Genomic DNA, 58910 nt, shown 5'->3' with positions numbered 1-58910 from the left:
TACCACTAGTACAACTATGGCTGATGATAGCACATCATTTATCTTTAATAAAATTGACATGTTGACTTATCGAAATCTTAATAAAATGTAATCACGTACCGTTATTTAAGTTCAAAGTGCAGTGGAGAAATAAAGCAACTAGTGTTTTGCAGGTTACGAAGTCTAAGACGTGGTTTCTAAGAGTTTTTAACAGTATCGGTCTCTCGGACTCGACTAATTCTATTGCATAGTTTTCCCCGTTTTAACAATATAAGTCGTTAAAACTCAAATATTTCAGGCTTAAAAGAAAGATGTTGAAAGTAAAATTATCAAGAAATTAACTACAGATATATACATGTATTTTTATTATTGTGTTATTGTCCATACAACGTTTCGGCCAATGTCCTTCTTCAGGTATCACTAACTGAACAGTAAATCCATAAACGAAAATATTATAAATTGAAGGTTGCTTGAATGAGTAACAAATGAATATGTATAACAGTGCTTACAAACACTTGAAACAATAGGGAGTTGTGTAAGTATATATATGTATGTATATACACACACATACACATATTTGTATATATAGATATACCCAGATATAATTGTTATACATGCATGTGCGCGATCACATATATTTGATGTAAAAAGCATTATATATATTATAGTTTTAAGAACGTTAAATTTTTACACACGTAATCCACTGTATAAAACCATTCAAGTGTTCATAAAACTAAAGCGAAAAATATTATTAAAACTAAAAGTTCATTTAGTTCATTGGTGTGAAAAGTTCTCAGGTACAAACTTATTTTGTTTTATTCTAATTTACAGCTATGTTTGTTTGTATGGACCTTCTTAAAAACAAGTATATTGAAATGATCAAGTCTATGGTTGAGCAAATTGAAGTGTCGAGCCACTGTTTTATCTGTGTAACAATTTATTATATCTGTAGGATGTTCTAGGGCACGTTCTGCTAATAATCTGTTGGTTTAAGAATAATTTTGCCAAACATGAGCAAATTTACTATATAGTTAGTGATACCTGGAGACGGCATTGCTCGAAACATTGTATTGGCAATAGTATATGTTAATATATATATATTTGTAGTTAATTTAATGATGGATTCACATTCAACATTTCTCTTTTATGTCTTTAAAACAACCTCTGCGCTTAATTTCCTACACAGTTTTATGAAAACCTAATTCAGGCTTAACCTTCTTTAATCTAAGAATAATCTGTTAATCTATATATACGAAGAAGGTCGAAACGTTGTTCGCTCTTCTATGTAAAATATTTTCTCAACCCAAACGAGCCGTTTTTGCATATATATTTCTCTACAAGTGGGTTTTCTCGACATCACACTGTTAACCTGTTAGTCATCACAACCAAATTATCTATCTTTGTTGATGCACAGGAGTACGTATAGAGCAGTGGTTCTTAACCTGGGTTCAATCGAATCCCAGGGGTTCGGTGAGTCAGTCTCAGGGTTTTGGCGGAGGTCAAGACACACACACGGTTCATTCTTATTTTGGCGTACATGGCCGATATCTTCAATGCTCTCAATCATCTCAATCAATAGATGCAGGGAGGTAGAGTCAACATCATCGAAGCGGAAGAAAACCTGAAGGCTTTTCAAAAAAGCTACCGTTATGGAAACGACGAACAGAGAATAATAACTTCGCAAACTTTCCCCTGCTGAGCGACTGTGTAAGTTAGATCGAAGATGTGTCTGAAATCGGAGACATTCCTGTACCCGGGGAACTGAAGCAAGCAATTGCCTTGCACTTAGATGAGCTCGCAAAGACTCTCGACGGATACTTCCCCATCAGAGAGTCATATCCAGCATCATATGCCAATGATGAATACCTCGACGAAATCATTGAACTTCAGCAGAGCCAGGTTCAACAGCAACTTATCAGAACAACAACGCTCTCAATGTTTTGGTGTTACCAAATCGTAGCGTACCCTCTTATTGCTAAGAAAGCCCTTAAGATATTCATACCGTTTGTTACAACGTATCTTTGCGAGCAATTCGTTTCGAGGATGATAGACGTAAAAACGAAGAAAAGGAACATACTTTGTTGCGAAAATGATATGAGAGTGGCACTTGCCAAGATAAAGTCGCGCATTTCTGAACTTGTCTCTGAAAGGCAACAACAAAAGTCACATTGATTTGCAGTAAATATTCATTGAGCTACGTTTTTGTTTTTGTGTGAAATTCATGTTTTGTTGGTTTTTTTCTTTGAACACATTGATATTATGTGCAACTGATGCATGGTAGTTCAATTTGTGCACTAATAAAATATCTCCTTATGTTTCGAATTTGAAAAAATCATATTTTATTTTTCCAATTACGATGGGTTTAGTGAATGTAAGTACGAAACTTCTGGGGTTCAGTACCTCCAACAAGGTTTAGAACCACTGATATAAATGTATATAAAATTGTCAAAACTCAACCATTGTGTCCATAAAGTTTCAAGATGTTGTAGTTGGCTCTTGAACGATGCTGTAGAATTAAACATCGCACAACACTTTAAAAGCTACATTAAATGCCGAAAGTTGGAGTTACAATACAAACTATTCGGCAGTAGGCCTAACATTAGTTATAAAGATCAAGTCTACTTGTTTACGATACTTTGCCAGCTTTCAGCAGTTTACCCGCAACGTTTTAAGTATTAAGCAACATATATAAATCGAGTTTCAGAACAAACTTATTTTTCATCGTACCGTCCTACTGATGAATTCTGGTATTGAATGAAAGTACTCTTGGGTATTGTCAAATGGTATTTTTACGCATCTCTGATTTGAAATCTGAAATGAACAAATATCCGTAGTTTACATGATATTTATATTTACCACAACACTTTATTGCAAAGATAAATCGGTTTTATTGTCCACTGTTATACAGTCTAACCTCTGGATTATGGCTACTTATAAACCAACAGAAATTGTGTGATAAATAATGGACTTTCTTTCGATCTCTTCTGACTGTTAACTAATAGAATGCTACGGAGTGAAATGTACATAGAAAGACCTTAAATGGAATAAAAGTATTTTTTTCCTCTGTTTATGGACAAAAACCTTTTTTGTAGCTCAAAGGAGTGTAATTACAGAGATAAATATACAGGTCATGGCTCCTATTTTTCAAGCGACTTGAAGTTAATCTTAAATCCCGTCTATCATTCTATTAAAACACGAAAATGAAACATAAATTAGTATATACCATTTCATTTAGCTCCATCAAGTTTTCTTCATAAACTTCAAATAATTTTTATACTGTTGGTTTAATAAAGTTAACCTGACGATTAAGGCAAACTTGACCCGTAAATTGCGGAATCAAAGTTCTTGCCAAACGTATTCGTTCTCAGGGCAATGAGGCGTTATAAAATGACAGTCAGTATCACTATTTGTTGGTAAATCAGAGTGACGGTTATTGTGTTGTCTTCCCTATCAGATACTTTTGTTCAAAATTCAACAACCAATCTACCAAAACCATAAGAATATTATTCATTACAACGTAAAACTTGTTTCTGTCAGTAAGAATTCATTAATAATCCAATACTGTCGTCTTAAAATAATTTCACGGACAACTTGTCGAATTAATTAGCAAATATTTTCTTTGAAAATTATGACATATTTTACTGTAGAACCATAACCACACTTAAATTTGTTTCAGAAAGACGTTAGGACACCATTTTCACCATTCTTTGTACTGTTGAGGTTTGTTGTGTTTTAAAGGCGAGATACAAAACCGCATTTTTTCATTCTACGTTACTCTTGTTACATTTATTAAATTTCTTTTTAATTCATGTTATTGATCTTAATGTATTGAACTTGCTTAAAATGGTATCCTTAGTGTATGAGTTTTCTAATATCGCTTTGACACTGTACTTGAGTTATATGACAAGATAGGAATTATTTAGGCTCACGACATCTGGTGTTAATATTTAGGTAGAATCAGGTGATTCAGTCTTTGTTTTCTTTTTTTAGTTTCACAAGAAATAAATTAAATACTAGGTACATATATGTCTTGATTTTCAGGTGATGTTTAAAACTTACACCCGTGTTTTATGTGCCGATATGGAATATAAAACCCTGTGTATCACCCAAGACACTACGAGCAAAGAAGTAGTGCGAGTGTTGCTAAATAAATTTCGAATGAAACATCGAGATTCACAGATTTTTATATAACGAATTTTAGATGAGGAAGCAGCTAAAAAGTGCTTTTTGTTTTTATGTATTTTAAACAATAGAAATAAAATAGTCTCCTTGAAAATCGAAAAGGATTTGTTTGTTTTTGAATTACGCGCCTAGTTACACAAAAGCTATCACCGCTAGATCTCCTAATGTAGCAGTGTAAAACTACATGGAATACAGCTAGTCATCACCACCAACCGCCAACTCTTGGGCTACTTTTTACCAACGAATAGTTGAATTGACTGTAACATTATAACGCCCCCATGGCTGAAAGGGTGAACACGTTGATATGAAGGGAATTCGAACCCGCGGCCCTCAGATTATGTGTCGAGCGCCCTTACCACATGGCCATGCCAGATCGACAAAAAGGGCAGACGTGGGTAAGACATCGAATTTTCCCCATTAAATATAATTTTTAGTTTAATTTTTTATAAGTGTTATTTACTTCTTTTTTCAGGCCTCAATTGAATTTGATAAGTCAAAAATCAGGAAAGTTATGAGTTATAAACCTTCAAAACATTGATCTCGTAGTGACATATTGTAACAAAGTACTGTTACAAAATTAATTAAAGCTAACACTAAATCATTCATGGTACTTACAATAAATCATTTATAGATATATTATACATCTAACAACAAATCATTCACAGTATATTATTCAACTGATACAAATGATTCATATTTACATTATAAAGCTGATTCAAAATCTTTTGTAGTACGTTAGAGAACTAACTTCATGTCATTTATATATACATTATACAACTGACATTAAATCATTAATAATTACATTATAAAACTGATTCTAAATCTTTCACTTTTTGTTGTTTTAACTGGAGACAAGAGAAGTTGCCACGACTTACTATGGATATAACTCACATTACTAAACGTAACATAGATGAGATGATACTGTCAACAAGTTTAGTGTCCGAAATTTTCAACTTTGTTATAACTGCTGTATATATTTTAAATTAGTTGGTTTTAGAGTTATTTTGTTCCAATTCTTCCTCATCACTACAAGTCATCCTCTACGTCAGTATACGATAAGGTGCTAAATGTTGGTCAAGTACCATCTTTACTACGATTATTTTAAAATTATGTTCATGTTTAACTAACAGATGTTTGTATAATAACTAGCAGGTGCTCGTTGAAACAATTCAACTGTTGCGCAGTTGGTAAAAATGTTTTGGTTTTCAAGCAATGGGTGCATGCAGCACAACATAGAGCGCCCAATTTCGCTAAGTTGTTGTGTCGATTTTCCAGCTGGATTCCACTCATTCTTGTCATTTTACTGAGCGCAAGAAGAGACCTCTACCGAGGTGAGCATTTTTTGACAGTTGTCGTTTCTATACGAAGTTTCAAAGGGATTTTATTTGATGCAATTTATCTGACATGATACAATAAAATAATGCATGAATAGAATACCAACATGAAAAAATAACATCTTTAAGCTGTTACTTTCATTTGGTCGACAAAATAAGTCCTCTTTTTCTGTTGTTATTTCTTTCATTTTTTCATAAAATTTCCTCATAAAACAAAACATTTTTAATAAGATATATTTTTCTCGGATTGACTGCCTCCCAGTGAAACAGGATAAGTCTTCACATTGACAATGCTAAAAATCAGTGGACACAGCATATAGCGTGATGTGGGTATGCTATAAGATCTTTGATTGCTTAGATTTGTTTTGCGTTTGAAACTGGTTCTATGGCAGATCGTAAACGCGGCAGGATAATTCTGTTACAAAATAAGAAGTTTTCTTAATCAAGTACGTAGTTCTTTCATAATCTGAAATATTTAAAACATTTAATTATAAAAGGCCGCGCAACCGTAACAACGCAACATGGGCCAAAGATTGATTGATATCAACGATGCACATCTCTAACAGCTCTAGCGGCACGAGTTAACAAACATAACGATCTTACGCGGCTTTTGCAACACTTCGTGACCTTCCAGTTGTCCTCACATAATTAACCTCATTTCGTCACAATAACAATATTATTTTCCAGCACTGCATTAGCAGGTCTAGTTACTTATAGAAAGCAGTTGAACTCAATGAACCCAAAGATTCTTGCTTTAATTATATTATCTATTTCTGTCAAGCAACTATTGTTAGTTTCTTCACACACCCTCAAGTCCTTCCTGCATATCCTAAAAAATAATTGTTGAACATTTACTTGTCTGATTTAATGGCTCCTCTGCAGCCAAGGTAATGACATGTGTTTGGATTCTATCACTAAAGCTGTTGTCACTTTAAGATCTATTTATGAAGTGTCTTTTTACTTTGGTTGTACGTAAGAATTCTTATATTACAAATAATATTTATATATATATTATTTTTCATCTCATGTGCTTCACTCCAATGCCCTCGGTGGGCTGAGCAGATAGCCCTTTGTGGCTTTGCTATACGAAAAACACACACACACACACTCGAATGCTTCCAATCTCAGTACCATTCTTGTATTTTAGTTCAACACATGGCTCGGCATGTTAGGGCGTTTGACTCGCAATTTGAAGGTTGCGTGTTCGAATCCCCGTTTACCGAACATGCTCACCCTTTCAGTCGTTGAGGTGATATAATGTGATGGTCAATCCCACTATTCACTGTTAAAAGAATAGCCCAAGAGTTGACGGTGGAGGGTGATAACTAGCTTCCTTCTCTCTAGTCTTCCACTGCTACATTAGGGACAGCTAGCAAAGATAGCCCAATTGTTACTTTGCGCGAATTTCACAACAAACCAAACAGTTCTACATTACAGTTTTAACAATATTATGTTTTTCCATTTTCAGTAAAAATCTTCTGTGTAGCAGTTCTACACTACAATTCCAACATTATTATCCCTTTACGGCCTCAGTAGCAATATTTTCTCTCAGTTCTATATCACAGTTCTAGCAATATTATATTTTTTGCCAGCCTCGGTAGGAATTTTAATTTTCAGTTTTACATTAAAACCAATTTACAGAACAAACATTATTATCTTCTTCCAATCTAAATGTCCCCCAGTGGCTCAGCGGTATGTCTGCGGACTTACAACGCTAAAAACCAGGTTTCGATACCCGTGGTGGGCAGAGCACACATAGCCCATGGTGTAGATTTGTGCTTAATTCAAAACAACAACCAGTCTAAATATACTATTACTAAGTTTTCAATTTATAAACATATTCCTACGCCTATAACTTGGATTCATAGAGAAAGCGGACTGTCCAACTATTTGATTGATGGTTAATTGTGGACTTGACCATTGTTAGGCTAGAGTTCTTTGATCCAATGCTAACTTAGCGTGTTTATTACTACAAAATATCTAAAATCAGCATCAAACGAGCCATCATCACAAGTGGTATTCGAATCATTTTGTCCCCCCTTTACCCCAGTGGCTCAACAAAAAATTAGCAGACTAACAATGCTAAAAATCGAATTTCAATGTCGATTGTGCAGTTGCACGCTTAACAACCGACCGATCAGCCAATTGAATCATTTTGTAAATACGAAGTTGCCGTTATGACTTCTATTTTGTCTTTCTGTAACTAGGTTGTCGTGTGTTCTTTGCTGCATTTTTACAATTCGATTCCGAACAAACAGTAGGCCAGTGTAAGCCCCATATCGTAAAGAATTTTGCATTTTTACATAACATATAAGATTTTCTAATACACACAACGTTAAAATGAAGTTAGTTAGCCATTCTTTGTAAATTTGAAGAAAGAGTACCGGAAAGTAAACATTCCATATTATTATGAACAATACTGGTATATGACGGAGGCTAAGAAGAGTTATGTGAGTTAATTATAAAGTAAATACGCAAAGCGCCATATAGTTTAGTAGTGGTTAAATGCATAATAGCTTACGCATGCGTACTAATAATGGTTTACTCATGCTAAAATTATCAGCCTTAAATAATTACTTTTAAAGTAGTTAAACTAATTCAAATGTTACACAGGTAAATTGATAGCGATATAAAATTATATAATCAGGAGTCTGTCTTACATGTGGTTTGATAATGTTACGAAGTTTTAATGAATAGCCGTGTTTTTCAAGGGTTTTCTAAATGTCATTGCGTTTGAATGGTTTTCAGGGGGTGTGTGATCAGTCGCCAATCTCTTTACTTCGACTAAGGTACACCTTTCAACCCTGATAGCCAACAGCAGTCGATTTAGCAGATTTTCGTATTTTAAAAGCTTCATAGCTCTTGAATTTTGACAGTTACAAGTGGCGACACTGTAGAGAGTTTAGGAAAGATAGTTTGCCACATTGATCAAATTCGACCCTCATAAAATACAAAAATATCTTCGTATGTCCGTGGTTATCACAGACTCAAACTAGTGTGGCAAAACAATGAGGAATAATATTCTACATATGTCCTCCAAGTTTTATCAGAATTCGATCATCTTGGACTGAGTTACAAAGCAAAAATAGTATAAAAAAATCTATCCCCATGTTAACGGATATAGCTGTAACCTTGACCCTCCAAAATCCAGTCACTTCTAAGTTCGATCATAGTCCAAAAGTATATCAATTTTCGTCCATATTCATTGAACCGTTTATGATAAATCGGGCTGAGAAACACACAGGGATGAAAACATAACCTTCATCATCTTCAATGGCAGATGTAATAATTGGTTTAAACCCAAAAAAGTTACTTTCTATTTTTAGAGCAAATGGAATTCTGTAACGTTTTTTGTGTGCAGGAAAACATTTTGTTCACTGCCTTGATTGAGGATTTAAATGAACCGTCAGTGCAGGATAAATGTCAGCTCTGCCCACAGATTTAGCTGCTGCTTCATCAGTCTTTTTGACATAGAAACAGTTATGGATATACCCGACACATAATACCCAGATATTTTCAGTTACCTAATTTTCAGTGTTTAATATTGAAAGCACATAAAGTTTAGATGCCTTGTAACAGGCTGGGTGCACGTAGTCAGACGCATTAGTTTTCATAATCCAGTCGAAGTTAAAGAACTGGTACAAAAACTGTTAAACTGGACACACATGAGTTCTATATAACCATCTTTACTTTCTTTACTTAAAAAGAAACTACTTATTTGTTAAATTGTTTAGTAACGTTTACCAGATATATTAGTGTTATTGTTTGTTTGGGGAAATTTCGTCCAAAGCTACACGAGAGCTATCCACGCTAGCCGTCTCTAATTTAATAGTTTAAGACTAGAGAGAAGACAGCTGGGTTTCACCACCCATCGCCAACTCTTGGGCTTGTCTTTTACCAAAGAATCTTGGGATTAATCGTCACATTATAACGCCACCACGGCTGAAAGGACGAACATGTTTGATGTAACGGGGATTCGAATCCATTCCCCTCGTATTACGAATTTAACGCTCTAACTATGATGTTATGTCGGGGCATTAGGCCTAGAATCTAGATCTCATTGTTTAACGGGGCAACGCTTGAATTGTAACCTTACGATACATTTACATTTATATTTTATAGATCATATACCAGTAAATATATTTTAATGCATGATTCTGTCCAAATAATCACATTTTTCATGAAACAAGCACCACCTACAGGCTGCTATATATACTTACAGTTTCGGAAATATAATGTGTTGATGATAAATATGTAATTAATGTGTTAAAATGAGGCAACACTCATAGTTTACAACAAAAGTTTATTTTCATATCAGTTAACTACTTATCTTGATTTACAGTAAAATGGTAAAACATGAGAACAAACACAATATTAAATTTCAAGTTGTTCACAAATTAACAAAAGTTTATATATTAATGCTATATTTCAGTACTAGCCTAAATATATATAATAATAACTGTGGGCTATTGTTTTAGGTAGGATTATTTGATCTGTATCAAAAATTATTCCTGTTCTCGAATCTCTTGTGGTTCTAGTATTAATATTCATGATGTCCTCCGATGACACAGCAGTATATCTTTAGGTTTAAATTTCTAAAATCAGGGGATAAATTCCCCTCAGTAGAGACAGTAGATAACCAAATATTCATGACAATTTCATTCTCCGAAAGAAAATACTTGTATTACATTCGTGTATGTTTGTAACTACGTCAGTCACAATGACTGTCCGACAGCCCTTTGTATGGGTTTTCGGTCAACTAGAAGGCCAGGACTTGACTGCACATTGCACGTATATAACAAGAATATGATTGTGTTACGTGCAGCAGCCACGTTATTCTAAAAGGTCATTGTGTATGACGGTTTAAAGACGACTGATTAGCAGTAAAACAAATAGCCTCATTTTTGAGGAAAGTCCAACGCAATTTCCAGTGGCGTAATATTCCTCAAAATTTCATTATATATCTCAAAAATAGATCGACTGTACTGCAAAACACAGCTACTTACGCCGTCTGTGTGAAAAAATGACTATTAAAGGAAATCAGCGGGTCCAGCGAGCCTACACCGGCCGCCATGCTGAAAATATTGTAAAATGACCATTTGTTTCAATTAATTTGCACAAGGGTGTAACAGGAATATGTTTGTGTTACGTGCAGCAGCCACGTTATTTTAAAAGGTCATTCTTGTACCTTGTTCAACCAAGTGCAACAAAACCAGTTGGCATTATTACATGATTCAGTTCTAAGCATTTACTACTTTTAGAACCTCACGTGAGAGACTGGTTTCCACGAGACTAGATAATTACTCACTTCATCACCGAGTATGAGCAATTTAAACCTTTAACTAAGTGTCATTAATACGTTGCTGTTGGTGCAAATAATACGAAGACCTTGACTAGCAAAAATAAATATTTCATTTTTGTGTGTTTTTATAACTAGTATAAAATATTCACTCTCGCCTTGGAACTCTGAGATCCTCTCATGATTCACAAAGACCTTAATCCACCAATCAAGTGTCTCCTTTATCTTAATTACTTCTATAGCTACCTTGCTACGTCAATGCGCCGATTCATTAATTGATTTGATTGCTGCGAGTTCCCAAACTTAATACAGTTTAACTCGTTTAATTAATGTAACGAAAGGTGCAAGGAATCAACGGTCTGATTTGAAAAGAACTGTAGTTCTATTGTATCATCAACATTGAAACTATAATAATTTTATACATTTAGCATCGAAAAGTAATCATATACTTTAAACATCAACAAATATGGGGAAAAATGATTAATAGTTTCACTGTGTGCATCTAGAAAAAGTTGCTTGTTTTTCGGCACATTCCCTTGCAGCACAGTGGTATGTCTGCAGAATTTACAACGCTATAAAGCAGGTTTCGATACATGTAATGGTCAGAGCACGTTGTGTAGTTTTGTGCTTAACTACAAAGTTTCTCGACAATAGTCAATTACTAACTCAAAGTATTTATGAATAAGAATATATTTAATGTATCATTATTTTATGCCAATTACAACTACCACGTTCATTTAAGTTTTATTTGACTTTGTTTCGTTTGACTCTTGAAACCTGAATTCCATCGTTATAATTCCGCAGACATAACACTGGGTCATTAGGGGATTTGACTTTGTCCACTTAAATTATTGTTGTAATGCATTGTTCTATTATTAGAAATAGTTTTGAAGATAGCGTTATGGTTTTGTTTACCTTTAATCTTTCTGTCGTTTGGTTCTCATTTTCTATGTAGAAAACGTTATTGTTAATTGAAACAACGGAAAGGGTTGGAAGGGTCAAGTGATTTTTTTTTTGTAAGTATATACAGCAGTGAGTGGTTAGAATGGTCAAGTTATGTTGTACAAGTAAAGAATGGTCCAACAATTGACTTTATTATATTGTTCTCCACAATTCTGTTAAAAGCTTCAATTTCCATTATAAATTCATTAATTGAACAATTGTGTTATTCTTTCATAGTATCGGAAGAAAGAAACTTTAACTCCAAAAGCATAAAAGATATATTAAGTTTCGGTATTTATATTAAGTATATGTTTTTCAATAACCAGTAATTTAAACAAGTAATAGGAGTTTCATTGGACGCTAACTATTCTACTTGTATTGCAAATTTATATAGTTATTTTTATGAGAAAATGTTTTTTGAACATTACCTAAATGCAGGCATTTTTGCTTTAACTTACAGATATGATTGAATTAGTGTAAAAAATCCTGAGATAAATGATGTTATTAACACTATTTGTACAGTAGAATTAGAAATTGAAAATACGTCAGTATCTAACGTAGAGGCACATTATTTAGATTTAGAAATCAAAATAATTGATAATGACATCAATCTAAAATATTTTAATGAAAAAGTATTTTGCTTTTTAAATATATGGTTTACACTTTTCAACAGTCATGTACCCTACTCTTCTGTTATAAGCATTTTAACTTCACAATTAGAATGATTTTGTAAAGGCCTGGCATGGCCTAGCGCGTTAAGGCGTGCGCTTCGTAATCTGAGGGTCGCAGGTTCGAATACCCATCACACCAAACATGCTCGCCCTTTCAGCCGTGGGGGCATTATAATGTGACGGTCAATCCCACTATTCGTTGGTAAAAGAATAGCCCAAGAGTTGGCGGTGGATGGTGATGACTAGCTGCCTTCCCTCTAGTCTTACACTGCTAAATTAGGGACGGCTAACACAGATAGCCCTCGAGTAGCTTTGTGCGAAATTCCAAAAACCAACCAACCTGATTTTGTAAAAATTACATTTTATTATTAGTGTTGAATTATTGATGCAAAAATTAATATTTAATGAATTCAATAAAGAAACTCAATAAATAACAATAAAATTATTAAAAATATTATTTGATTTAGTGTGTGTTTTTCTTGTAGCAAAACTACATTAGGTTATTTGCTGAGCTCACCAAGAAGAAGGGAACCGCTGATTTTAACCTTCTAAATGCACAGACTTACCACTGTACCAGGGGTAGCGTACAAGAATAGGATGAAAATTGGTAGTTACAGTAGATGGAAGCCCGGCATGGCCAATTGTGCTAAGGCGTTCGACTCGTAATCCGAGGGTCGGGGGTTCGAATCCCGGTGGCACCAAACATGCTCGCCCTTCCAGCCGTGGGGGCGTTATAATGTGACGGTCAAATCCCACTATTCGTTGGTAAAAGAATAGCCCAAGAGTTGGCGGTGGATGGTGATGACTAGCTGCCTTCCCTCTGGTCTTACACTACTAAATTAGGGACGGCTAGCACAAATAACCCTCGAGTAGCTTTGTGCAAAATTAAAACAAACAAACAAAACAATACTAAATTAGCAATTATAGTATATGAAGGATGGAAGTCCTCACATTATACATCATACGTATATATGTCTCTCTACTACTAAATGGAATGAGTGAGAGCCAACTTTACGAGGTAATGACTCATAAACAGAGTCATGCAGTACAAATCTATAGAATAAACATTTATTAAAGGTTTGGAGACGGCTTAAATGGTAATGAAGAAAATATTATTATATACTAGCGCAAGTATTAGTCCCCTGGACGGAATTTACGTAAATTCATAATTAATGAAAAGTTATCTGACGACATGAAGAATTGTCTCCTTTATATATGACCAGATCAATGAAAACAATGAGATAAAATACTGATAAAACGCCTTCCTTTCCCCGTAGCGGGCTTAGAACCATAATTTGAAACAGCTTCTATCCAAGTGGAACCGTTTTAAAATGGCCATATTAGAAGCATCTTTCATATATCTTCCCAAATGTTAATACAGTAGAAAATATGTAATTTCTACAATTTTGTTGTTCATACATTTCACTTTATACTTTGAGTTCATAGATTAACAAGAATATCAGGTTATACTTTTGTTCCTAAGCGACATGGCATAAAGTTGTTGTTGTATAACTATACCAAGTTAAGATTCATCCGTAACTGTGTCAATAGCGCAATAACTGTGAAAACACATGACTCATAAACAGAGTCAATGGAGTACAACAATTTCGAAAATGTTTTGAGATGGCTGCAATGATAAAGAAGAAACCTGTATTATATGTGTATATATCTACACACAACGTCTCGAGAAGTTAGTTATCAAGTATCCATTTAAACCGACTACAATTTCCTTCTAAAAATCGATACCGCACCATTAAATTGAAACGTTTCTTTTAAGGTGGAAGATTAGATTGTAAAGTTTATAGCCTTAATACGTTATATTTATAACGGTGTCTAAACTTCACGCAGAACACCAGCATAAAAGTGTGTAAAAAGTAAGTAAATATATGTGACTGAAGGTATGTTACATTCTTGTTATGTTCGTCTATTTGTGCTCTACCCACCACGGCTATCGATAGCCGGTTTCTAGCATTGTAAGTCCCAGACACTCGGTATGAAAGAGTGAAATGTGATGACATTTCCCGTTATCACAATACTTACTTCAGGAAGATGAAAATTCCGAACTTTTTTGGCCCTCTTCTCTTTTACACTTTTACATTTTATCTTCTCGTTTCTATTAACAGACTGATCTTCATCTTTTTGTGCTATAAGTGAATATTTAAATTTTTTTCTGTCATCTTTATTTGCGTGTCTTCTGTGTTCACTGATTTTACTGTTTTACATCCACAACAATTGCACTTCCAAATAATGACACTACAAAAGAAAAGCGCTAATAAATAACACAGATGATTTAATTTGACTCTTATTTGTACATCAGTGTTATGTCAATTAAAAATGGAGTATAATTATAATCTGGAAATAATAATATTTAACAACGACAGTCACAGGGACGTTCTCTCCCAGTGGAACGTCAGTAAGTATATGTACATATAACACTAAAATAGGCGGGTTCAGTTCCCCACGGTGGACATGGCAAGTTGACCCCTGTTGCATCTCTTTAAAATAAAGTTAGCGAATGTAAACAGGAATAAAATGTTATAGCTTGAGAGGGATAATTTGATAATTATTATACTCGCTGATAAATTTCAATTTTAAGACCATATTGAAATAAACTGGAAATCATTAATTAGTTAAAGAACTTTTTTGAATGAAAATGCCTTTTATATTTACCTCAAGTACTCGAATTGTAATAGTTTAGGTTACCCATATTTTACACGTTTCAATTTCAAGTATTTCTACTGACACGCACAGTATCTTATTGTATTCACATATAAAAAACAGGTTGAACAATAACATACAAGGAATGTTTTTCATCAGAAGAACTTGTAATATTGTAAAAAGTGATCCACAATTTAAGCTTTAAGTGAATCTCCACACTTAAAATACACTTTATTGTAAACTAATGATGCTAATTTCCCCTCATATATTTCTTATTAATGGAAGCGTTTGTAACCTTTTGATTATTTATCATTCTAGTTAAAAGAAAGTAACTAAAATTTTTTTTATTTCTCAGCCCCTTTAAATTCATTATTAAGTATATACACACATGGCTCAAAGAAATTTTTAATTAGAGTCTAAATGAACTACAAACGAAAGAGAATATATTGGAAAACTATCGGTAACAATTCAAAGGTAAAGTGCATGGACGGTCTTTTTGTTGTAAACAAACCTAAAACTCTGCTCTAGTCAACCAGTTTTTCTAAAATAGTCAAGGTTTAAATAATACAAAAATACTAGGAGGAGGAAAATACTTATGGCATGCAATTACAGGTCCAAAAACTTACTTCAGACAACAGAAAAGCTCAAACTGTGAACAGTGAATTCGTGGTAATGATAGACGTGGTTTGGTGAATCATGTTTTACCTAAGTTGCTATGAGTGGTGAAATGGTAAGAGATTTATTATTTAGAATAGAAAATAATGTCCACAATGTACTGGAATATTATAAGAGATTGGGTCTTCACACATTACTACATTTTTTACCTTCATGAATAAGGGATTGAAGAAATTTAATGGGAAGAAAGAACAACACGCGTCAACACAAACATCGTCAAAGTAATATTTTTCTATCACGACATTTTGCCACCAACCTGGCCCGGCATGGCCAAGCGCGTAAGGTGTGCGAATCGTAATCCGAGGGTCGCAGGTTCGCGCCCGCGTCGTGCTAAATATGCTCGCCCTCCCAGCCGTGGGGGTGTATAATGTGACGGTCAATCCCACTATTCGTTGGTAAAAGAGTAGCCCAAGAGTTGGCGGTGGGTGGTGATGACTAGTTGCCTTCCCTCTAGTCTTACACTACTAAATTAGGGACGGCTAGCACAGATAGCCCTCGAGTAGCTTTGTGCGAAATTCCAAAACCAACCAAACCACCAACCTTTCCACACATATTGTCTCACGTTAAATGTACGTTTTACGTAATCTTATATGTTGTATAACTTACTTTTCCTTGGAGAAGGAACGCATGTTTCTTCCTCCGTTCCTGGTTGACTTGGATCTAAGAAAAAAGGTTGAAATGTAAACAATGTTAACTTTGGCAATTAAAAATAAAATAATGGATGAAGTATATAATAACTAATTTACTGCTTAGTTTGTTCAAAACAGTTTTTCCTTTTTCGATTTATTTAAAAATTAGAATTCACAAATACTGATCACACATATAAACGCTTTAAAGGAAAGCACAACTTACAACACAGGTTTTTTCTCGGTATGAATCCTTCAGGACATTGGTAGTTTTCACTAGGTTGTACGCATGCTAAAATAAAGTATAAGATGGTTCGTAGTTCAAGTATTGTTGACATGAGAAATAATATTTTGCACTGTTTGTTTGGAATTTAGCATAAAACTACATCATGGGCTATCTATGCTCTGCCCATCACGGATATCGAAACCCGGTTTCTAGCATTGGAAGCACGCAGACATTTTGCTGGGCCACTAGGGGAATTTTTGACCTGATATGACACTTTAGGCTCATAACAAATTATTAACTACTTTTCTTCGTGAAAGCTCATACATTGGAAATCCTGTAAGGTATAAACAATATCTAACAAATATAGTTGATGGCTTATCTTGCTCGTTATCTATTGTATCGTAAGTCACAGGAGGTTTCAACTCAATGCATTTTCATAATTAATAATAAATAAGGATTTACAATGCTAAAGTTAAGGGTTCAATTTCCCCTCGGTAGATACAGTGGTTATCCCTTTGTAGCTTTGCTATATGAAAAACGCAAATTTTGGTAATTAAAGGCCCGGCATGGTCAGATTTGTTAAGGCATTCGACTCGTAATCTGAGGGTCGCAGGTTCGAATCCCCATCACACCAAACATGCTCGCCCTTTCAGCCGTGGGGGCATTATAATGTGACGGTCAATCCCACTATTCGTTGGTAAAAGAGTAGCCCAAGAGTTGGCGGTGGGTGGTGATGACTAGCTGCCTTCCCTCTAGTCTTACACTGCTAAATTAGGGACGGCTAGCGAAGATAGCCCTCGTGTAGTTTTGCGCGGAATTCAAAAACAAACAAACAAACAATCGTAATTAAAAATATATATAACATGACTGGTCGGAAAATAAAGTGAAGCGTGAGAAAGAACATAAACCAAAAAAATTAAAATTATTTACGAAATAATGTGTTTTTCTGGTTTACGGAATGGCGAGTAAACAACACGCAGTGCTGTATTTATTCTGTAAGTTTGTCTTTTTCATTAATATGTGACGTGTTTAATATTAACTTCCAACAAATGAAGATGTCTACCCAGATCAGAACTAAAGATATGCTCAGTAACAGATATAGTTAATCAAATAAGCTCTTCAAACTGTCTTATTTCAAATGACAAGAATGTATTGTTTCATCGCTTAGATGTGAAAAGTGGCTAAACAATGTCTCTGAATACCAGAACTTGGCTGTGTGTTTGTAACAAAAGAAACATTTTTCTGATATAACACTGTAGCATTTTGTAATTTCAATATTTTCACAGACGATTAAAGAAATCATTCAACACTTTTGATTTTTTAAAATTATTTGTTCTATGACTTGTAAAGAAAACAACAAAACCTTTCTAATTTCTAACATAAGGTTATCTCGTTTTCTGACTTTACGGAATATCTAATTTCATTAATTGTGTAATGCTATTGATTAAATTTATTCATATCTATGTATGTATTTAGTTATTGTATATAGTAATAATAAACCAAAAATTATTTCGTAATGATAAATTTATATCTGCAGACAAGTTTGATTTTCAACATTTTAACACCTCAGGCTAAACGCGGAAACAATGGCGGTGAGCTGTCTGTTGGTAGCTGGAAAGGTGATTTCATGGATTTTGGAAAATTAATGTACAATCATTAAATATATATCGAATTTATAACACTTTACATAAATTGTAGTAAAAATGGATGGAATCCGATTCATAGTTTAAAGTTTTTTGTTTTTTTAACTTCTAAACACTACCAAAATCGATTTTTATAAGCATTTACCTTCCAAGAAATGAGTGATGAAAATTGGATTGTGTGATTTTATCTCCCAGTTTCTTGAGTATTCAATAACGCACTTTTAAACACCGGTATCAGAAAAACTAAATTTATAAATCATTAAATCACCCGTGGCTTTGTTTACCCGAATTTTATCATCATCTGTTGCTATTCCACCGTATGGGCCAAACCAATAATACTTGAAAACATCAAAGGTATAACTTTTGATCCTATATCTGTCAGGGGCACACGGAATCACCTGTGGGGCGCCAAGTATAATACTTTCAGGTTTAAGTTTTATGTGTCCAGGCATTGCGATTATTACAGCATATAATGCTATAAAAAATCAATGTTTTCAAAACGAACTTCATCGTCTCTATATCTTAAAGTTTGCTTGCAGTAGTAACTTGAACGTTTTACAAAATGTCTCCTAATTATCTGTGTTGCTAAGATTCATTGTTAATATTATAAATATTGTAAGCGCGTGTTTTTATAATGCTTAGAGGCAACAAAGATACACCACAAACAATATATCATAAAAGTTACGGAGTTACGGATTAAACGCTAAAAGCTGATAAAGTACAGAAACTAAAAGGTGTAAAATTTATGATGAGGCTACAGAAACCACAATTCCATTTTTAAACAGCTTTGATTTGAATTTAAAATATACAAATTCAAAAATTGAAAAAACATCTAATGTTTACGTTATTTTTTATTACAAAATAAGATATTGTTGTTTCACAATAATACTTGCTAAACAATCACAATTATTGTTGTGAAAATAGTTTAAACAACTCGTCTGGCAGGTAAAATACTTAACTTAAAAACAAGCCTCTGAAAGACCCAAACCACACTTTTCTCTTACAATTCACAGTTGATGTTGCAATCTGGAAGAGTGCCGAAAAAACCAATAACAGCAACAAATAGCCACTACTAAACAATATAGAATTTTAACTGCAGTAAGTGGAGAATTAAAATAAATGCGCACAAAATACAAGTCATATAGTCAAGAGGTACGTTATACTCAAAACAGAAAGTGGGTAGATACCATTAATGACCAGTAAACTTGCTTACAAGGTACAGTAAGACTTCATTGAGCTGGCTAATTTTAGTAATGCCAAACCTGTGTTTTGCATAAAAGAAACTTAATTAATTTTTGTATTTTGTTTTTACAGGACAAAGTGGCTCAAACAGCATGTATGTCATCTTGTAAATACATTGCACATCCCTTGTGGAATTCCTCATGGAGGAGGATGTGAAACATGTGTCTATGGGTGCACTGCAGCAGTTTAATCTTGATCTTATTCAGTGTGAATGTAAGGTTTTAATAGTGTGTTGTTCACATTCTATATTTCCCAGATAAAAGATTCATAAGATCCACAATCATTGCATAATTTGTAGGAAAGGAAGAAATTTGCAAGAGACTGTGTATAAAGTATATGTCATTTACAGGAAACAGTTATGTTAGAAATAGTATTTCTGTTTAACACACTGCATTTATAGTTTTATAAAAATGTGCTAAAATGTGATGTTCTGTTGACCAGTATTTTCCTATATCTGATATTACCAACTTAAACTTAGGTTTTATCAAAAAAAGCCAGTTAAAGTAGATGTATAAAACAAGATTATATCAGCACCTGCCAACTTTTGTCTGAATGAAACTGTAGTCAGTGTGGATATATCATTCTATAATATATGGGGAGTTCCCAACTTCATATAAAACAAAGGATTTATATGAAAAGGTTACATCTATTTTCGAAATTAAATACAAAATTATTTTAAGCTGTCATTATTCTAACAATTTTAGATACTGTATTCATAATTATGATTGAGGTTCTGACATATCAGTATTTTTCAAGTATAGAATGATTTGTTTAAGATACTGCTTTCACACCTTATCACTGTGAACTGCCATTTCATTTCATCAGTGTAAACTTGCAATTGTCTACCAGTGTTTGGGGTGGATCAATATTCTTTGGGAGAAACTGTGTGGTAGAATGCAAACAGAATTAAAAATTTTGTTAATTTCTCACTCATCACTTTTAAAGGGTTATTTCTTAGTGTGAAATGTCTTTACTCTGGAAATTTGGAAGCTTTCCAGTTACATTGTTCTGCTTCAAGATTTTATAGGAAACTGTGGCTACATATAGATAATATACATTTTGTTTTCCATAAATTACCAAGTCTATTTTAAATCCTTGTGACACCAGTAAAAATAAATTAGACAATTATAATTTCATTTTTAAATAATAATTTAATATTTATTGGTCATGATAGTTGAAATTTCTATAGCATAATTCCATTTAAACCAAACATGACAATTCTAGAAAAATTAATGGAAAGATACTCATATGGTCTAGTAGGCATTATGAGTAAAGATACATTCAAATTGGAGTTCAGAACAACAGTAATGTAATTTATAGTTTTTTCCTTGACAAAATTTACTTTTACTGCAGAGCCATCCTGGATTGTGGATTTATATAGTTATAGTAATGTTTATTATATTAAATTGATAACTTAAATATCCTCATCATTGATAAAATAAGATCCTGAAAATGCAGTTATTCAGTAATTATGGAAAAGTAAATTATGCATCAAAGAAATATTTCAATATGGTATGTTACCTTCACTCTCATGATTAGGTATTCTTGTTCAGTGCTGCCATCTGTATGAAAAACATTTCTTATCCATGCCACAAGACTCACTCCAGTGTGTGTATCATGTAAATCATCATGGGACAAACCTCCACCAGTGAGAGTGCCATACACTTTCTTAAGTGTGTAATTCCCTTTATTCAATTCTACCAGATTATTACTTCTTGTTTGGCAGTACATGTATTTATACATTTCAAATCTTGCTCTTGTGTGTTTCATCCTTGTAACTTTAGAAGTTATATTTCCAAAGCTGGTTCTTAATCATTTCTGGTTATACAGCTGCCACTTTTGTTTACAGTTTATTTTCTAATCAGTATTTTTATTTTTTGCATGTTTGCCTCTATCTGTCAAACAATTTGTTTGACATTTACCATGAATTTCGATATTAGTGTGTACACTTCAGGTCTCACACTAACTACAAGCACTTTTTAACTGGCTGGAGGTCCAAGCAACCCTGTTAATGGAATTATCTGCAATTATTCAAGGAGAGACTGATCGTTCTGTGAGTCAGTTATAACCTTTTTCCACCACAGGATTTTCTCATATGATTTCCTACAATCCTCATCCTTTTTTGTTGTATGATAGTTCTTAGTTCTTCTTTACCTTATTTAGTTTTCCCACTTTCTTTGGATATTAGGGTTCATACAAAGCATTTTACTTCACAATTGGTTGAGAGTTCCAGCATGTCTTGCTTCCTATGGGCTGTGGATAGTTTGTTTGACGAACCATCAAGTAGCCTATCCGTTTTTAGACTCACAGGTGTTGGAATCTATTTTGCCAATTTGGGAGTTCTCCCTGATTTCCAGTGCTTTTAACCCATGCCTCTGTCTTATCCTTACTTTTGTGGTATTTATCTACCATACATTTACTTTCAGATACTCTGTGCCAAAATCCTGAGGTTTTTGAGGGTCAGCCTCTCCTTTGTTACTTCCAAGATGACTCATTTTTCATTCTCTACTCTCACCTTGCATACATAATTTTTCTGTTGTTGAAACATACTGGGTCAAAATGCAGCCTTCTGTCAGATTTATTTGCTGCCCACTTAGGGAATCATGTGTAGCTCTGTTTCTTAGTATATTTTCAAATGTATTCCAGACACTTTGGAATTGCATGCTGGGAATATCTGCATCAACACTCTACCCATTCGTTTTTGGTAGCTCATTTGCCACAGTTGGAATCAAAAACAAGTCTCTATTCCTGTTTCCCATTCTAGTGATTCCCAGCTTTTACCTGTTCCTCTTTCCAGTGTTTTCTTCAGTGTAGATCATCATAATGTCAGCAGTACCAGTGATAACTGGATGGGAGCTCAGTTGTGTGACTTTCTTCCCCGTTGGCAATATTTCACCACAGATTGGTGGATTATTTGGACATGTCTTATGCTTCCTTTACCTTCCTATTTTTATCACAGATATCCATTTCTTTTCTTCTTCCTCAGGATCCCATTAACAGCCAGCTTCTGTCAGAGGTAGTTTAAGACCTTCTGTCCAACAGAACATTGAATCTGGAAATCATCTCTCTCACAGTTTCTATTTCAGCTGTTTGTTGTTGTCATTAAAACTGAAGACTGGCTATCTGTCATAGTCTTTCAATCAATTTCTCAGTCTCCTTTTTTTGTTTTATAATGAAATTGTTTCTCCCCTTGGTGGGTGTTCTTTCTCCTATTAGCTTATGGATGTTGGCAGTCTGATTTATTTGCTATTGATGTGTCATATACTCTTTATCATTTAACATATTTTATTTATCCAGATTATTCTTTCCTCCATAAAATCTTGGCTGCTAGATATGGTTACTCCAATTTCCCTTCCTTCCATTTCCTGGCCTTCTGTGTCCTGTATGTGCTGTTCATTGTTATATTGCAAAGCGTCCATTCATGATTTCTATTTCCACCGATTTATCCCTTGGAAACCATCTTCTGTTTGTGATTTTTCTCCTTCCACCTTATGGGTTCAACTTTTGATTTGATTGGTTTATTCCTATGTTTCTTTATCCTCCCATACATTGCTCCAGGTGTCTTCTTATCAAATTAGGCATCTTACCTTTTCTCTGGCATCTCATCTTCATTGTCTGTTGGAGGAAATTCTTAAGCATATGGACTACGTGTAATATGTTTTTTTCTCATTATTTGCATAGGCTTTCTACTTCCTCTTCAGGATGTTGTCTTCCACCTGTTACTATTCTTTAGACTTCCATGTGACAACAAGCCTAGATAAGTTATATTTCATCTTTTTCTACATTTTCAGAGGCCTTATTTCCATTCTCATTGTAATTCTCTGTTTGGATCACACTCCATTGCAAGTGTTGCTTGATCAAGTATTCTTTAACCTTAAAATCCACACTTTTCTGCCATGTATACACAACTAAATATATTCCATGGCCATTCAGTGCACACTGTTGAGATGGGGTATTCAACAAGGTTGCTTGAGGATGAACTTTGCAACAAAATTGCTTCACAAATACACCCATCCCAGACTGTACCAATCATGGACTACAGGAGTAAAACAGAATGTGATAGCTGCTTATCCTGCCATGCCTTATATTGAATAAACCAGCTTGGTCTACTTTACAAAATAGTTTCATGGTCACCTATTTCACTATCTGAGGCGTTGACATATTTCCAAGCTTTCCACCATGTATCACACTCCCTTTTTTTCTAGTGGAGTTGGGTGTCCTTATCAATTTTCAATTCCAAGTCACTGTGGTAGTGGAATGTGGGGCATTGTCCTGAATTGGTTAATGGCATAAAATATCTACAAAAATACAATCAGTGCAGAGTAGGGAAGTGATTTTCTGCTGGTGTAGATGACATCATATATATAGACCAAAGGAGTGAGACCTCAAATTGCAGTTCACTTGTTTGGTTTGGTTTCATCATCCTGGTCTCATATGAAAGTCAGTTCCCATTGGCTGGATTTTGGATATAGAGAAAAAGGAAAAAACACACGTTTTTGCACATTGTAGTATGGATGTTTGACTTCCTCCTTCAATTATACTTTATCTGTATTGTGGAGGCAGGGCGGAATTATTTATTAGGCACAGTGCCTAGGGCCTATGAAAACTATAGGTCCATGAAAATTTTCCTTAAAAGTTAATTTTTGGTTTAACTTATATGGCTGGTAGGGCCTACAAACAGTAGGTGCCTACGTCCTACAATCGTCTTGATACAGCATGGTGGAGGAACTTGGGATTGTTCTGGTTCTTTCCCTTCAACTGTCTTTTGTGTAGCTTATTCTGAGGATGTTATTTGTCTTAGGTTGGTTCTGGTCAATTTCTCTCTCATACACATTTTTTCAATCCAGGACATCAGGTTTTCTAAGTTGATATACCATTTTCTATTTTTAACATTCGCTCTCTTCAGGAGTCAGGGGTTTGATATCGTTTTTGGTCTCATTAATTTTAGGTGAAGATGGTATGATCCTCATTCTACACCCACCCTCTCTATCTGTGTCAGTTTCCAGCAGCATAGATTCTGGATGTAGTTGACTTGTCAAGTACAGTCCATCATGCCCTAGCCACTTTGTGTCTGGGGACACTTCCATTTTTCCCCAGTACTAATTGGATTTACTTCTCAGTTTTTGTCTACCAGAATATACAACACATTTCCCAGATTGGTGAAGAGTATGGCTGGTTTAGAAGTAGTGTAGTCTCCCACATCATATCTTCATATCTAATTCTTTAGACATAAGGTGTGTCCTTTGTACTCTTTCAAAGGGTGCTTCTTTTCTTCCCTTGCACCAGTTCAGTGTGTGATTCTATCTGATTATGTAAGCACAGCTAATGTACCATATTAGAAGTTAGTTTTTCTATACATAAAATGTGCTTCCTCTCCACTCAAAATGAGTGCTTCAATTCTCTACCAAAACTCAAAACAGTAATTTGATAGAACTGAATAGAGGAAGTCGCATGTATAATGAGTGTATAGCACTTTCTTTTGTGGAGGATTATCCATGATAATTTGCACGAGAGACATTAAAATGAGTCATTTCCAAAGGAAGGGAGGAAAAAAGGCTTGTGGCATGTTTTTCTTTCTTTTTTTTTTCACATAAATGGCAGCACTAAATGAGACTAGTTATATGAAATACATTTTCAGTATAGGAAACATAACTTTCACTGTTGCCCTGCTTAATATCTTATTTTATTGAAAATCACTTATATTTTCATGAAAATTGGTATCATCTAGAAATTTTTTCCTCTCTTCAGTATGTTTTCTTGGCCTCCAAATTAACAAGGCACCTTATATCCAATTTTATATTGTAAGCCTTGATATGGATATATCATCCAGTTGTAAAAGAGACCCAAGGCATTTCTCAGTCCTAACTTGTTAATTTGGAGGCCAAAATAACATCCTGGATGGAGGGAAAAATTTCTAGAAGATACCAGAAGATTAAAGAGTCAGTGAGTTTAGTACAAAGGTAGATGATGTGAAAAAAGATTGAAGTAGGTGATGGAACTTTGAACATTTTACACTTTCAAGTCAGCTTTATCATACTAATAAGATATAGTGTATTATGTAAGCCAGTAGTGAAAAGGAAAGGATGCTTTTCTGTGGACAAATATTTAGTCCCATCTTTTTAAGTAAAGTGTACTTTCTCTGAAATCAGCTTGACAGTGAGGATGAATCACCTGGTTTTGCTTGTGTTATTCAGTTGTTATAGTAGTGAGGTGCAATGTATGTATAATATAAGTACTGTGGTTCCTGGGACACAAACAGCACAGCATAAAGATAGACTTTAATACAATAACAGTTTCTTTACTTCACTATTTTCCATATATTGCAACAAAGGCATTTCTGTTGAATTAGACAATGACTGAAGATGGAAATTGGTCATTTAGCATACACATTATGCTACGATCTTTTTATGGATGATTTATGGACAATATTGAAAGTGCTTTTGTTGTTATTTTTTGAAGCTTTTAATATTTGGGGAAATAAGGTTAACACAATATATGCAAATCAAGAAATTTTAAGAACACTTAATAGTCTTACACAGTATTATTTGTTTAAGGGTTAATTTATCTTTTAATAACAATTTCCAGGTTTCCTGCTGCCCTTGGAACTATTTCATTGTAAATCATGTTCAATTCTGATGGCCATAATAATGCATTATTGCCTGAAAATGCTTCTTTCAGTGTAGTAAGTTTCTACAAAAGTTGATGAGGTCAATCTTATTCCACACATTTTGGTAAACTTTTCACACAATCTCCACTGCATTTGGATGTTGGCTTTCTAGACTAGTTTAAGCAGATCAAAGACAAAAAACGAAACAGTATTTTATGCTTCAATAAAACTGAATTGTGTTGGCAATCCAAATATTTTATGTTAAGGCCTTCAAAGCAAATACAGATAATAATTATTCACTAATGGATATAAACTAAACTGAGTTCTTTTTTGTCTTCAGTAGTGTTTGCTAATTCAGAACCTGTCAGAGGGTTTGAAGAAGGTGCACTCCAGATGTGCTTTGCTGATCTTAGGCAGGTTAGTAAACCTTTACAAAACTCTACTATTTAAGTTCATATTAAAAGATATTACAAGTAATGTAAACATTGCTTTTGGACTAAATACATTTTATGTGGTTGCTGTAAAATAGTCATTAATATTGTATACGTATGTAACATAGGCATACATTATGTATATAGATATGTAATTAACAGTTACGTTATGGAAGACATTAAACCTTGAAGAATGATATATGCTCATAGGAAGAAAAGTATGCAACTCTCATGAAATCCCTTTCAAAAATGAAACTAGTTAATAAAATTATTTGCTTAAAACTTAATAACAAACTTTCATTAAAGTAAGTAGTTTCAGCAAAAGCTTTATTTTGTAAATATATTTTGGATTTTTCTAATAAAAATTAATTATTTAACACTCCTACGAAAAGTGGGCCCTAATAGGCCCCAGAGCAACTTGAAAGGTTATTAATATTAGGCTAATAATTTTGTATTTAAATGAAATTGCCATTTAAATCCATTAATGAATGGATTAACGAGATTCCCACTGTCCCTATCTACTATCTAGCGAAACCACAGCCAGGGGAACGGGCTTGGAGAAATCAGGACTAAAAACGTCTTTTCGTAGGAGTGTTAATGTTGTTATTTACCCTTGGACTCTGAGTAGTTCACATGCAAAGTAATTTTTACATAAAGAATAAAAATAATACTTTTTACCTTACAGTTTTTACATTTCATTTGCATAACCTCTAGAACCTCATAAATGAATATCAGTTGTTGTTTTTTTAAGGTAAATGTTTGTACTTTATTTTCTCTTTTATGCACCGTATTACTAACTCTATTTATCATCATTAACAGAGAGTGCAGGGAAATGTTTTTAAAATTAACAAAAATGTGTACATACCTTTTACATCTTTATAGAAATTCACTAGTATAGTCATCTTTTTCACATATTCGTAATTTAACGTCTTTATCTTTTCACTTATAGTTTATTTTTAATTCTCCTTTAAAATTCTTTGTCTCTATTTATTCTGATATGTTAACTGATACCAATAGGCCTTTTATGAAGAAGTTATTTTGACAAATTCCCCACAGATGTGTTGCCAAAACAGGATGGCTGTTATAGATACCATCTTGTTTGTAAAGCTTTCACAATCCATGTAACAAGTTAAGCTTATAAAAACCATTAAATCACTCAAATATGATTTTTAAAACATAAATTATACATAGTCAACTAAAATATAAAAATTAGATTTAATTACAGTTCAACTGTCTCTAACTACAGCATTTTGAGGTAACAAACCACTGTAAGTGCTGTAGACAATGGTACTGCAGGCTGTTACTTCTACTTCAGAACAAAAACTGTACACCAATTTCATACTAACTGTTGGTGGAGCGGAGTGTAAACTGAGCTCTTTATAACAGCTTTGCACACTTGTATTAACTAATTACTCGTACATCATAAATTTGTTTCCAAAGTATAGAAGATTGGCATAGCACCCATAAAAGGCTGTAAAATCTATTTCTCTTTTGCAGTGGATTCAGTTCTAAGACTGCATATATCGTATGTCTCAAAAGGACATGTGAAAATACATAGGCATCTGGACAGTTGCATACATTGTGAGCTTATGTGTTTACAGTCAGTTTCTGTTAAATTGGAGATTTTTTTATATAACTTGGATCATGTGACAAGCAAACTATGTAAGCAAAATATTTATTTCAAATGTTTCTGTTGTAACAAAGAATTAAAACTTTGATAACATAAACATTAAATTATATACTATAATGTTAATTTCATTCACATGCATGGATTGTAAAGATGTTTGATTAAATTTTGCACATAATATAGTAATTTGCATATTAATTAATTTTAAAATGCTGCTGTTATGATCAGATAAACAGATATGACTTTCAGTGTTATTTTGTTTATCAACACTACTCATCATTGAGTTTCTGATGTGAGTACTTATGACTATGTCATTTAAATGCTTCTGTGAGCATTTTAATCTGGAATTTTTTGCCTGTTGGCTTCAGTCAAGAACACTTTTTATATATCTGGGAACCAAATATATACAGGAGATTTACATTCATTGTCAGTGACAGCCCTCAATGTATTTATGGCATTTGTACTTGTGATTATAAATGTCACATATATGTTTGTAATTGATACATTTTTTGTTGACTTCGCTCTCTTGAACCTCGAGGAATTCAGTTATATGTCTTATCACAGCTGTAAATGAGAGTGACTTATTTTGTCACGTAATTCTTGGAATAGTGATTTCTTCATGAAGTTATTTGCTTTTATTCTCTTTATCTTTATTTTTTCTGTTGACTAAATCACTGGACCTTTCTACTGGCTTTAAAAGAATTTCAAAGTAATTGTTAATCAGATTGTTTACTTCTGTTATAATTATTTTGGTGAACTTTGTATTTGGTCATTCTAATTTGCTTGAGAAACATCTCTAGAATACTTTAGAATCCTCTTTTCTTAGTCTTGCCTGAAACATCAGTCTAGTCTAGTTATCTGAATGGTAAATGGTGAACAAGTTTTTGTATTTGTCTTGTTCATCCCATAGTTCTGATGCTCATGAACTGTCATGGTTGGTAACCTGTGTGGTCACTTCAGTCTGATTGTTAATTGAGAACTTTTTTTTATTAACTACTAGATACTAGTTACTCATTACTTTTTATCCTGTGTTTTGACTAATAATCTGCTTCCATATTCTTGGAAATCTCAAGAACTATTTATTTAGTGGTCGTGGCTGAAAATCAATCATTGGTCTTCTTGATACAGAGACTGGTTGATATATATATATACAGTAGTTTTAATATTCAGTGACCATCATGGAGGTCTGTTTTCTCGTTTTTTAACTCAAGGGAGTTTCAAGTTTGTATTATGTGAATTTTGTTGCATATTGCTTTTTTTTGTATTTTTTGTATTTGTATCTTATGTGTGTCTCAGGTTAATAGGCTGGCTTTTATTGGTCACTAGCCATTGTTAGGGAAGGTTGTATAAAGTTTTACTTGTACAGGTCTCATGCTTTTCTAGGTACAAGGAAGCACTGTGCTGGTCTACAGTATATGGAATCCTCTCTTACTTCACAAAAGAAATATTGTTTTTATAAACACCTAAAGTTAAAAAAGGACAAAAACAGTTACATTATTTAACTAGTGTTTCAAGCAACTGCCCTTCATTAGGTTTGATATTGTTTAAGGTTATTTACTTTTCCCAAGTTTTAACATAACTGCTCATTGTTATTTGTGAATCTTTTCCACTTTTAGAAAGAAATTAAGGATGTTTATTGGATAGCACTGTTAAATACTATAACAGTATGACATCATTCTCAGCCCTAGAATTAATGACCTTTGTGCAATCTTAAAAATTTCAAAACAACTTTGTAATTTATTTTTATATGTTTATCAATATCACTTATATTTTTATTTATTTTTCTATTTCCCATATATTAGTATTGTTTCCTATATATTAATATCAATATTAATATCACCTATATTTTTATTCATTTTTCTATTTCCCATATATTAGTAGTTTCCTATATATTTCTTTACACTATCATTTTCTCTAATTACCATTCCTTTTTATTTTTCTATTCTGTGAAAACTGTTTTAGCATCTTTTTAACTGTTGTCACTGCCATCTTTCATGTAATGCACATATTTTTATGTACATCTAAACATGACAGGAATGTCTTAGGTTATTATTGACATAAATAACATCAACATTTGTACTTGTAATGTGCCCAACTAATCTTTGCTCTTTATTATCCTAAAAAAGAATAGTCAATCCAGTTAAGATATTTTATGCCACCTTTATTGGGTTATATGTAGCACTGATAAAGATTTAAGCACTCATTCAGTTTCCCATGTTTCACATGCACATAAACCTCTGAATAGATATTTTGTCTGTGTGCACAGTCAGAGGATTGTTAGGCTAGTTTGGCCTGCTTGAAATGAATAGTGTATTTTGTTCAGTTTAAATTTTTGCTCTTGCTCAGTATGTTAGTTATTGCTGTTTCTTTTCCAAAAGTTTAGTAATGCATTTGAAAGCCATACTGTGTAACATTGAATAGATTCAAAATAGTTATTGGTATCTGAATAGACCTATTCGCTTAAAAGTTCCACCAGTCTATAGAAATACAGAGATAAAAGTTATAGTTTTGTAAATCACCTTTTGAGTATATGTATAAAGATTGGCTCTGCTTACTGTTAATAGGAAGATTTTGAATTTTTCATGAAACATTAAGTTATGAAGTACTTTATAAAAATGATAAAAGTAGCATAAGATAGACTTAAAAATTGAAATAACTTTATTTTAACTAAACATTTTAGTAAACTGAAAACATTGAAGATCTACATGTTGCATTCTTTGGAAATAAGAAGCTTTATGGCTGTCACGTATTTACAGTGTTAAAGAGTATAATGTGTGTGGTAGAAGGAACATTCTAAATGTCCCTCTGGTGTTAATATATATAATAAACAGTTTATGTCATGCTTCTTTTTTTTTTAATAGTAATGGTCTACAATTTATATCATTGTTTAGTAACAAAACTATCAATTGATATTGTTAGGTCAACTATGGTATTTATGTTGAATGTTTAATATTCATATTGGTTTGTTTTTTATTCTTGTTAACTTTGGTTATACAACAAAACAATTTAATTCAGAAATTATTTAGATTTAGAATTGATATTTTGTCTTTATTGAGCTTAGAGTAAGTTATTGCACAGTACATTTTTAAGCTTAATTATAAAACAAATAATACTCTAGGCTCACTTATTGCACCACAATAAGTTAAATAGCATTTTATTTATATTGTTTTCAGTTGTTTATTAACATTGAGGTATAGACAAAAGTAAGATAAAAGTTACCAAGGATTTCAATGGAGTAGTGTTTCAACTAAGCCTTTGTTACAATAATGTGTTACACCTAATGCTTATATTTAGGCTATTAAATACACCTTCTGTTACTAATGTTAAGATCAGATGATAGCTAGTTGTGTCTAAGTGTGAATGTGTAGTATTTAAAGTATGTAGTTCCCTCCAGTCTTACACTGTTAAATTAGGGATACCTAGCTGACTTCTGTCTAGTTTTACACTTCTAAATTAGGGATGGCTAGTGCAGATAACCCTCGTGTAGCATTGCACAAAATTCAGAAACAAACAAACAAACATAATTAAAGATGTATTAACTGTGGAAACTCTACTAAGTAAAATAGTTACATATATTTTTTGATGTCACATCTTCCAATTATTTTAGTTTAGTCACAGAGTCCATCAGTCTCCTTTCACTAAAACTGATTTCTTATTATTACTTTCTGACTTATAGTGTATCTTGGAGAATTTTTGTAGTTATATTTTCTAATAGCTTCTAGATCTTTTCATGACATGGGACTGGGCAACCTACTTTCATGACTATGGACAAGAAAATAGCAAGTATTTAAGGGTAAACCCACAAGTTATTGTAGTTCTGCTTGAAAAGTAAGTGGAACATATAAGTAATCAAAGTTAATTTTAAATGTCACTATATACTGCTTTATTATAAATTGTTAAAGTCTTTCCAATAATGATTATGCATGCTTTGATTTTTAAAAAAGGAAAAAGAAAACGTATAGCCACCTGAAAAGTTGTATGATTAGTTACCTAGTTATGTGTTGCCCTTAAGAAACCTGATACTATTGATGTCTTATTCCAAGACAAGTCCTGCAAGATGTCAAGTTTCATTTTTTAAATTAAAAGTTAAGTCTTATTTAATTTCTCAACTAGCCATTTACAGGTGTAAATACAAATTTAGAAAGAATGAAGGTAAGATGATAAATAGTTGTAGACTGTGAATAAAGTAATGTTTTATTTTTTCTTTCTTTAATGTTAGTTTATTTTTAGTATTGGTTAAATTGTTTGATATAAATATTTGTTTATGAGGATTATTTTGCATTGTTATCTTAAGGTATGTGTTTAGAACAAAACTAAACCTTCTAAGCTAGCTGAATCTTGTGTTTGGGATTATAGCAAAAAATTTGCTTGCATTGAGGTACCATGACAGATGAATCAATACCTTCTAATCATCATAAGTATGGTGGTATGTTAGACATATATAATATTCATTACTCGTTTAATTTTTAGTTGAACTATATAGGTATTTTGTTTTGATCAGAAGTTGGAAACAGTTGTAGATTTTATTACCAAAAAGTTTCTCTCCGTAGATTTTTTGTATCATAGTAATATATTAAACATAACTTGAGAATTCTCTGTATTAATACCATAATTATTAATGAATCAAATATAACTGTCGAGAGTTTAATAATAGTTGAATGTCTGTTGTGTAGTCAGTTAATCATACATGCATACAATTTGCACATATTCACAAGATGATAGGTTCCAATGCTTCAAATTAAATAAACATTCTCAGATTTTCATCTCCACGTGTAATGTGAGAGTAATAAAACATTGAATACAAAGTAGATAAATATTATCAATATATTATTTTTCTAAGGTAGATAGAAATAAAATCTTAAATTTATGGTATAATGTTTATAACTAAAATTCTATTTTACATTTTGAAGTTAATAATCATGAATGTGTTAGTTAATTTAGCCATAATTAGTTTCATTTAGTAGAAAACCACTTAAATTCAGAATGTTTGTTTGTTCATATATTTAACAGTGCTTACCACAAATTTGCACAATTAATTGATACTTTCTTGCATATAAATACGATAGTTTTCCTTAACCTTTTTTTTATGATAACTAGGTGCCTGGGATTTTTATAATGAAAGAACACCTCATATCTGTTAAAGCATGTCTTGTTAGTTAGCATAACTGAGAATATAGGTACTTGTAGTGGGATTGACGATCATATTGTAACGCCTCCACTGCTGAAAAGGTATGTTTGGTGTGACCAGGATTCTAACCCACAACCCTCAGATTTCTAGTTGAATGCCTTAACCCACCTGGCCATGCTGGGCCATAAAAAGCATTAGAAATAAACTGTATATACCAGATACCCTACATACATGTACATATTTGGCAGCCTGAAAGAGAAAAAATCCTGTATTGTAACAAAACAAATACAAAACATGGAGATTACTCTCAATATAGCTAAATTAAAATAATTTTCTACCTGAAAAATACTGAAGCAAATATAAAAGATGTTTTGGAAATATTTTAGTGTTTTTAAGCTATTTGTGTGACATTTTATTTTAAATATTCTATTGTAACATTTAGAAAAGTTTTCTACCTCCAGTATTTAACTAAATCACAAAACTACAAACACCTTTATGTACTCTTTAAAGTCTAAATAAAACAATGAAGCATGAAACAAATAAATCTGACAATGCATTATGAGACTTTCAATGTATTCCTGGGTTTCTCAAATTTTAACTTGTGTTCTAACTTATATAAAATATTTAAGATTAGTTGAAAAAGGCACACTTTTATTAGAATGTATGAACAATGTTTATAAAGTGATAAATATTTAAAGGTGTGATGGAGAAAAAAGATATCAAAATCCTAAGATAGAATGTGCAAATATGAATTTTGTTTATATAAAAAGGCATTAGAAATAAACCGTATATACCAGATACTTACATATATCATTCACATATATGTACATATTTGACAATTTGAAATAAAAAAAACGTATTGTAACAAAACAAATACAAAACACAGAGACTGTTCTCACTGTAAACTGATAACTGAGTTATACATTAATTATCTGTAACTAGGGGTTACTGCTAAACTGAAAATTATACTAGTCTCATTTTTATCAATCAGCTACAACAAAGTGCTTATTATTGAATTTATGTTGTAATTATCTCTAATGGTTTTTACTGAATATTCATACAGAAATAACAAGAAAAGATGTACAGTAAACACAATATAATAGTGCCAAAATGCCAGGTGCTAGATGACAAAAACACTAAAACCAAAAAATATTCAAGTTTTCATTATGTATGTTTATTTCTTGAATTAATAGTCCTTATGTATAAAACCAATCTAGAGCATCGTTCCTATAACAAACAGTTCTAAATATGTGGTATAAGTTATTCAGGTAAAGAAGTTTAATAATCAAAACATTCTTTAAAAACACATTCTTCACTCACCTCTTCTAACTTAAAGATTACCCATACATTACTTAACAAAGGTCTTAACACTCATCTTCTTAATCACCAAGACATTCTACTTAAACTAATTAAATTATTAGATAATTGTAAAGATTAACCTATATTAAGAAACTAAGAATTTAACACATTTGGATTTGTCTAGTCAAGATATGGGGTTAACCTACATATATAGTTGAGCACATTGTATTAAAATAACCTTGAATATAAATCAGAAATTCACATAATGACCACAATCAATATAAAGTCACAGTATAATGGCATTTGGCAAAATTAAATTTTGTACTGTTTGCCATTTAAAAAGTAACTTAATGCTACCAAAAATTAACAACTTTGGGAAGAGTACAAAACAACCTTTCCTGATACAAGATATTAATACAATCAGATAATAAATTTGTGTTCACATCAAGTGTCTTGAATTTATACAATAGAGATATTCCTTGTGCTTAATGATATTGAAAAAACAATGAAAAATGATTAAACTAGGGGAACAATAACCACTGTGAAAAAGACTACAAGTTATGCCACAGCCATAGTAAGTAGTATGAAATCTTTTTACAGGTGAAAATCCACAAATAAATAGGTCAATGTCACAACCCTTCCATGTGGACCCAGGTAATAGTTTGTAACCTAATGAAGGATCTTTACCTGAAAACAATAACAACTAGAGGGGCACTCAGTACAGTGCATACCTCTGCCAAGTAGCATTGATTACATTCAGACTTGAAAAAAAAGAAAACCTGTCTTATGTTCATTATTATTAATGGGCATGGTCCATTTATGGCAGAACAATTTGCAATAATATTATACACAAAGTTTGATCAAAATCCAATCTTTTTATGGTTGAGTTACAGAACAAAAATAATGTGAAATATTGATTCACAATATTGATGTTTTGAATCTCTGTGACCTTCCAAAAACTAACAACTTTTATGTTTGGTCATAGTCCAAATGTATACCAACTGTCATCCAAATCAATTCAGATGTTTATGAGAAATCTTGCACACAAGCACACACACATAGGAGTGTAAACATAACCTTTGGTGGTAGAGGTGACAAATATAAGGTTTCCATTCATATTCAATCATCATATACCTCAAACAGTTGCTGAAAAGTGAAATGCATATTCATACTGTTCAATACAAGTTATAAAGGAAAAGTCGACACATTTACTAAATTTCTGTGAAACTGCAGTGTTAAAACAGCCACTGGTAACCATTATCTTCATACTTTAGATGGATTATGGAAACAATACAAGGAGGAGAGGTGTGCTTTGTGTACTACAGCCTTAAGACAACCCCTTTTAAAACTTGTTTAAGCAAGAGAAATATGCATTACAGAGTTATTATGTTTTTGTTGTGCTTTATTAGTTTTTATATTTTACATAAAGAATGTAATAAAGGAAAATGAAAATATCATGGTAGGTAATACATTATAGCAACAAAGCTCAAACGTTGGTTAGAATTTTTCTTTTCAGAAATTATTAAACAACCTCTCACTTCCATTTAAATAAACATGTCTTACCATATCACAATACTTAACTTATATAAAGCATTTTTAGACTTAGGTTTTGTATGCTATTTCTTAAAGCGAAATAAAGAGTTTCAAGCTCTTTTCATAACTACACACATAATTTCCAGGACAAAAAACTAAGGTTATGCTATGATACACAAACATTAGGAACAAATAGGACTAAATATTGTGATAAAAACCATAAAACTGCAGGAATTTTTATACACAGTCCTTTTACTTTGTTCATGTTGAATTTCATCACTTAAACAGTAATATGAGAAAAAAGCTATTTTAATCAATACATGAAAAGATAGAAGTTACATTTGAAAATGTAGATTTTTTAAAATAATGCATCACCTACTATTGTCTAACACCTGAAAACCAAGCACATGCAAAGATACTCAAAACCTCCAAATCTCATAAAATAAAATTGTTATAAAAATACAACACCAAAACAGAAATATTTTATCTGGCCACATTTCGAACAATTGTTCTTCATAATTCTTGTGAACTGTTGAACATTTAGTAACAATGAGAAATTTATTTTCTTATCAGCTTGCAAAATTACTCTGTACACTCTTCCAGATGTGTTACTCCAATAAACCTACAATTATTGATAAAAATCATATTAACTGCAGGTGACTGTTTTCCACAGTAATGATGATGTTGGAGTCTTATGCCTTTGGTTGTTCATTGTTAAAGACAAAGATACATAATGAACTATTTATGTTAGGAATCTTAAGTGTTATATCTATAAACTACAAAGTTCTAAAATGCTCTATAACTAACCAAGGAAATTTGTTTTAAAGTCATTTAAACATGTAAGTATTAATGTCAAAAACAATTGTACAGGCTGAAATACCACATTCAGATATAATATTATATTTATATTAATAACAATTTATCTCAATGTATAACTTCAACATTTTTATTTTTATAGTAAACAAAAATAATCAAATAGCCATAGCTCATGTTGGCAAATGCATAGTTAGTTAAAGTAACAGAATTTGAATTCTGGATATCCTGAAAGTAACCTAAATTTAAATTCAAACATAAAATATTAGAATAATATCAATTTATTTTGTAAGATAAAATTTTAACAATTATAACTGTCTTAAAAGTCTGATTGATAGTCTTTAGGAACTGGATCAAAAAATATGCCAGTTAGAAAATTATTAAACCTTTTATGATCATCTATCTATATCAGTGCATATTCTTTAAACACAAAGATGTAATTTACATTTCCTCTTAAGACAGATTACCTTTAGTGAACCTAGAAAGTGTTAAGTCAATAATAGAGACAAACACTCCACAAGCTGGGAAAGTAAGATTCTTTCCTTTGAAGGTAAATTCAACATTTTCTTTCTTGCTTCGTGCAACCAAAATATTACCCCAGTGAAGATCTTGATGTTCATACTGAAGAGCTTCTTCTGCAACTGCCAGAGCACAAGACACTCATCGCTTCTTCACCACTGGTGAACTGATAAAATAAAAACCTTTTGGTGTAAGCTTAGCTTTTTGTGCTGAGAACATCTCTTACAAATAGACAACTTCTCAAATTACTCACTCTTTAAAGAACTGCTAGTGTAAGTACAAAAGATATGTAGTTTTCATTTCCTTAGGTAAACATTTTTAATCATTTTTATTGACACATTATTTCATACTCCTAAAGAGCAAAACTAGAGCCTTCACAACTGGCTCTCTGATTTTGTTAAACAATACATATGTTAATTAGATATTAAACAATACATGTCTAAACCAGATGAACTGATCAATCCCTTGTCAAACATGTTGCTCCATGTAACTCTGTGTCATGTCTTGTATAGCAACATACACACCAGTCAGTACCTACAAGTCAGAAGTACTTTATTAGTGACACTCAATAGGCACTTCTCCAACAATCGGAACACAGCAAAGAACTGCATTTCTTACATACAGAACCAGTCATCATAAATTACACTAAATACAAAAATCATAAATCACTTAACTGACAGTAATAAATTTATTAGTCATGAATAGTATTGTAAACTGCTAATATCACAGGTTGTACCCACAAGTATCATTGTTATGTTTTCCTTTTTAAAAGTAAACTGAAATATTTTTGAAAACAGTTTTTAATGTACCCAGTAGAAGACATTGTAATTCAGTCAGTTAAGTATAGGTGACATAGTACTCTACCTCACTTCTATGATCAGAGCTATTCTTACACAAATGATCTTGCTGTTTTCAAAAATCTTTGTGCAGTTGGGTTAATAAATGTAAAAGATGCAAGTCAGTACTGCAGTTTGTGTGACTCAGTTACTCAAGTCAATGAGAAACATAAATTATTCAGTATAAATGAATGACAGTAAAAATAGTATTATTTCTTAACAGTGAAGAAACTAGATAAAAAATATGATAATTTCAGTTGTACACATTGCAAGAAAGTGCCAATTTTCAATGCTGGAGTGTTGGTTATTCCTCATGATCAATTGCATAAAATACCCTCATAAAGTTAAAAACTATTTTAATAATGAAAATCTTCAAGTAGACCCATTTGTTCTAGTATGTTAGCAAAAAAAAATTGATTACTTCTGTTTGTCCCATGTACAAGGAAGATATTGACATGTTACTAGTTTGTCAGGGTCATACACTGTCTCAGAATTTCTAAGTGAGCATCAAAATCTAACTTAATATACTTAAAGTGCATAGTGATTAGTTATATTTTAGTGCATAAGTACCTAACTCTATAACTTTTCACCTCATCAACTGTACTGAGCACAGGATTAAGGAGTTAATTACAATGGCAGAAGCAGACATGCTGGATCATCAAGGTGATGATTGAAGTAATCTATGAAATGGGTCAGTTATGAATTTTATAACTAATGCACTAGTACTACTTCTACAGCAAACACATGCAATGAATAACAAAATATCTAGAGCTATGATGGAATATGATATTACCAATGTCTAGCATTTACTTTGAGAGAAATAGCATAGCACTGTTTCACTTATACCTTGAAGCTTTTCTATAAAGCTGAACATGTACATCAAAACAGACTTAGTACAGAGATATTATAACAGATTCATTCATGATTTAGGAAAATGCATGAGTTCAATATAGAAATTTAAGAAAAAATACAAAACCCCATAATTCAAGTAGTTTTAAAAGGTAAACCTTTCTTTATTAGGGGCAAATTGGAAATCATTTTTGTGATGCTTTTAGTAGTACCAGAAATACACTTGAACCTCACTGTGCTTTTTCTTACAAATTTCAGTTAAAAAACATTTGTCTGCAAGCTATAACAATTCCTGAAGGAGACCTGTCTACCTTAGACAGGGTAATTAAGTATTAAATTATGTATGATGTTGTTGTCCGAGTGATAAATATTAAAACAGTTGAACTTCTCACTGGGGTATTATTACCTTTGAAATACATATTCAAAGAATGAATCTGTTTTGTTTACCACCAACATTGAGAAGCAAATAACAGCTAAGTCAGCAGATTTGGTAGTTATCTGAAAACAAGGAAATCTGACAACCTTCATGATATGTAAGAGATTGTACTTAACCAATCCACATGATTACAAGTATTGTGAACTGAATATGTATGGGAAAGTTTCTCTCACCAGAAAAGAATACTGAATGGGGCATTTAAATTGGAGAAAGTCATAGTAACTGTATCTTATATTAATTATACAATCAGTGTGGCCTTGATTTCATAAACAGAAACAAAGACCAGTGAGTCAAAACACTAACTTTCTCTACACAGGCTCAGATGAATTGATCAACCACACAACTACTATGTACTCCTTTCAAATCTTATAGTTTTAATAAAGTATGTGTATTTTAACAAAATTTGGCAGACATTTAGTGAACATTACAAGTCTTTCACATACAAAAAAAAAAAATCAGATTTATCAGTGAAAAATTTTAAATAAAGATTTATCAGTGAATATAAATTCTTTTTTTGCCTAATAGAAATCTAAAATGATTTTCATATTAAGTTTAAAAACACATATTTTACAATTTATTTGCATAATGTCAAAAACCTCCTAAATTAAAGTAACTTCTCAGTAAAACTATATTTTTCTGTTACTTTCTATACCATAAATCTGTACAAGGTAGGTCAATTTTACCAACCTCATAATCACAACAACAAAATCAAAATAAAGCTAAATTACCTTTTTTTTTCTTTCTAGAATGGACTCCAGGTTGTAACATGAAATCACATTTGTTTATTCTTAGAAGCTTTAAACTTGTAACAGTATACATATATTTATACTTAAATATTATTGTCCTCTGAAATGTGTCTAACTACTATTCATGCCATCATAAGCTGTTAACATGCAGCTCATGTAATGCTGTTGAGTTACATTACCCACAAGCTACACTAAGTTGCTCACATGAGTGACTCACAAAAGATTTATATTATTGTTATTTATTTTACTTAATATAACCTTAACTAACATAAAGAGATTCCTATTTTTACAATTTAGTTACTTTTAAAATGATAAATAAATAATAAACATGAAAAACAAGAAATACAGTACTTTGCTGTTGTTTTTTTTCTGTCAACTATCAATGACTCTTAACCCTACTTTTTTATATACTTATGGTAGTAGGACACTAAATAATTTTTATTTAATAAAACAATGCACCAGAGGACATAAAATAGAAACTTGCAAAAAGCAGACAATTTGTCTTGCTTTCTAACTGGGCAACAAAAACCATTACAAATTCATCCAAGAAAGTTATATTTACCATGGAAACAAAGCTTGTGTTGAAAGAAAAATTGACAATTCTCTGTAAAGAAAATAACTTAATATAATACATCATTTAACAGATGAAAGCCATGACTTTCCATTGGTTATAAATAATATTACAAATCTTGAAAGAGAGGATGTGGCAAGTGGAGTGCAATTTCAAAACAAGATTGAAAACTATAAAAATTATGATTTTATGAGCAATGATTGTATTACACTGAGTAATTCACATTAAATTTCATACTTATTAGAAGGGTAGTGAATAAATGATAGATGGTATGCCTAGAGAAAAAGTGAAAAAATGTCACATTTCTCTCATTCGGCTAAATTTAAGATGTTTTAAAATTTTGTCTTATAAAATTAAGAACTTAAAACTTATATACTATTAACGTATAAATTACTAGCTATACTTTCATGTCATTCTAATTGGTACAACACAGACAGAAAAAAGTTTCAATTTTGAATGAGGCCTCAGCATGGCCAGGTGGTTAAGGCACTCGACTTGTAATCCGAGGATTGTGGATTCAAATCCTCATCACATCAAACATGCTTACTCTTTTAGCCACGGGGGAGTTATAATGTGATGGTCAATCCCACTATTTGTTGGTAAAAGAGTAGCCCAAAAGTTGGTGTTGGGTGGTGATGACTAGCTGGCTTCCCTCTAGACTTACACTGCTAAATTATCGGCTAGTGCAGATTGCCCTCGGGTAGCTTTGCACAAAATTCAAATAAACCAAACCAAATTTTTAATGTCACTAAAAACCTCATGATGCATCTGTGCAAAGAGGATTAATATGAAATTTTATTAATTACTTACAGGTATGTGGAAAACATTCATCGGTCTTAATAAACTTTTTAACTAACTAGTCAGCTACCTTTTTGCACAAAGAACAATGACTTTCTGGTGTAAGGTATAGTTTTTCTTATCATACTTTATTATATAACATATTCATGCTTTACAATCTCAACATGGATAAGTTTTCTCAATGTGTTTAATTTCCACCTTTTTCACAAATATAAATCTAAAAGTATTTTCTATTATCTTTCACAAACAGTAAATATCCAAAAATCTATTTCTTATAGTTTTAAAGCTATTTAAAGAAATAATGTTTTATGACACCCAAGAAAATAAAGAAAATTACAATAAATTGGGTACATTCAAAGAATGAAAATGGTGAGCTACATAATGATGCAAGTCATAACAATCAAAGTTTCATTTCAAATAAACACTCAGAACTGCTACAACAGCAAGATTAAATCATATATAACAATTTCAACTTTAAGCTGTCCAGAACTGTTCATCCTTATTATAATGGACGTTTAAGAAACATTATTACTTTTAAACTTGGAGTATAATGAGCATGAATAAAAAAAGAAAGATGTGGCTCAGTTTTATCTTAATAAAGAAACTGTAGTTCACTTGGAGTGCAAAAAAACAGTCATTACTTATACTACACTGCACAGAACAATATAACCTGAGTGTTTATCTTTGATGGTATCAAAGTTTCCAGTAAATAATCTACTTACATGGAAAGACTCTAGATCACAACCTCCATCAGAGAACTCAAATACAATATACAGCTGAATTTTGTCAAATATATCTGGATAAAACAAAATTTCACCACTTAAATATTTCATGCTGACTAAGTGAATATTACAAGAACCCATTAAACTACATCAGAGATATAGATACTTTCAAAAAATGGCAAATTAATTTACATCAGAAGAGATGAAATCACTGAAGAAATTCTTGTATCTAAATTATAAAAAAGCTATAGTTGTTTTAACACACAAAATATTACATTCATGCAGATTTAACAATAATTTATTTAATGATCTCAAATACATTTCAGGTGTCAAGTGCACTTCTGCTTATCCCAAATCATAAGTTTGTATTTTTTAACAAAATATTCAAGATTTTGTTTCTCACATGATTTTGCTTCTCATCATCAGGTATTATTAATATGTTAGTGTAAGGATCCAAGTCCTTGAACCTTTATATTCAACACAACTACTATAACCATTTATCGTACTTGCTGAAAATATCACTAAAACAACTAGATCACTAAAATACAACATGCAAATCATAATTAATTACATGAGAATAATTGCAAATGTAACAAGACACACCAGTAAGATCTAAATCCAAGACATCTGGTTCTGTAGTGCATGCTGAGATGATACATATCCACCTCAAATCAGCACAATATTGCTAAATCCTATATTGGTACTTAAAAGTTTTGATCAACTCTGCTTGGTAATGGCATTTCTTCACTTTCAAATCAATTAATATAATTTGTGGGAAAAACAAATATAGATTTTTTTACAAATTTAAACTTAAAAAACAACAACAGATATTTTGAGCAAAAAACAGCTTTGAAATGTGCTTTTTAATAAAATACAAAGTGAGGCTTAAGTTATAGGAGGCCTATCAGTTGTCCTTATTAAAGAATTTCACAAAAAGTCTGCAGAAACTGCCAAATTGTCAACTAAATATTATTGGTAAATCAGACTTGAATAACACTGTATTATTAAGATATATATCACAGTAAAACAAAATAACTCAATATTTCAAATGCTTTAAAACCTAAACAATAACACACTTATTTACACTACCTGGACGATCATTGAGAGTAGTTTTATTCTTTGCAAACTTGTCCCATTCTTGAAGAAGTTTGACAGGATATTTTCCTTGCACACACATAACTCTAATATAATGTCTAAGATTCATTGTAAATAACATTTTGATAAAAAATATTTCTTGAATAGTCTTATACCAAAGGAACATTTTTAAAAAGAAAACATGTAAAATAACTAATTATAAAAATGAGAACACTGTAGCAAACCCACTAAATCCTATAGAAAACATGCAAACTGACACTCAAATCCAGGGAAGATGGTAAACATGCTTTAAAAGAATTTGTTGTGAAGAAGCAATAAGCTCAAGTACAAAACACATTACAATAACTAGTTTTAATAACCATGTTAAATTTATAATTAAAATAATTTAAACACATTCTATACCGATATTACATTTATAATGTTTAGATTCTTAAAATAATCAAGATATGTAAACATATCAGATCATACATTACAATAAATATCTAATAAAGCATACTTTACACTGTTTTAAAGTATGTATCCAATGGATAATAACTGAATGTACATAGTAGTTTCACAAAATTTGCCAAACTTTTAGTTAACATTAAAAGTCTGCTGTACACAATAAAATCAGGTTTTTAATAAAAGTATTCTCACAAAAAATTTGTGTAAATTTACAAAGTCTCTACTGAGTATGTTTGTGATAAGTGATTTTCATACAAAGATTAAAAATAATACTTTTCATTTTAAAGTTTTTATATTTCATTTGCATAATCTCAAAGACCTTTTAAACTGTGTTGTAGGTCTCAAAACCACCCTTCGGAGTTCTTGGTCTTGAATCCCCAGGTCTAAATCTCAATATTTTACAGGTTTTGAAAATGAAACCAACTAAATTTTAAGTTTTAAATTTTAACAGTATTAGACCAGTTATCTACCAAGGATTATTAAGTGCTCAACATACACTGTGTAGCATCAAAGATATTTTACTTGTAAAACCCCCTTGGTACTACATTTTTGCAGTGATTTTTATAGCGTCTCCCTTATTTTTGTTTAATTCATCAACCACTACATTATCTGAATACTAATCCATAGTTATAACAAATGCCATTCAAAACTTACTGTTACTATACGATGCAATACACATTTGGTGAAGGAATTTACATGAAATGTTAATGATTATCTTTGATTGATTGACTGATTTAGTGTTTTATGGCACAAAGCAGCTAGGCTATCTGTGCCAAATGACCAGTAAAAAGGTAAAAATAAATTAAATGTAGTAAAATACATAAAAGGGAATGAAGGTAAAACAAAACATCATTGAAAAACAGAAAAAGTATAAAATTAATGTTGACACCTAGTCTACAATGTTAAGAGAGAAAGCAGAGTAAATGAAATTGTAAAGGACTTTCTCTAACAAAATGGTAATGATCATAACCCACCAGGAAGACTAACAGGTAAGTACAAGAACCACCGTCAGTCACCTGAAGTTGGCCTTTCCAGTCTTGGTTCCAGTTACGTTGTCATGACAGCCATTATCAAAAGGTAAACTAATAAAAGTTTTAAAAGACATATAGCAAAATCATAATAAAAATTAGACAAACGCCCTGTAAAAAGGTAAAAGTAAAGTAGATGTAGTAAAATTCGTAAAAAGAAACGAAGGTATAAACAAAACATAAAATGGCGTAAAACCAATGTTGACATCAAGTCTACAAAGTTGTAAAGGACTTCCTGTAGCAGAATGGTAATGATCATAACCCGCCAGGAAGACTAACAGATGAGTACAAGAACCACCGTCAGTCATCTGAAGTTAGTCTTTTCAGTCCTGGTTCTGGGTTATATGTCATTATGGCCAGTACTAAAAGGTAAAGTAATAAAAGTGTTAAATGACATGCAGCAAAAGTGTAATAACAACTCCCAGAATGACTAACGGGTAGTTCAAACGGATAGTTCAAACAGCAGCGTTAGTCACCTGAAGTTGGCCTTTCCAGTCCTGGTGTCGAGTTATTTAATGTTCTGGCCATTTTACAATGTCAAACTGAACTAGAGAGATTGAGACTGAAAAGGGAACCACGATTAAAAAGGTGTAATGAATAAATAAGAAACATTTAAATGAGGTTAAAAAGATTAATGTCCATTAAAAAACTAAAAACTTTATCAAGGTCGACAGTGTCACCATTACAAATAACACTGTCCAATGTCACAGACAAACCCTGGGACAGAACATGTTTAAAATTGTGCTGTCGTTGAGAGTCATAACGATGGCAGGAAAGTAAAATGTGGCTCACAGTGATTTGAGTGTTAAACAAACTACACACTGGTGCATCAGTTCCAGATAAAAGAAAACTATGAGTTAAAAAACTGTGACCAATGCGTAGTCTAGTCAGAACAACTTCCTCCTTCCAAACCTTACGGAAGCTAGACGGCCAAAGCCCAATATAGGGTTTTATTTGAAAACGTTTGTTGTCACATTGCTCACTCCAAATGGACTGCCAGATGGCATGGAGCCAAGCCTTGAATACAGGACCATAGTCCATGTACGGAATAAGCACAATGGTGATAGTGCCAGAGCAGATAGATTTAGCTGCCGTGTCTGCAAGCTCATTCCCACGAATACCAACGTGGCCTGGTATCCAGAAAAACTGGATAGAAGTAGATGTAAATGAGAAATGGGCCAGTCGGTTTTGAATATCAGCGAGAACAGGGTGTGAGCCAAAGTGAAGTGATTCCAGGGCCAGTAGAGAACTAAGGGAGTCAGTATAAATAGTGCAGTTGGGGTACTGCTCAGCTTCAATATGATCCAGGGCAAGAGAAATGGTGTACAGTTCAGCAGTGAACACAGAAGCTGTAGAGGGGATTCTGCACGCAACCACCAAACTGCAAAAAACCATGGCAGAGTCCATAGAGTCACCTGATTTTGAATGATCCGTATAAATTAGAATAGAAAGGGTGTTCGAAAGATGTTCAGTAAATAAAAGACGGTACTTCCAATCGGGAGTATCTGCCTTTTTCAGATGACTTAAAGAAAGGTCACATTTGGGGGCTGTAATAAGCCATGGGGGGATAAGCTGACCAGTGGATTCTGCAATGTTTTCTACAAGGACAGGCCCAATTCATCCAATTGCGCCTGGATGAGAAGGCCAAAAGGAGCAATAGCAGATCGCTTGTTTTGAAAAAGTAAGACCCACTAAGGAAGGAAAACATATCTCCAAGTGGGATGCTTTTGGTAAGGAGCGAAGTTTCGAAGAATACAGTAAAGACAGTTGCAAACAACAAAGGTGTAGAGAAGGTTCATGAGATTCCACATATAAGCTCTGAACTGGGGAGGTGCGGAAAGCCCTAGTGCAGAGTCGAAGTCCTTGATGATGAATGGGGTCCAGCATCTTTAAGGCCGAGGGTCTGGCAGAGCCATAGACCATTGATCCATAGTCAAGTTTTGAACGAATAAGAGCACGATATATCTTTAACATAGAACATCGATTCACTTCCCGACTGGTGGTAGAGAGGACACGGAGGATGTTCAGTGCTCTTGTGCATTTGACCCATAGCTGCTTTAAGTGTGGTATAAAGGTAAGCTTTTGGTCAAAGATAAGCCCCAAGAACTTGATCTCAGTGACCACTGGCAGCGAAACTTCACCAATACGGAGTTCAGGATCAGGGTGGATACCCAGTTGGTGGCAAAAGTGCATGCAAACGGTTTTAGAGAGAGAAATATAAAAGCCGTTCGCCATAGTCCACTTCAGTACACGATTGAGGGCAGTTTGTAGTTGCTGCTCAATATATCTCGTGTTCGACGACTTACATGAGATGTGAAAGTCATCCACATAGAGCCCGTTTGCAACAGTGAGAGGGAGTTGTTCAGTGATGGCATTTATCTTTATACTGAAAAGTGTTACACTCAAAATACAGCCCTGAGGGACCCCACGTTCCTGTACAAAAGAACGGGAAAGTGTTGAACCTACATGAACTTGGAATCTCCTGTCCATTAAAAATTTTTTAATAAACATAGGTAAATGGCTACATAACCCATATATATAGAGGTCTCGCAAAATTCCATACCTCCATGTTGTGTCATAAGCCTTCTCAATGTCAAAGAATATTGAAACAAGATGTTGGCGTTTGAGAAAGGCTTCTCTGATTGATGTTTCAAGGCAAATTAGGTGGTCCATGGTGGAATGCTGTTGTCGGAACTCACACTGGGTGGGCGAGAGAAGGTTGTTTGATTCCAGGAACCAAATAAGACGAGCATTAACCATCTTCTCTTGGGTCTTACAAAGACAGCTCATCAAAGCAATTGGACGGTAGTGTGAAGGAATCTTGGGATCTTTTCCAGGTTTAGAGAAGGGTAAGATAATAGCCTGGCACCAGGCATCAGGAAAAACATTCCTAAAAAGTAGAAGAATATCAAGAGAAGCAGGAGAGAGATAGCGCAGCATGTCATAGTGTACATCATCAGGTCCAACAGATGTACTGCTAGACCAATGAAGGTCCATTTTCAGTTCCACTAGTGTAAAGGGAGAATTATAGTAAAAAAGACAGTCAGTTTGAAAGGAAAGAGGTGAACGCTCTGCCCGAGTCTTGATGGCCAAGAAGGTGGAGGAACAAGCAGAAGTGCTAGATACCTGACAAAAGCTTTCATGTAGAGTATCAGCGATGCTCTGGACATCAGCTACCTCTTGGCCATCAGAGAGCAAGATGGAGAGGGGGACAGAATTGTAGTGCCCACTGACCTTTCAAATTCTGTCCAATATGACCTTGGAACTGGTGGTAGAAGATATGCTTGTTGTGAACTTAATCCAAGATTCCTTTTGGCTTTGACGTCTTACCCACCAAGCATGTGCACGGGCCCATTTGAAAGCGATGCGGTTCGAAAGAGAGGATATCTACGGAAAGTATCCCAGGCCCATTTTTGAGCCTTCCGTGCCAAGTGGCAAGCAGGATTTCACCATGGACGAGGATATCGTGGAAAATGTATCGAGGTTTTTGGAATACACTGAGCAGCTGTTTGTATAATAGAGTCAGTTACCGCTGCCACACAGTCGTCTATTGATGGCTGATTCACAATGGCAGGATCAAGTTCTGCGAGAGCAGTGAAAGTGGACCAGTCTGCCTCGTCCAGCTTCCACCGGGGCACGCGGGTAGGATGGCATCAACCACGGCCAGTCTCTCTCAAAAGTATAGGAAAATGATCACTGCCTAGTGGATTATTGTCAACCCTGCATGAAAAATGGGAAAATAATGAAGGGGAGCAAACCGAGAGATCAATAGCGGTAAAGGACTGACTAGGTGCGTGAAAATAAGTGGAAGTACCAGTATTGAAAAGAGACAGATTGTGATCAGAGAGCATACGATCTACAGAGCGACCCCTCCTATCAATAACAGCACTTCCCCAGAGGGAATGATGTCCATTTAAGTCCCCCAGGATTAGAAATGGAGACGGCAACTGTTCAACGAGAGCATCAAGGTCTGATTGATCATATGTCTCTCCAGGGGACAGGTAGAGAGAATAAACAGTGATGGTATGACCCAAAGAAACATGGATGGTTACGGCCTCCAAGGGTATGTTGAGTGACAAAGACAGGGTGGGTACATGCTGATCAACCAATAGTGCCACCCCTCCACGTACTCGTCCATCACACAGCCTGTCATTTCTGTACAGAGAAAACTGCCGAATGATGACTGTATCAGCAGGTTTTAGAAATGTTTCTTGTAAGGAAAGACAAACAGGATGGTAGGAAGCAATCAGTGTTTTGATATCATCCAGATTAGAACGTAAACCTCGACAGTTCCTTTGTACCAAGGTAGCCATTTTTAATGATGGGTAGGAGAAGTGGCTGGAGAACCCTTCTGTTTACAACCACGTCTTTTTTCCTTATTGTTCTTATTCGGACGAGGTCTATCGACCTCCATGGATCCTGCCCTGGGTCAATTGGGTAGGTCTTTGTTGTTGGAAGAAGATTCCAGTGACTGAGGACGCGAACGAATGATTGTTTTGCATCGTGGGGTTGGAGAAAAGGATGTATCAGAAGAACAGCCTGTATTTGAAACCAAAGGATGTGGATCTTGAGATTTGTTGGATTGTATGGGAGGAACAGAGATGGGTGTAGAAATCGATTCATCAACCTTTTTTAACCATGGAGGTCAAAAGGCTTTTCATATGTTTTGAAAATTATTCTCTTGGAGGTACAGAGCAATCTGCCTGCACTCCCACTGTAGTTGTGGAACGAAGTGCAGCAGCATATGTCCGAGATGGAGTGGCGGACAGCAATTTCCGAGCCTCAGGATAACTAATGTTATGGGTCGTTTTCAAACGCTGCCCCTTTTTTTCCTCCAACCATTTTGGGCAAGAACGAAAGTAGGAATGGTGGGAACCATTGCAGTTGACGCACTGTGGGTCCATGTCACATTCATAGGCATCATGGTCCTTGCCACCGCAACGAGCACATGTCAGGGAACCACGACAGGATGTCTTTGAGTGGCCGAACCTCTGACATTGGAAACATCGAAGAGGGTTTGGAATGTATGGCCGTACCCTGCAAATTAGATAACCTGCCTTGATGGTGGCAGGTGCACGTGGTGATATAAATGTCAAAACGAGGATATTTGTCGGCAGTGTAATTCCATCTTTGCGAGTGGAGATGTACCTCACTGCAGAAACTCCTTGAGTGGAGAGACCAGCAAGAATCTCCGACTCGAGGACGTTCTTCAAGTCCCTCTCAACAATAACTTCTTGTGATGAATTCATGGTAGCATGAGGGGTAACCTCAATAGGTATATCCCCAATTGCCGTTGAATTCAAAAGGAGTTCACTGTGTTGGGATGTGGATGTTTCAACCAATGTGTCTCCAGATCAAAGCTTCTTTACTGACTTTGGAGAGCCAGCAAGTCCCTCTAGTCCCTTCTGAATAAAAAAGGGGGGACATTTGCCCTGAAGGTTTTTCTGAAAGAGAATGTAATATAAGAAAATGGGGTACAGGTGTTACAGATGTTGAAGATTGCTGCTCAGAGTCTTCAAGACGTGGTCGTTTACTTATTGACTGTTTTTTCACTATTTTATTTAAATTTTTTGTTGAAGGATCCATAGGAAAAAAGGAAAATTTCAGAACCCACTGACCCCACCCACCATGGAGCCCTACGAGGGGACGCACTACAATGTCATGCAAGGATATTGTAGCAACGCCAGTGTTTCGTGAGCACTACACCCAAACACCAGCATCAGACACAATGTCCACAACATCCGTTGAGAACTTCCAACACTGGTACTTGGTTGACTCTAGCCCAAGTAGACCAGCCTATTGACCTAAGGGGAGCCACCCAAAGGCTGCCCATCTACAGGAATTCAAGGCTAAAGTGGTGTGTTAGAGTTGGACCCCTCAACCACCAGGATCCTCTCCTCCCCTTCACAGGTCGCCATGCACGGCAAACACGTGGGTGGATGTTTGGATCCCAGAGGAGGTAAACTGAAAGAACAGAACCTTCCTTGGGAGGTCCCCTCACCACGAACAGGAATCCACACCCAGAGGATTATCTTTGATATTCAACATGTCTATTAGATATGATATGACCCTGTTTGGCTTCAAAGATTATACAGAATTTACTAACTCCAATGTTGTTATGATGACCTTTATTTTGTTCACAGGAGGAAATGTTAACACAAAGATTGTGGAGTTAACATGTAAAAGATTTGTGGTTAAGATGTTAATAGGTTGATGCATGACATTTTTATTCTACTTGCCTTATTTTTTCATTGTGTAATTTATTTCTATGTCTTAGTCTCAACCCCTTTAGTGCAGGTCTTGGGCATGGATGTTAACACCACTCTTTAATGAATATTAAAATGTTGTTTCTTTATGTGTTTTTTTTTTGTAAAACTTTGTATTTAATGTATTTTCTTTGCCCTACCACTAACTACAGAAAATCAATTTAAAGTAAAATTAAATAAAATTGACACCTTTATTTTTTTGAATGAATGCAGCTTGTAAAAGACAATTACTTATCTTAAGAGCCTCGCTTTCTTGCTTTTTCATATCTACTTTCTTTTACATTTATTTCTTTCCAACACAGTTTATACACTAAGTACATAACTTCCAATTAACCACAGAGGAAACTCAGTGTATACAATCAGTCAGGTTAAAATCATATGAAATATTAGCTCAAGCTGGTCTGGTAAGATTTTTTTATTTGCTTTTTATCATCGAAAATAACAATAAATAAAAGATGTTTGTGCAAAAAAATTTGAACTTGTATTACAGTTGTAGCATTTTTTTTATAATTTGCACTTGAGTACTTTGTTAACACAAATTTGTCCTTAGTATTTTAGTTCTCCACATCTTCATTAATGTTCCTTTCAAATATGTATTTGAGAACAAAATATTATTGGGCAACAGAAAAGTGTATCCTAAAACTAAAGTAATTTAATTGGCTTTCTACATAACCTATAAAAAGCTTTAAAAATTCTGTTATCTGCTTTGAATGATTGCAAACAACGAAACCAGGGCTAAATATCAGGCAGCAAAATAAAATAACTGTATAAGAAATATTTTAAAGAAAATAAATCTGTTTTTTACATTGGTTATAAGTAATACAATAGCAATGCCCCAAATAGTTAATGCCTTTTTCAAAGACTATATTTCAGATGTGTGAAATTATTTTTCACAAAACAGAAAAGATTGGAGGTTCTAAACTTATATCCTGAGCAATTTGGAGTTCAGACAAGCCATGTAATACAGACAACTGAAGAGTGAAAATGTAATTAAATATTTCTTTCTGAAATCAAGAAATTAAAAGTTAGATAATATGAACTTTGAATCATAAACTACACTTTGATGCTGAGTTTACTGAAATACATTGATAACAAAGATGTTTAATTAAACTTTGAATATAACTTCGTAAAAAAGTCATGACATGCATACTTTGACCTATCACAGGGTTAATGTGATATTCAGACAGATGGCACACAAAGCAAATCTGTCACATATAACTTACTTATGACAGCTTACCCAAGCTTTAGAATACTATTCACATTCATATGCATTACTTTTTTTCACATGAAACTCTTACACCCATTTGTGACTGCACAGAAATTAATAACTTACCACTTCACTAAAATAAATGTTGACGTCATGTTCTCTTTACCATCATTTAACTTGCTGAGCTCTCTATATTTAAAGAAGAGTAAATTTCAATTGTTAAATAAAAGTTTCATAGCTGTCTCTTTTAGAATTTCAGACAATCTGTTTTTAAACTTCTTAGCAGTGAGCTTGAATTTTTTTTTAAATGTTTATTAAATATTTGTTGTTGGTCACTTTTAATGGAGTCAGATATTTCTAAACAGCTCACTATGAAGTCAAAATGAAACATGCCTAAATGATAAAATAAACACAGTTGATACCAACAGAAACTGCAGAGAATTGAGCTACATTTAAAAGTAACCTAAATTATTATTTTTTTGTTACAACAATACACTATTTATGAACAAAAGTGAACGTGTACTGTTATAGGGTAAGTAAAGTTCAACACATTTCCAAATCAATAACTAAATTAATATTATTTGGCACAACAGTTAATTAAAAAATGGGCTTGTTTTAAATTCAGGGCATAAAGAGTACACTGAAAGACTAAATAACAGTTGATGCTATGTCTGAAAAGTAATTATTGAAATAGAATAATAGTTGTTTCAATTCTAGAATGTCAAACAAGCTCTATATACAGTCACAGCTATAAGTAACAGTTCAAAATGCTACACTGAATATCTCTATTAAGTAGTACCACCATAGTTATAAATACACAACTACAGAACACAAAGTTCATAATGCTGGACACAACACTGCTGACCATAAAATATCATGAAAGGATCAACCAAGTAGTAAATACAAACAGAGATACAAGAAACAAATTTCATAATGCTGTATTGAATACTGTTAAGAGGTCTCACGAAAATATCAACCAAGTTGTAAATTCACCCAAGATAGAGGAAACAGGTGTCCAGAATGCTGTATTTTATATCATACTGTCATCCTCAGGGAAAATGTAAATAAGTACATGATATCATTTAAAAAGAAAAATGTTAGAATTTCATTTGCTAGCCTCTTACTATGTTATTTAAAGGGCTATTACTGACAGTTCAAGCCCGACTACCTACTGTGCTAATTTCTTTTACTAGCCTCATACTGTGCAATTTAATTATTATTATACTGTGTTATTATTTACAGTTAAAATTAAGTGTCTGCTTCTTAACTAAACCGAGAAAAAGGAACGATGAAGATTTCTTTCATTTGTAAGTAGCACATGTGAGTGGATACCACAGCAGCACGAGATAAAAGAAGTGGCCTTACTTCAGATTCCTTTGTGTAAAAATTAAATCGTTCACTTACGTAAATAAGGGGTGTATACAATAATCAAGCTTGCAATAAATGGTATTAACTGAGAATGTACCCCATATTTGTATTAAATTCTAACATGCTAATTAATGTTAATAAACACTCATTTAATTTTCAACTACTGTATAACCAGTTGCACTCAGTTTAAAAGTATTGGAAATGCCGTGCGTTTTAATCAAACAATAATTCTTTACATAAATTTAAAACAAAACCTACCTAATAAACTTTAATACACATTACAAAGATTTTATACCTGCATTTTATATCTCCGACTCAATAATTAAAATGCTAATCGTTTGCAAAAACTGATGGTTCCTAAAACAATAAGCTCTTAACGGTACTACTGCTTGAAGCAGATCAAGTGGAAGTGTTTTTACGTTGAACATCATGAAAAAGTTTCACCAGCAACACAGGATAAAAGCAGATGTTAAACAATTATTGGTAGATGTACATAACCATCTTATTGGTTATTAATGATGCTGCTCCCTTTTGACTGTTTCTTTCTTTCTGAATTTCAGAATATTATTATATGTGTGTACACATGCACATGTGCAAAATTATGCCATTTTAGAAAAAAAAAAATTGCTGCCCAGAAAGAAAGAAATCAATTCTTAAAGGGCAAGGGAACAAGTGCCTAACATTTCTTTCTTTCAACAGACATATAAAATCCCACCTTACTTACTATATTTTTTCATAAACCTGTAAATTTCAAACTGGTAATCTCCTTCTCCGGTAAATAGTGTTTGATCACTGGTTATATCAGTAAAGACTGTGCAGCCATTTGGAAAGCAAAGAACATAATTTCAAGCTCATGGAAAATAGTTATGCAATTTGGAAAATAATTCAAATCAAACAGAGAAATAACATGACACATTGTTCATTCATTTTTATTTTATAAGCAACCTACAAAATTACCAAAATTAACATATTGTTCCTCAACTATGTGTCTCCATTATACAGTATATAAATTATAAATTTATGAGTGGCACATTTTCTAAGTCATATAAAACATATGTGACTTAGAAAACTTGACATTTAGGATTTACTAAAAAAAAGGTATACTTTTATTAAAACATATGAACAATGTTTATAAAGTGATAAATATTTAAAGGTGTCATGCAGAAAAAATAACAAAATGCTATGATAGGATGTAGAAATATGAATTTTGTTTATGTAAAAAAGGCATGAGTTTTGTTTGTTTGTTTGTTTTATTTCACGCAAAGCTACTCAAGAACTATCTGCGTTAGCCGTCCCTAATTTAGCAGTGTAAGACTAGAGGGAAGGCAGCTAGTCTTCACCACCCACCGCCCACTCTTTTACCAACAAATAGTGGGAGTGACTGTTACATTATAAGACCCCCACAGCTGAAAGGGTGAGCATGTTTGGTGTGACGGGGACTCGAACCTGCGATTCTCGGATTACAAGTCAAGCTCCTTAACCACCTGGCCTTGCCAGGCCCTCCCTTTTGAATGGGTTGTACGTAAAATGAGTTATACGTACTTTCTATGCTCCTAAGTTGCATCTTCACTTCAAGATTACATTACTTGTAATTAATTAAATGTGTGTTATGTATGATATGACAGGCAAAAGTAAGTAAATGAGGTAATCAAGCTCATTATTACGATATAATAGTACACAATGATTCAGAAAGAAAAATATAACTTAAAATCATAATAAGTTTGTTTGTTTTGATGATTCTGACTGAACCTTCAACTCCTATTATTTAGTACTTTCATGGTTATGATCAAGTAGCAAAAACTGTTGAAGCATTGAAGACCAATAGTTCTAAGATTTGTTTACAAAAATCATATAAATTCATTTTTTAAACATGTATATTGTCTTAATTTGTCCATTTAACATGTATCGTTTGTCTCCCACTGCAAATGGTCTCATCCTCTCTCTCCCAAGTCTTATGCTATATATATAAAAATCATTTCAAAAACATTTTGTTTCATGGAAAGCAGTGGCTTTATTCACTTTTTTCATTAAGACTACTCACTCAGACATATTTACTTTGTAGTTAAAATTACAGAATTTGAGGTTGTGATGCGGTAATATATAACAAAGCAGTAGCTCCTATGTATTTGATTTTTTTGTGCCTGATAAACAAATACTGACAGATTTAAAAAAAATCAGAAATTTACTATAAACCAGTGGTTCTTAACCTTGTTAAAGGTACTGAACCCCGGAAGTTTTGTACTTACATTCATTGAACCCTTAGTAATCGAAAAAATAAAATACAATTTTTATCAAATTCAAAATATAAGTAGATATTTTATTAGTGCACAAAATAAATAAGCCATGTATCAGTTGCCCACAATATCAGTGTTCAAAGAACAAAACCAACAAAACATGAATTTCACACAAAAACAAAAACGAAACCCAATGAATATTTAATGCAAATCAATGCGACTTTTGCTGTTGCCTTTCAAAGAGAGTTCAGAAATGCGCGGCTTCACCTTGGCAAGTGCCACTCTCATATCATTTTCGCAACAAAGTATGTTCCTTTTCTTCGTTTTTATGTCTACCATCCTCGAAAAGAATTGCTCGCAAAGATACGTTGTAACAAATGGTATGAATATCTTAAGGGCTTTCTTAGCAATAAGAGGGTACGCTACGATTTGGTAACACCAAAACATTGAGAGCGTTGTTGTTCTGATAAGTTGCTGTTGAACCTGGCTCTGCTGAAGTTCAATGATTTCGTCGAGGTATTCATCATTGGCATATGATGCTGGATATGACTCTCTGATGGGGAAGTATCCGTCGAGAGTCTTTGCGAGCTCATCTAAGTGCAAGGCAATTGCTTGCTTCAGTTCTCCGGGTACAGGAATGTCTCTGATTTCAGAAACATCTTCGATCTAACTTACACTGGCGTCCAGCAGGGGAAAGTTTTCGAAGTTATTATTCTCTGTTCGTCGTTTCCATAACGGTAGCTTTTTTGAAAAGTCTTCAGGTTTTCTTCCGCTTCGATGATGTTGACTCTACCGCCCTGCATCTGTTGATTGAGAGCATTGAAGATATTAGCCATGTACGCCAAAATGAGAATGAACTCAGATTTTTTTGAAGCAATCTGCATGACAATGCTGGTGCTCTCGCAAAAACAGGGCTAATTCCAAATGCATGGCAAAAATACGATTCAGCACATTTCCCTCTGATAATCACCGAACGTTAGAATAGTACCTCGAATTTAGAGCCCATTTCATTACACAGCTCTTTGAAGATGCGGTGCTTCAGGGCACTATTTCGCACAAAGTTCACACATTCCACAACAATGTTTAATACTTCTGCCAGTTTTGAAGGCAAAGTTTTTGTTGCCAACGCATGCCTGTGCTGAACACAGCGCGTTACAATGATGTGTGGTGCATCGGCTTTCACCATCGCACCAAAACCAGAGTTTCGTCCCAGCATGACTGGAGCTCCGTCCGAACAAACTGCAGAAACCATATTCCACGAAAGATCGTTGTCTCTAAAGAAGCCATCACAAGTATCTTCACGTCGGCTGCCTTAGTTGTTGTTGTTGTTGTTGTAAGAGGCTTACAAAATAAAAAAATCTTCTTTTATCTCGTCGTTCTTCACATAGCGCACGAATACAACAAGCTGGCTTAGACTGGAAATGTCGATGGTTCCGTCGAGTTGAAGGCTGAATTTTGCTGGGATTGAAATAAAATCTGCAACTACTTGAAATAAGATGTCATCGCTCATGTTATCTATTCTGCTGCTGATGGTTTCTTCAACGCCGCTGTTTTTACGAGTGCTTCACCAATGGTGTGTGGTTTGCCCTGTTTTGCGATCAAGTACAAAACTTCATACGATGCTGTGAGGATCGGTTTGTCGATGGGTGCAAAGCCGAGAACAGGCAAAGTAGTCTTTTCATCAAACTTGGCTCTCTTTACCTTGAATTCAGCAAGCGTTGTGTTCTTCTATTTCCCATCTTCATGCAGATTTAGGGAGTGTTCTATTAGTTTTACGGTGCTAGACTAGAATTGCTCAACTTGGCATTGCAAATCATGCATTGAGGACACTGACTCCCATCATGTTCTGTTATACACGTGAATCCATATTGTACGTATTCGTCCGACAACTTTCTGTTTTTGCTCGACATAGTTAGTATGAAGAGATTGAAAGATTAGGAAAAAAAAATCACAAATGACGCACGATTACTACAGACACAAGTCGACTGCTAAGCACACGAAGTTCCCTGCAGCACAGATATTAAAGCTAAGTGATGTGACGTGATCAGCTGCAGCCAATGATGGCCAAGTGGAGCATGACGTCACGAATCATACAAGTGGGGTGAATGGAACAGACACACACACCGTGTGTGTGTCTTGACCTCCGCCGAACTCCTGAGACTGACTCACCGAACCCCTGAGGTTCGATTGAACCCAGGTTAAGAACAACTGCTATAAACATAACTAGTTGGGAATGGTAGGAATCTTTATAACTGAGATAGTACTGGAAAGTTGTCTTTGTCCATTTTCCTTCACAATGATGGATTAGATTGTTTCAAAAGTTAGAGATAAATAAATAAAAAAAATTAATTTTACGCGTAACAACTTTTCATCACCAATTTGACCAATACCACAATGCAATAGGTTCTTGCAGATGCTTTCAATGTAGTAATATTTGAATGACCCATGTGTCACTTGTTCAATAAGGAGAAGTCATCTATTTTGGTTCCATTACATCCATCTATTTTCAACCACATTTGTATGTCAAATTGGTAGTGTCAATGCTTTCTCTATCAAATTCTGCTTCACTGTTTCTTTAAAGTGAAGATCCAACAATGTAGCTACAATGAAGTTTGGACTGCTTTGCATTCCAGCATATTTAGTTTCAAACACTCTCTCATTGTTTTCAGACCAAATTGAATTATTTTTCAACAAACAGTGATGAAAAATAACCATAATGAGGATAATTTCTGAAGTTACTAATAAGTGAAGATAATTTGTTTCAGTAAATTCTTCAAACAGTTAAAGAAATTGTTAATATGTGTCTAATACAAAAGCACTGATTGTTTTTGAAGCTAGAGCTTACATTGTCAGTAAAAATATTGCAAACTTTTCTC

At 33.5% G+C, this 58910-nt stretch overlaps 1 protein-coding gene and 1 long non-coding RNA gene across 23 annotated transcripts; one reads left to right on the top strand and one right to left on the bottom strand.

Moving 5' to 3' along the window:
• The first annotated feature begins 18148 nt into the window (after window positions 1-18148).
• LOC143229076 (exocyst complex component 6-like) lies at window positions 18149-36473 on the top strand. 8 transcript variants are annotated; one of them, XR_013015636.1, is made up of 5 exons: window positions 18149-18211; window positions 19550-19690; window positions 26425-26501; window positions 28013-28177; window positions 31865-31950. XR_013015636.1 is itself a non-coding variant. In XM_076460853.1 (4 exons), the coding sequence occupies exons 2-4, from the start codon at window positions 19618-19620 to the stop codon at window positions 31972-31974; spliced, it is 264 nt and encodes an 87-aa protein (XP_076316968.1). In that variant the 5' UTR covers window positions 18149-18211; window positions 19550-19617; the 3' UTR covers window positions 31975-36473. The 8 variants fall into 8 exon arrangements, 7 of the variants coding, with proteins under 7 accessions (XP_076316968.1, XP_076316966.1, XP_076316973.1 ...); XM_076460853.1 differs by lacking the exon at window positions 28013-28177 and having other exon boundaries at window positions 26428-26501; window positions 31858-36473; XM_076460851.1 differs by lacking the exon at window positions 28013-28177 and having other exon boundaries at window positions 31858-36473.
• Window positions 30783-54716, bottom strand: LOC143229077 (uncharacterized). Of its 15 annotated transcripts, none has more exons than XR_013015638.1 (5): window positions 54525-54716; window positions 42393-42466; window positions 40864-40905; window positions 37383-37600; window positions 30783-33519 (listed from the first exon to the last, which is right to left on the bottom strand). It is a non-coding gene; the product is annotated as an uncharacterized LOC143229077 (long non-coding RNA). The 15 variants fall into 15 exon arrangements; XR_013015642.1 differs by lacking the exon at window positions 30783-33519 and adding an exon at window positions 52559-52621 and having other exon boundaries at window positions 34423-37600; XR_013015639.1 differs by lacking the exon at window positions 30783-33519 and adding an exon at window positions 34423-36724.
• Between the last annotated feature and the right edge of the window lie 4194 nt (window positions 54717-58910).

Source organism: Tachypleus tridentatus, chromosome 10 (assembly GCF_004210375.1).
Source record: "Tachypleus tridentatus isolate NWPU-2018 chromosome 10, ASM421037v1, whole genome shotgun sequence".
NCBI lineage: Eukaryota > Metazoa > Arthropoda > Merostomata > Xiphosura > Limulidae > Tachypleus > Tachypleus tridentatus.
This window is presented reverse-complemented; position numbering and strand designations above follow the sequence as displayed.

What these genes read in the sequence shown, in the direction of transcription:
- LOC143229076 (XM_076460851.1), top strand. Translation starts at nt 19,618, where the DNA reads ATGGAGGAGGATGTGAAACATGTGTCTATGGGTGCACTGCAGCAGTTT. An exon ending in TGATCTTATTCAGTGTGAAT is followed by an intron (nt 19,691 to 26,424) that starts GTAAGGTTTTAA and finishes TTTTGTCTTCAG; the next exon opens with TAGTGTTTGCTAATTCAGAA. An exon ending in GCTTTGCTGATCTTAGGCAG is followed by an intron (nt 26,502 to 31,857) that starts GTTAGTAAACCT and finishes ATTTTCTAATAG; the next exon opens with CTTCTAGATCTTTTCATGAC.